Source organism: Prunus avium, chromosome 1 (assembly GCF_965620075.1).
Source record: "Prunus avium chromosome 1, drPruAviu1.hap1.1, whole genome shotgun sequence".
NCBI classification, from domain to species: domain Eukaryota; kingdom Viridiplantae; phylum Streptophyta; class Magnoliopsida; order Rosales; family Rosaceae; genus Prunus; species Prunus avium.
The window spans coordinates 16,395,189-16,462,359 of NC_142284.1; the positions used below are offsets into that span (position 1 = coordinate 16,395,189).

Below are 67,171 nucleotides of genomic sequence, written 5' to 3' on the forward strand. Positions count from 1 at the left end.
TTGGATTGAAGAGGTTCCCCTCTTGGAGCCAATTGTATAAGATGATACTATTGTATCCTCTTAATTGTTATCAATGAATTCCTCTTTTGCAAAAAAACAATACTACATTGTAATTACATTTCCATCCAAAACTTTCTATTACATGGTTGGGGGCATTGGATGAGGGAGTACGACCATATGATATAATTTGTACATGCATTATAATATAAGTGAATATTTATTTATATTATTTTAAAATGAGAAATATTAATCATGCTGTCCACCAATATTATAACATGTGCACAAATTATATCACGTGACCTACCTCAATACCATACTATAATTTCTCACGATTGAGAAAAGATATTAGGATATAATCTAAAATCTTCTTCTTCTTTTTTAATGCACAATTGTAAAAGCTAGTTGGTAAATCCCTTCTCATTAAAGTATTTACTTTTGAAACTCAAATGAGATTTACGAATTCACGAAATGACTTTGAAATGATTTTAAAAGAAATTAATCCTAGAACTCTAGCCGCGCTTTCCCCCCTGTAAGTCTCAAAGAAAAACTCTATAGAGGGGGAGGAGTAAGAAGCGCCACTGCCCCTCTTCCTCCTCCTCCTTTCTTGTCTTTTTCTTCTGACCCATGCTCAAATTGAAATTCCTCATCACCTCTTTTGGTCAAATCATTCTCCCAAAATCTGCTCTCTAACACTACTCATGTTCTGCAAATTTCGTTATACATCATTTTTTACGGAGTTTGCTGCAAATCACCCAATTGTTATTTGGCACAATTGTTGTTTTGGTTTATACATTCACACTTATGTGGAGGTAAATCATTGGAAACCATGTTTTCCCTAGATATGCTACGAATTTTGTTCTTGCTTCAAGACTTTTTGTGGTGGTAGGTTTGGTCGCGATGACACTTCTTCAGGTGGTGGTAGTGGTGGGGCTCATTTAGGCTCCAAAGTTGCTTTAGGGTTTCGACTATGTTGGGTTTGTGGGCTTTGTTTGAAATTATGCTTAATTGTAGTAATGTGAGCTAGTAGTTTTAGTACGGCTTTTGTCTACTTTAGTTTTGTTTTTAGCATGTTAGTTTGTTGCCCTCTTGGGATTGATGCTTTAGGGGGGTGTATTCAATTGGGATTTTAAAAGACTATTTTGGGATGAATAAGTCTTGTGGTATTCAATTAAGACTTTTAAATAATCTAAACAAGTCTTGTGGTATTCCATTAAGACTATTAGGATTTTTAAATGAGGGTGTCGAAATCTAGTGGTATTCAATCAAGACTTTAAACAAGTAACAAAAAGTTTTATGGTATTCAAAAACTTGCTAATTTCGACGGATTGTTTTAAATGTGAGATTGTGTGAGATTTTTTAATGGGAGGTATAAATACCAAGCCCTATCTCAAATCCCACCCTAACCCATCGGATTTTTCATGTGGGATTTTTTTTTTCTCTCTCTCTCTACCTGCTGAAGAAGATGAACAACAAAGCATGTAGTAAGCCCAAGCCGAGCTTTTCCTAGACACTCACCAACTTCAGATAAAACAACAACGGGGAATAGCTTTTCTCAGCCAATTTCTCAGCCTTTCTCAGTGGTTTTGAAATTGGTTTTCGTGCACTGAACGTCCCTGCCTTGTTCCCAGTAGGTCCAAGCACTGGCCTTGACTCTGAATCAGCCACATTGATAGACCTTACTCTTGGAGCTCCTGACATTAGTATCACTCCTTTGGCTGAACACCAAATTCTCCAAGGATCTCAGCCTTTTTCCCCACTCAGAATCAAAAGAAAAATAAAATACACACTTCGAATTCAACTAAAATACACATTAGTATCATCCCAGATTCTTCTTTTACTTTCAAAAGCTCAAACAACCAGAAAGACCCCCAGAGATGCAACAGCATATGGATTTGACACTTCCACTATGCACATTCATTGACCTTGCTCTTCAAGTTCCCAAAACAGATCTCAACTTTTCAACCACACGAGCCCCTCAAAGTTATACTCCTACCAACCATTGGGTTCATTCACATTCAAAATTCACCAAGCCAATACTCAACCCCTTCGAAACACCACCTTGCAGAAACCACTAAAACCCCCATTTTCCCAATGCCCAGACTCCAACTTGCCCAAAACCCCTAAGAAAGTCAAGACCCACCCAGAATTCCACAGAAAATAAGTGAAAGAAAAATAACAACGGGGAATTGTTAAACTCCTTGGCGCCAAGCCAAAGCACATGTTTCCCCGCCAAGAAACCCAAAAAACCCAATATTCAAACAAAAATCAGAAACAGAAAAGAGCAAGCAGACATTTGACCCAAAAATCTGGCATGGTAGGTGTTTGTGATTATGTCCCAATGACCCAGGGTCTATGTATTTTGAATAGTGCTTCCTTTTTGGTTGTGTTCGATCATGAATCATGAAAAGAGAGCAAATGTATTTTTGAAATGAAAAACAGAAAACACAATAACTAGGAAAAGGGTGATGATAAATTAAAAAAAATATGAATAACGAATGGTTTCTTGATATACAACTTGGCTAGATGGCTTGCAGTGGTTAGTAAGTCGTCCTATAAGTCAAATATGAACAGTGCTTCCTTTTTAGATGTCATGTTGATGTCTTTAAATATACTGTCGAAGTTTATCTAATAAAGTTTTTCTTTGATTAAAAAATCATTTTAAAAGAAATGAGATGACTTTAAAATGAAATTTTGGACCAAACTTTCTACATATATAATGAAATTTTAAGAAATAACGATACACCATCACCGCCACTGTTATTGTCATCATGTCATTGTTAGCACGATCATCATTGAGATTTTGATTAAACATGTTTATTCTTTGCACTCCATCATTATGGGAACATGGATTTTCAGAACCATTCAGAGATGCCATGTGGATATTGGAATATTCCTAAAGTCAAATAATTGTGTCAATTAAATTCCCATTTAATTGGCCAATTATCAAGATTCAATGTAGGGGTATCTCCATAAATCAAGGATTCGATTTCCATTAAATCTTCTTGATTTACCCAATCTCCTTATTTATGGAAAAGAATAATTCCCTGAAGAAAAAAAAAGAATTATTCTCCCATAAATCATACCAACGATGACACAAGATCAAAAGGCTATATAAAGATAACATCATATCACATGGAGCTAACTTCTTCTAAACCCCAAAAAAAAACCCTAGGCTACACGCCACTCTCTCTCTCACTTCGGTTTTCAAGCCGCCTACTCTCTTTTCAAAGAGAAAAACACTCATTTCCCTTCAAAAATATTTGTATCTCCTTTAGACCATATTCTGACTTAGGCATCGGAGGGCTCTTGACCAACACCACATCGGTTTTCTCCAATTGACCTTATTTGTTTTGCAGGATGCTTGGAGGAATTCATTCAAGAGACGTAAGGATCTTCTCTGAATATTCCTCCGGAGAACATTTGCACAAACAAAGTGGTGCTTTCATTGAGAGATTCGAGTTATACTCAAAGTGAGGCTCTCGAATCCAAATCAAGGGAAATCTGTTTCCTATCCATTAACCGGTTTCATCTGAAACCTTCAAATCTCCATGGTAGGAGGTGTTATCACGAGGAGCAAGGCTGCCACGACCAACAACTCCACTACGAGTTCGAGTCATCCACGTGGTGCGAAGCCGAGCCATCCGCATGGTACGGGTTTGAGCCACCATCTTCACGGCCTTACCGCCGAAACTGCCAATCCACATCGCTGCCCCACGACCAAAACTACTGGTCCACCTCATCGTCCCAAGACCGGCTCCGAGAATCCATCTCGTACGGCCAAGGCCACAATTCTTTCCCGCGCCAGTTCCGTCTTTCACGACGCCGTCACTTTCAGTGACTATACTATCTATAACGGTCTCGTGGCCCTTGGCGACGTTGTTGCCAACGACAGGACTACAACAACCCACGATGCATCCACTTTCCTCGGCTATCCCGGTGTTATCATCTTGGTCAAGCCGATCCTAAGGCAGGTGAGGCCACACCTTCCTATGCCTCCACGTACCACAACAATGGTACCCGTTCATGCTTCCATCGAGGCCCTAGCTCACAAGCATCTCGATGTTGCCCCAATCTCTCCCACTGATCCAAAGAATCACGTAGATCTCAATTACAAGTTGACGCGTTAACTAAAACATTTGAGGACCAAAACAAATTGGTTGGTCAGATCCTTGACCAGATTGACTTGATCTGAGACTTTGGATTTAGACCGATTAGTGAGGAAAGAGGGATGGATAAACGCATTAGTGAGTATTGTGCTGGAGGCAGCAAGTGAGGTGTAAGGCATGAACGGGTAGATCAGCATGCTGGCTAGTCACGAACATCCGTGGAGAAATTGATGCCTGAGTTGAAGCTACGTTATGGTCATAATCAGAAGTGTCTTATTGGTATCCATGTTAAAGTATTGGGTCCATATCTTAAGGAGTACACTTTACGCCTCAAAGAAATGGAGACAATATTGTGTACAATTTGGTTTCAGGTTAAAAGGAAATTGCCAGGACAAACAAAATGAAGATCGGCGACACAATGCAACTATAGTCATTCTAGGATGAGTCCAAGAAGCTTGCCTTTGCACTTGTTAAAGCTAGCACCACAAAAATGGAAGTTCAGCAAAGTGGACCTGGTGCAAGCATAGAAGTAGTAGCCAAAATGGGCAAACAAGCTCCCCAAAGTAGACAAACAGACACACTTTCTCAACTGCTAACGTAAATACACTACAGAAGTTCGATGACAGAGTGCAGTTCTGGTCAATCAGTCGTAAATCCCAACTTCGCTTTGCACTTGTTAAGGTTAGCACGACAAAACTAGAAGTCAACAATGTGGACATGGTGCAAGCACCTCTAGAAAGTGACAAACGGGCTCCTTCAATTCTTGTATTAGCCAAGATTCTTAGTGCATACATATGATGAGTAAGGTCTTTTATTTTCAAAATATTCTTTTGGTTTCTTGCCTGTGATGCCAATTTTTTAATTCGTTACACTGTAAATCCCTTTATATATATAGTTGATTCAATTGTCTTCTTCTTTATGCAAGATTGAGCTATACTGTTGTAATCCCTTCAATGAAATGAATTTGATCAGTTTCTTGAAATAATTTTAAATGTGGGAGTAACAACCATGACATTAATTTTTCCTAGAGATGGCAACTAGCCCTACAAGAGTCCACTCAAGGTTGGGCCCATGAGGAGATCAGCACCAAAGCCCTCGTCGTCGAGAACGTGAAGGAAAACACTCCTTGAATCGTACCAAAATGGCATATTCTAGTTCACGTGCCATGGGACTCCCTTCATAAGCTCATCCCACTAACATGCCATACTTGCAGGACAGCCGTCGAGAACACCTCATTCGGCATAAGTGGAGGTTAAGTAGCGATGCTGGTGTCGGGGACGTCCTCAACGCAAACCGCAAACTTTGCGAGCGGAGGATATCGAGAGGTTAGTGAACGAATGACTCTGAAACCTAAAGGTTGGAGGAGACCTAGAAGACACACTGTGTCGAGAAGTAGACTAGGTGAACATCTCATCGTTCACTAACGAGATTGAGCAAGCAGCTCTACCAAGGCGGTTTACAACACCTTCCCTCACACCATTCAAAGGGGATTATGATCTCGAAAGCCATCTAAAGCATTTTAGGAGTATCATGATACTCTACAAGGGCGATGATGCTTCGATGTGCAAGGTGTTTGCCATGACCCTGCAAGGAGCAACTTAGGATTTGCTTCTCATTCTAGCGCCGAAGTCGATTGACAACTTCGGGAGTTAGCTCCCATCTTTGCAAAGGAATACACTTAATACCAAGTGATCAAGAAGCAGTCTGATCACCTTTTCAACTTAAAAAAGGAACGTGATAAATCTCTCCTAGACTTCATCAAAAGATTCAAGGCAAAGAAATCCAACATAATGTGATGAGATGACCGAATCGCATCCTCCGCTTTTAAGAAGGGCTTACCTACCGAACACAAGTTGTATCGCGAATTGACCATAGCTCCAAGTCAGACTCTGACTGATGTTGTTACACCTCGATTTGAGAATAAGGAATATTCCCGAATCAGGGTGTGAGTCATACCATAGTCATAACAATAAAATCATACAACCATGATATGATGAGAAATATAGCCACAAATAATACAAATTTACTTAATACAAAATTAGAGTCACAATAACTCGTAGTTAACACACTAAGATCTTTATCAAATGGTTGACTACTTACAAACATTAATTACATAAATCAACAACAAAAGTCTAGCAACTTAATTGAAACCCGCTTCCTCAAACTTCGTCTTGAATCTTGCACAATCTATTAGGATATGAGCATTCTAATGCCCAATAGAGTACCGTCAAACCCCTCAAGGTTAGCTATCACAGTTAATCAAAGTGTTATGCATTAAACAACACAAGATATATAAATTATGCAATCAAACTAGATAAATAAATTTGCATATGCAGTGGTGCTATGAACTCACTCCCTTCTAATCCCACTAATTCATACCTTAGGGCAACAAGACTGCATGTCCCATACCATGCGTTTTACCACTGTGGCTCCAAATACCCTAAAATATGAACTAGTGCCCATCCGTCCCTTAAGCCATTTTTCTTTGTTTACGAATTTCTCAACTTTCACTTTTCAATAAAGGCCCTACTCCTATCACCTCAATATATTTAAGCTCTGCTCCTGTCACCTGAATATATTCCACATTTTTTTTACTCAGATATATATAAGGCCTTCTCCCACCCCTTAGATATACCTTAAACTACACACACACACACACACACACACACACACACACACACACACACACACACACACACACCGACCCAACACATGACCATAATTATTCAGCCCATTTCAGCAACCATTCATGGCCCTACAAAATCCAAGGCTAGGCCCAAATATATTCTCAACCCAATGCTATACCTTACTGAGAAGAAACCCGATTTGGGCATGTGAAAGTTCGTCATACACGCTCGCACGAGTCACGATCCACGTGTCACACCAAACAAATATGTAACCTGTCAAGTTAAGAGTTGTAGCGAGCCTATAAAATGCATCGGCTCTATGAGCCCATGCTAATTATCCCGTCAAGTGCCGTGTTGACTAGACCATAGCCCTTTACAATATAATGAAATTCGAGAACGAGCACGCCAATCGACATGTCATGCCAAGCAGAAAGCCCTTTATTTTACACCTAGCCATGCTACAAGCTTAAGTAGGCCCAAGCCATGCAAATGTTTAGGGCTTGCTGAGCGGGTTGTGGTATGGATGGTTACGATCATTCACGAGGCCAATTGATGAGCCAAGAAGTGGAAGTTTTGGGCTGCTTGGGAGCCCCAAAATTTGAGCCCATTTCTTGAGCCCAAATATGTGGGTAAGCATGAAGGAGAGAAAAAATGGCCTATCACCTTAATAACTGTTTGGGTATTTTTACGTCGGAAGTCTCATTCGGGCTTGTTGATTCTCAGACCACCATAGAGTGGTGGATCAAGCCTTCGTTGCCCCTTTTCCTGAGTTAGCGAGGACTAGGTCCAAAGCATCCCGAGAGAGAAGCAAGTCCTAGGGGAGTACTCTGTTCTTCTTCCAGCAACTGCGTGTTTTGTGCTAATGTTTCCGGTAGCTTGATGAAAAGTTGAAGATGACTGGTTGATGTTGATATGAGATTATATGAGCTTAGCATGAGAGCTTGGAGTGTGGGAGCTAAAGACCCACAAGTTTAGCAAATGAGAGTGCTTGTGCTTGGCTTGGTGTTTGATATGCTCGAGTTTGTGGGTTGAGAACTTATTGTTTGAAGCTAAGGCTATGGTGGTTTGATTGTTTGGCTATGATGGTTGTTGGGATGCTTGTAGCAGTCAAATAAATGGGGTTTTAAAGAGCATGGCTGAGGAAAGAAAAGCTTAAGACTTTGAAAGCTATGGTGTTTGTGACTGTGATTCTAGAGAGATTTATGAGTTTTAGAGGTGGGAGGATGGAAGGAAAAACTTGAGGCTTGAAGGCTTAGAAGGGTATGAGGAGGAAGGAAAAGCTTGGAGTTATGCTTTGTGAGGCTTTAGAGGAAAGATGGAGGATTTCAAGGGTGAGAAAGTAGGAAGGTTGTAATGGTTGATGAATGGCTGGGATGGCCGCTGGAATACTTACAACAGCTGAAAGGAGGAAGGAAAGTGGTTTGATGGTTGTTAGGGTGCTTGAGCAACCAAGAGATGTTGGTCGATGGCTGCTGGGATGCTTGCAGCAGCCAAAGGATGGAGGTTGATGGCTGGGATGGCAGCTGGAATGCTTGCAGCAGCCGAAGGGAGGAAGGAAAGTGGTTTGATGGTTGCTGGGTGTTGTGAATTTATTGCAAGCGCACAATTCGCACAAGTAATACAGTGATAAGTGAAGTGTCGTTCCCATGACGAGTGATTTAATTTACTAAGTACCGATTGTGATTAACCCAAGACTTTATTTAAACAATTGAATGATGAGATTTGATTGATTAATTAACTAAAACAATGAATAAAAGCAAGCTTAGAAAAATAAAGTAGTGAGATTCAAGTTATGAGAGCACTAGAGCTTCCGATTTCACCATAGCCAATTCTACCCAATTCTCTTAGCATGTTAATCCTAATTATTCTCCATGTTGACAATCGATTTTCCCTACTTTATTCGATACTCTATTCCTGGTTATACCAAAAGTATTCTTATTACCAACCCACTCTATCTCTAGTGATGAAATTAAGATAATAAGAACCCATTAAACTCCTTGGAAAACCTGCAAAACAACCACATAAGTCATGACAAACATCCATGTCTAATCATGTAACTCATGACATCTATTACAAGAAGCAACCCCAAATTCGATATCCCTATCGTCAATTTAGCATCAAAACAATTAAATGTTGGCCAAACATTCAAAGCATTAAGCATAGTAATAGATACTCAATATGGAAAAATTACTTTGAATTAACATGGATTAAAGTAATTGAGTATTCATGGCTAGGCTACATCGTAGCCCTAGCAAAAAGGAATTAGTTCATGACAACTTTAATAAAAACCATGATAAACAGTGTCATAGGAAAGAAAAAACCGATTGAAGATTTAATCTCTGCACAGTAGCAACTCTAGCTCCAGGTCTTTTTCTTTGTCTCTCTAAAACTCTCTCTCGTGCCTTTGTGGTCTATGGTCTCCCAATAATCATAAGAACCCCTAGCCTTAGGTTAAGGCTAAGTATTTATAGGTCAAAGGAATTCTCCAAAAAGAAAGAAAAATAATAATTAATTAGGAAGTAGTTGAATAATAAGAAAGCCCAAAAATAAAACCCAAACTGAGGAGGAAAAATAGAGATAGTTGGCGGTTGAGGAAGACTTAGGAATTGGCTTTTGGGTAAAGTGAATAGGAAATAATGGAAAACAAAACCCAATTTAAAACGGATAAAACAAAGTGTTGGTGCTGAAAGGAATTAACTTTCTCCAACTCAGAAGAGGCAAACATCACGCGGCTTCAGTAGAGAGGATTCTTGGCAAGAGTAATGCCTCAACACATGCAATCAAATTTGCACATATTTGCACTGAGTCTCCAACATCAGCCAATGTCTACAAGTCCACCTTGGTATGTTACTTTGGCAAGCTCGATCTTCAACATATTCAATCTGGATGCTTTCATTTTCATTTGCCTTGGTATTTATTTTCAGCAGATTCGCACCTACTCTACAACAACCATTTCTGCACGGCATGCCTTCTCTAACATCAGCAATTGACAACAAAGCCCACATAAACGCAGCCCATGCTAGCTTCGCACGATTTCAGCTCCGACATTGATGGTAAATTGCTATAACTCTATCTTTCTGGCACTGGTAACTTAGACCAGTTGTGGGTATAAATTGACACTTGCACAGATGCACTCCAGGTGTTTGATAAAATGACATAATGGGTTGTTGAGATTTTGTTGAGTTGATAATTCTATCCATTTTGGTCCCTTAAGCTTCTAAAATCATAGTTGTAGCTCCAGAGCCTTGCTAGGAATGAATGCCTACAAAATCTTCACTAAACACATTAAATTAACCAATTTCACATGAAAACAATGCAAAATAGAGATAGATTATATGTGCAAAATATTAATCTATCACTGGGGTGCTTGAGCAACCAAGATATGTTGGTCGATGGCTGCTAGGATGCTTGCAGCAGCCGAAGGGAGGAAGGAAGATGAGTTCTCATGGTTGCTGAGAAGCTTGCAACAACCAAGAGAGGTTTATTTTGCCTAGCAAATGCCTCCCAATTTATAGAGGGTGAGGGTTTTCCTTTATTTCCAATAGGTAAAGGGAGGTGCTGGAACCAGCCTATTTTCAATGGTTAAAAGGGAGCACTAGGGCATGCTATTTTCCAGCAGGTGAAGCTAGGTACCATAAATTGATTATTTCCTATGGGTAAAAGGAAGCGCTAGAAATGGCTTGTTTTCAGCGGGTAATAGAGAGTGCTGGAAAAGGCTTGTTTCCAACAAGTAAAGCTAGGCATTTGGAAAATGACTATTTCCTATGGGTAAAAAGGAAGTGTTTGAAAAATATCTCATTTACTCACCCACATTGGAGAACTCTTAAGTAATGGGCTTGGACTTTGGTGCTCCCAAGTAGCTAGCTCAAAGTCTCCATTATCCAAGAGCTTCCGTGGTCCTTGTGGACCTCCGTAACCTTCCACACCACAATCCCTCGTGCAAGCCTCGTAAACCACATGACTTGGGTTCATGTGAGCTTGATACGTGATTGACATATGAAAAATGTATTATTGGCTTCTCATGGCATGGACACTATTATTTATTTAATGAATTAATTCCCAAAATATAGCTTGGGTTAACGTATGAACAACATTATATGTTATATTGGGCTTTAAATGTCTTTGGACTTCTCGTGACTTTTTTTGGGCCTCAATAATAATAATAGTCCATCACTTTAGGAAGTTGGCCCATTCCCTTAGTAGACTAACCCATCACCTTAGGAAGGCCCAAATGACCAACAAAATATCTGAAAGTCTCCAGTACATGGCTGGAGACAAAACCACGACAAAAGCCAAGGGTTACTCATGTATGCAGGCTGCTGGGAGTCTCTAGCACATGGCCAATAAACAAACCTAAGGTAGACCACCCGAAAAACCAAAGGATATTAGCGTGTGCAGGTTGCTAGGAGAGAACCACCCTTCAAACCAACGCCATTACCCATTTCTTTCTCCTACCAGCTCTTGCCATGAATAAGGGAGGAAAAAAGGAGAGATGGTAACCAAAGATAGGAGATTGCCACTGGAACAGCTACGGAAAGGCTCTAGAGCCTCCAAAAATCTTGTCTTTGTGTGTTTGGACTAAGGAGGATTTCACAAAATGGGGATGAATCAAAGGAAGAGAAGAGAAAGAGAGGAGGAGACTTGGCAGATTGGGGAGGGACCATCTAGGGTTCCTTGGGAAGCAGGAGCTTCCAGTGCCTATAAAAAGAGGCATCTCCTACCCATCATCACACCCACATCCAGAGAGAGTAAGCATCACCGCTCATCCCTGGAACCCTTCAATTTCGAGCCCTATTCCTCCATATCTTCCCATTTTCTCTTCTGGCAAGCCATTCCAAAGCCTGACGAAGCTTTCGTCAAGCAGCTGTTGCGTAGATACAGCTGCACCAAAATGGATTCAGTTGCATCCTCAACTTGTGATACTCGCAAGTGCACGAGCCGTTTGGTAGTATAGCATATGTAAGTGCGAGGTCGATCCCACGAGGATTGGTGATTGAATGATCCAATTCATTTTTCCTACACAAAACAGAAATGAAAAAGAAAGGAAATAAATAAAACAAGGAAGAAAGAAATAACTAACTCAAGCAGATAAGTTCCCAAGTTCAATTAGATTAATGGATTGATTCTAGCTAAAGTATGATTAAGCCATGGTGTTTGGTCATAACCTTGTGTTCCTAATTCCCTAATTTGATCATTTGTTGTCTAACCTAAAATTAAGCATTAGGAACCCATTAAGCATAGAAGAACAATTTAAACAACCAAGCATGTATCTAATCCCTGTTGTCGAATGTCCATACATACTCTTCCTATTCATAGTTCAATTCGAATTAAAGCATGGTGTCTACTCTTAATTCAAACCAAGATAGCTAACATGCAAGCCTAAATGGTGATCAATCATTCAAACTAGCATATTAACTTATAAGCATAATGAATAAGAACAAAAACCATAATTGAAACTTGGAAACTAATCAAACTTGAAACTAAAGAAAAGAATTTACATAATGAAAAGTAAAGTGGAACTAAGAAAAACTTAAGGAGAATTTCAGCACAAATATTTCATTACTACAATTGAAAACTAGAAAATGAAACTAAGGGAATTTGAGGAAGAGAAGGGAAGGGAGCTCTAGAGAAGTGTTTGAGAGCTCCCCCCCTTGGGGTGTGTTTACAAGCTTAGAGAACTTCCCTATTTATAGGCCTAGGGGAAGTGAAAATCTGAATTCAATATGGCTAATGCATACAACACTTGTTTTATAAAATCTGAAATGGTTGATGCACTTGTATTAGAAAATCTAAATTGGGTGATGCACTTGTATTAGAAAATCTTGAATTGGTTGATGCACTTCACCAATAGATCCCACCAGCAGCCCTAGCTCATCTTCATGTCACCATGACCAAGCTTCCAACCAGAAATGATAGCTCATACCTAGCTCACCATGACCAAGCATCCAACCAGCACATGCTGAGGTCAGCATGACCAGCAACTTCAAGGGCTTACAACTTGGGCTTCTCTTAATCAAATTAGGACTTTAAGCACTCGAAATTGAAGTTCAGAATGTCTTCTTTCCAGCCATATATCATTTGGGCCAATCCAAGGTCGGAGGAGGAAGTTAAGGCCAAAACAAATTGCTAACTCATTTTGCGCGCTGATAAAATCCATCCTGAGCATGGCTCTGTGTTTGCTAGGTAACAGACTCCATATTTATCCAATGGGGCTGAATTTTGGATATGTTATATTACACACCCATTGGAACAACTTTCATGAAGAATGTGGCCTCATCCGAGCTATGTAGGTTGCTGAAATAAAGCTTGCAATATGACCTACGAAACTGGGCTGGCAGGGGACTGTAGCCAAAATTGAGTTTGTCTTTAAGCTCTTCATCCATTCATCCAAATTAGGCCCTAACATGCATGGATTGCATCATTTACTATCCAAAGCCCTCATTATTACCTAAAGCTCAATGAACTGAAAGATAAACACAAAAAGGATTAAAAGCACAAGTTTAACTCAAAAACATAACCAAATCATAAGCTAGAAGGGTACAAAATGATATGTAAATATGCACCGATCAGCTGCCGGAAAATTGCTCAAAGCACCCACTCTTCCACCCTAATCTCTGTCTCTCTCTCTCTCCTCAACAAATTCTCTCGAAATTCCTTCCTTTGAACCTCTATTTCTCATAGAAAATCTAGTCTCTCTCTCCCTCATGCTAAACTCATCAATGCTTAGATTTCATACCACAAGCTTCTCAAGCCAAGCCAAGAATTTATTTGTAAGCAACTGTTGGTTTCGTTGGTGAAGAAGACCAAGGTGTTTCCTAAGGCTCAACTACCCTTTCAAAGCACTCTTGGGGTTTGATTTTTGAACTCAAACCCAGGGGCAATTTCACACATTTGACTCTTTACAGCAGCTTAGGCCCATCAGTAGCTGCTGGAATGAGAAAGCCCCCACAACTATATATAAACACCAAGGTTAAAAGTGATATAGTCTAATCATTGGGGAATCAGGAAACCCTATCCTGTATCCTAAAAAGCTAAAATGATGAAATTATCCTTCGGAGGTTGCCCGGTTCACTCTTGTTCCTAGATTTGAAATATATAACATAACTGAGGTTAGAAATTCTATTTTTTTTTTATAAAAAAAAAACTTTTTCACTTACCATAGAGAGTGTGGTACCCTATCTAAGCTAGAACCCTTAAAACGACCCGAGAAATTGAGTCGGATGGACTAAAAATATGGTGTTAGAGGCTGCCGGAACAGCCGCCACGCGCTGCCACTCGCCGAAGCCGTGAGTGGGCTTGTGTTTCCTGTTACTGTTCATCATCTTCCCAAAAAGAATCTGCAAACTTCCCCTGTTTTTCAAGACTAAAACCCAGACTTTGTGAGACATTTTGACCAACCAAACATTAACAAAATTGGGCAAACTTGCAGTGCTTTTAAAGCTTATTCCCTCTAGTTTCTAACCCAACAAACCACACTCAAAACGGAGCTAAAACGAAGAAGAAAACTAGCTCCAAAGTTGGACTTGTGGCTGGTTTTCTGCAAAAAACAGATTATTTTTTTTCCAAACTTTGCACATGTGTTTGACGTATCAAAACTCAATCGAATTCAACGAAACCAATTTGTTTTTGTTCCTTGCCAAGTCTAGTTTAAAACCCAACAAATGGAGTCCTCGAACATTCAAAGTATAGGGAGGAAAGGAGAGCCGAAGTGAGGCTTGTGTACTGCAAATTCCAGAAAAATGAAATTTTCCATATTTGGTTCTAAGTCTTTTCAACCATTCTATCACCCTCAGGTTGTTCCTAAAGCTTCTAAAACTCTTCTAAACTTCATACCTGTCACTAGAACTCATCAAAAACTCAAAATGGAACAAAAATTGTAAACACCCACACTTAAAAAATTGCTCTATCCACCCAATCTAAAAATGAAAATTCAAACTCTTCCAATTCAATTTCTCTATCACTCAAGTGACTCAAAATACTCTTCAAGGGACTAGAATCACACAAACGCAAAGTTAAAATACCAGAAATCTGAAATTGACTCACCTTGGAGATTTTTTTTCTTCTCTTCCTCCTATTCTACATTCTCTTCCTCGACCAACTCCCATCTCCTTCATCCTGCAATCTTATCTTAGCTTAAGAAATCATTACACTTAGCGTAGCCTAGGTGATTCATCTCTAATAGGTAAACAACCCACCCCTAATTGAGATCAAGATGAGATTTTGAAGGGAATGTATAAGGGAAGGGGAGAAGAATGAAGGGAAAAGCATGGTTTTGCTTACACGTTGCAGATTCTTTTTTTTTTTCTTTTTTTTTTCCCTACGAGGTTATTTTGGTAATTTTCACACATAGGGGTATATTGGTCATTTTGACCCAAAATTCATAAACGATTTCTTACATGTTCGTTGAGTCGACTACTTTTGTACTACCTAAGAATCATAATGGTCTCACCTCAATTTCTTAAATGTCCTTTGAAAAATTCAAAAATGTTATATAAGGGCATTTTTATCCAACCTGAAATTACACACTTAATCCAATAGTCTCAATCCAAAATCACTTGATAAAATACCCATAATCATTCTTCACTATAATATTATTTTTCACTAAAATACAAAAGTCCACCTTTAATTTTTTTGGGGTATTACAGATGTCTTCGCAGTGGCAGAGCCCTATGCGCTTTGGGATGATGATTGGAGCACTGCGAAAGAACCAGGTGTTGGGGTTTTTTTTTCCATCGGAAGGCTCGTCCGGGCTTGTTGATTCTCAGACCGCCATAGAGTGGTGGATCAAGCCTTCGTTGCCCCTTTTTCTGAGTTAGCGAGGACTAGGCCCAAAGCATCCCGAGGGAGAAGTAAGTCCAAGGGGAGTACTCTGTTCTTCTTCCAGCGGCTGCATGTTTGGTGCTAATATTTCTGGCAGCTTGACGAAGAGTTGAAGATGACTTGTTGATGTTTCTAGAAGCTTGACGAAAATTTAAAGATGACTTGCTGATGTTGATATGAGATTATATGAACTTGGCATGAGAGCTTGGAGTGTGGGAGCTAAAGATCCACAAGTTTAGCAAATGAGAATGCATGTGCTTGGCTTGGTGTTGGATATGCTTGAGTTTGGGTGTTGATAATTTGTTGTTTGTGGCTATGACTATGAGAATTTAAGAGTTTCTAGAGGAAGATAGAAGGAAAAGCTTGAGATTTGATGGCTATGGTGTTATAGCTTGGAAGGAAGGAAAAGCTTGGAGTTATGCTTGGTGAAGCTTTATAGAAAAGATGATGGATTTCAATAGGAGGAGGTTATGGCTGGGATGCTTGCAACAAGTAGGAAGTAGGTGTAATGATTGAAGAATCGGTTGATGGTTGTTGGGATGCTTGCAGCAGCCAAAGCAAGAAGTTGTTGTGATGCTCCAGCAACTAAAGGAAGGGCCGATGGCTGAAGAAGGGGGTTGATGGCTGTTGGGATGCTTGCAGCAGCCAAAGCTAGAAGTTGTTGTGTTGCTCCAGCAGCTAAAGGAAGGGCCGATGGTTGAAGAAAGGGGTTAATGGTTACTGGAATGCTTGCAGCATCTGAAGAAAGGTGAGTTCTCATGGTTGCTGGGAGGCTTGCAGCAACCAAGAGATGTTGATTTTGCTTGGGCAATGCCTCCCAATTTATAGAAGGGGAAGGCTCTCTTTGGTTCCCAATAGGTAAAAGGAAGTGTTGGAGATGTTTGTGCCTGATAAATCACGGCCACGAGCTGGCCGAAGGAACCCTTTCTTTCGGCCCTGGCACTTGTTCGCAGAGGCTGAAACGCAGCGTTTCGCCAGGGCATATTCACCTTCCTTAAAGAATAAAAGAAGAAATGCTAAGACATGATTATCTCGGCCTCAAGCATAGGCCGAGGCCGAGGTAGAGCAAGGTCACGGCCAAAGGGATTAAAGTCAGATCATCACGTGACAACAGGGTCCCAGGCTTCATTTAATGAAGTAGTGCCTGTTTAAATGCAGCAAAACCCATTGGCCACAAAGTAGCATTTAATGCGTGAGGGAAGGTGGGAAGTGACTGAAGTCAGGATTTGGTGATGAAGATCAGAGTGATTAGACGTGGACATTCTCACAAGGATTCTGACAGCTTGAGATGTTGGTTCACCAGCTATCCAGGCAATAAATGCGTCTCCACGGCCAGAGGTTCAAAACCCACGATTGAGCGCGGCGTCCGAGATTCACCAGGATTTCTGGGGTCTCATCACCATACTTCACGATCCCAAATGTCGATTGGATTGCCCACTTGCGCTAATCAGACTCCACTATGCGCAAATTCAGCCTCGATTACTCATCCAGGGACTCTTCCTATAAATACAAGACTCGAGCTACATTCAAAGGGTTCAAACACCAAAACAAGCCTCCCACGGAACAACTTATTTTTTCTGTAATGCACTTTCAATATCTTTACTTGCTTTCCTAGGAGTAGTGTTAGATTGTAAGCAGAATCCATTCATCAATATATCATACGACCCTTGATTTTCAAGGCGCCGGAGCACCATCCTTGTTGTTCGTTCACTCACCCCATATATCACACGACCGTCGCTCCCTGAGCAGCGCGCCGGAGCACCGCCCAAAATCCACCACCAACACCATCACTCGACGGCCTTGTAGTTCAGGCCGTGAACCTAACAGCCGAGACCAGTTCCTCTCTCGGCTACAATCGTTTGACTAGGAAGACAGATCAAACAGGCGCACCATTCATCCATCCAAAACTCATCGAAACATCAACGCACGGTAAACCGTGCTGGCACGCCCGCGCACAACCGCACCGCACCCAAAAGCAGGAAACCCCGTGTTAACGCACATCCCCTCGGCCCGGAACTCCAGGCCTTGAGATTTGCGCGGCAGACACTTTTGGCACGCCCGGTGGGACTTCTGTCAAAAACTTATGGTGGAAACTAGGGCACAGGCAAAGCTCAAAAACAAAGCAGTCGAAATGACTTCTGAGACTCCTGAGTCCACCTCACCGATCACAAGTATCGAGGCCGAGCATACGGTCGGGATCTCGGCCGGCGCTCCAGTAACGACGGATCGCACGGCCGAATCCATGCAGGAACAGGCAGTGGTGGAGGAACTGATGTCCAAGCAGGCTTACAGGATAGAAACATCCTTCATGGCCGCAATGGACAGGTTCTCCTCAGAACTGCGAACGCTCTTTCAAGAGAGGATGCCGGTGGCCTCACCTGCCACACCGCCCAGAACAGGACCGAGGAGCCAAGAGCGCGATAGAATCGAGCCTTATGGCGAAAGCAGCAGCCTCGGCGTCTCGGCCCATACCCAAGCATCCGGCTACGGCCAGCATTCTCTGCCACCAACAAACAGCTGGGGGCAATCCCAGCCCGTTTGGACGAATTCCGGACCAACCTACTCGGCGGAGACAGCGCGCGAACCGCTCCATGCTTTGGCCGTATCACTAGGGCACGGCAGTTTCACACATCCTGCGGTTCACCCGCTCGGCTCGGTTCATACTGCCGCCGTCCATACCCATCCTGGCCCAAGCAACGCATCCGCAGTAACGACACAACAGTACGGTCAGGGGAGCCTGACCGTCTCACCACCTTTGCAGGCGTCATCGTGTCCGTTGGGCTCCCACCTTCACTATGGGTCGGCCGTCCCAGCAGCAACGCATATGCACGCTGGTCAAACCTACGGTGCTCATCTAGCATCGACCAGCTCGGTCATCCCGACCGAGCCTTTTGTTCAAATGGCCCAGCAGGCAAGGCCTCAGAACGAGGTGCCACAGGCCACGCGGCCGTTTGTAGCCCAACAGGAGGCACCACCTCAAGGGATCCGGCTCGAAGATGTCCGGCGGATGATCGAAGACGGCTTAGCTCAGAGGCGGCCGGACATGCCAAGATACACGAGGCCGTATCCGCTAGAAATTGACCGAACCCTCCTCCCCCGGAACTATCGATTGCCAGAGTTCATGCTTTTCTCCGGGGATGGGCAAACCTCGTCCATTGAACACATCGGCCGTTTCACGGCCCAGTGTGGAGAGGCCGATTCGGACGCTCAGAGACTCCGACTTTTTGTTCATTCGTTGACCGGCGCGGCATTTTTGTGGTTTATAAACCTTCCGCTGAACTCAATAAGGGATTGGTGTGATATGGAAAGGGTGTTCCACGAACATTTCTACCAGACCAACCGAGAAATTACGGTTGCCGAGTTGGCAAGAATGAGCCAAGCATCGGACGAATCACCTCGCGATTACCTACAGCGGTTCAAAACATGTAGGAATTGGTGCCGCACGAACCTACCAGAGAGGGAGTTCGTCAAGATGGCCGAGGAAGGATTGGAATTCGAATACCGGAAGAAATTCCAGGGGATCGAATTTCGGGACATGCATGACCTGACCAACAAGGTGGACAGATATGCGTCCTTGTTGAAAGAGGAGATGCAGAAGAAAACGGCCTCAAAGGGAACCTATTATAGGAATCCCATCGTCAGCTACGCCGAAGCAGACGGCTCCGCAGAGGCCGAGGGCGATGAAATCGAGATGAGCTCGGCCGAAGTCAGCATAGACAAACCCTTCGTTTTCAGAGGGCTCGTTAAAACTGACAACAGCCGCACAAAGATCCCCGACGCCAAGTTCGCGACCCGGGAAACGAAGGCGTACACTTTTGACTTAACAAGGGCCGAAGCTATCTTCGACCTGCTGGTGGCCGAGAAGAAGGTAAAATTGTCCTTCGGCCATAAGACTCCGAAGCCCGAAGAGCTCAAAGGAAAAACGTTTTGCAAGTACCACAGTTCTTGGTCTCATAACACCAACAACTGCGTTGTCTTGCGAGACGTTATCCAGAAATTGATAGACGAGAAGAAGCTCCAGTTTCCGGAGAAGGCGGCCATGCAGGTCGACTCCAAGCCATTCCCTCCACCTGTCGTGAACATGGTCGATGCTCAACTCCCGGCCGAGGATAGAGGAGTTCGCAGTTCGGCAAAAGGAAAGGAGTCTTTGGCCGAACTCGAGCCAGCCCTTTGCGAACGATGCAGGTGTAAGATCGGCCAGCCCGGGCTGTAGGAGAACAAGAGGAAGGCCGCCGAGCCATCTCAAACGGCCGCAAGAAGATTCGGTGGTTAGTATGGTCGACAGCCGACCAACAGAGCTGTTTTCAGTCGACTAGGGCCACAAAACCCCAGCGCCTCGGCCAGTCGCGAAGAAGAGGCTCCCCCAAGATCGGTAAAAATGTTCAAACCCCTAGTCATAAAGGATGACCGTTGGTACCATGCACGGCCTGGGGGCAGGACCGAACCACTGACGAAAACCCAGCTGAGGAGAATGCAGAGGCAGGTTCAGCAGGCCAGGATGCAGACAAACGAGGTCGAGGGCTTCAAACGCAAAAAGAAAGTGGCGACGGTTGACAGGTTGTCATCCGAGCCGGTTGTCTCCCCAGCCGTAAGAGCAGCCGGCACCAGGCCTTTGAGGGCGTGGCGCCCTAGGCACGACGAAAGTCCCCGTGGGTCGCCGGCCATTTCAACCCAGCCAAAAGCCGCGGTCGCGGAAGGAACGGACGAGGGTGTCGTCGACATCTACCACGGGAGGGATCCCCCTTTTTCGGCCAACGGTCTATCCTTCCTCAAAGAATTCCATAAAGACCATTCGGCCGTGGATCTATACGGTATGACCTCTGAGAACCGAGAAATCGTGGAGTTGGCCCTCAAGAACATAAAGGCAGAAGCACTCCTCATCACCAGCGGTTCTGACTCGGCCATTAAGGCCGTATACCAGGCAAACAGGGAGTCCAGGGCAAGAGGCCTGCCGAGTTACCAGCCCAACCTCGACGGATTAGAGGCCAAAGTTCCCTTCAGCAGGGACGATTTGGATTATCTCCGCCGGTACTTCACTGTGACGCCGACGGACACGTTCTTTGGTTTGACGACCGAGGAAAAGGGCCGAGTGAGCCGCCTAGACGATTACCTAGCCGCCAGGGACGTATTGGCAGAGGCCAGACGGACCCTCAAAATGGAGGTCGAAACCTTAGAACCCCCCGCGGTCAAAGCATCCATAACCGATAGTGCGGGGGCCGTAAAGCTGATGGACGTGGGTTTCGGAGATCCTCTCTTCGGACACGAGGCCGAGGACGACCCCACAATGGGAATCTCCGATGAAGAATATGAAGGAATCCTCGGGATGGTCGAGGAAACAGCTCTCACTAAAAATGGCTCTGAGACCGAAGAGAAAGCCGGTAGGGGAAACCCGCAGGAGCCGGAGGAAGTCGGCATCAACATGGTCCTGGTGCTGCCATTCGAGTTTTCAGCCCCGAGAGGGCAGACCAGCGGTTTAGAGGATGACGTGCCCGAGGAGCAATTTGATCATAGGCCAAAAACTAAGGAGGAATTGCTGGCCGTTGCGTTTAACGAGGTAATACCAAGAGACGAGCCGAACAAATACCGGCACTTGAAGCCGTTGTATATCTCGGCTCACATAGAGGGCGTGCCCATATCCAAGGTCTTCGTTGACTGTGGGGCGACGGTCAATATCCTTCCCTTTTCATTAATGAGAAAGCTGGACAAGTCGAAGGAGGACCTCATCCCCAGCGACGTGGTCATGAGTAGTTTTGTCGGCGATAAGTCAAAAACCATTGGCATATTGCCCCTGAAGATTACCGTGGTCGATCAGACGAGGGTCGCGGCCTTCTACGTGGTCGAATCAAGCGTCGACTACAACGTATTACTCGGCCGTGATTGGATCCATCAATCTGGGTGTATACCATCTTCCCTTTTCCAACTGTTATTTTTCTGGGACGGCCAAAAGGTGTCCATACACCCGGCCGACGAAAAACCATTCGAGGCCAACGCCGTCCAAGCTCGGATTTACGACGACGATGTTGGATGGGTTGTCCTCACCGGCCACGATGCAAACGGCCGACCAACCAGGACTACGGCCCAGAAAGTGCTGGAGTTAGGCGCCGAGAATATCCGACAGGATTCGGCGCGCGAAGTGTTGATCGACCTCACCAGTCTTTAAATGATAGATAAGGCCACTAAAGAAGAGGGGGCAACGGCCGTGATGGATTTGGTAGAGCGTCTGCTGGAACACTGGGCGGCGGAATCCTTACGACCAAATTCACCAATCAACCTGATCGAATTCCTCCATGAAGCGGACGAAACGGACGCATTGACGTTGGATGACCTAGAAATAGCGCCCGCCGAAATGGAGGACGACTACCCTGAAGTACAGGACCCTTTGTTAGAAATTAATGTAGGGACCGAGGCCGAGCCACGGCCTCTTTTTGTAAGCCATCTTTTGGATCCTGAGTTAGCGGCCGAGGTTATCGGCTTGCTCCATGAATATAATGACTGTTTTGCTTGGGATTATCATGAGATGCCTGGTTTGCCAAGAAGTTTGGTCGAGCATGAATTAAGAATCAAGGAGGGGTTCAAGCCTTTCCAACAGCCGGCAAGGCGTTTCTCGACCGAGGTACAGCTTAGGGTAAAGGAGGAGATTGAACGGCTCCTTAAAGCCGGCTTCATACGAACGGCCCGGTACGTTGAATGGATGGCCAACATTGTGCCAGTCTTGAAAAGGTCTGGGGCTTTGAGGGTTTGCACCGATTACCGAAATCTGAACCTCGCGACCCCCAAAGACGAATACCCCATGCCCATGTCGGATCTCCTGGTGGACGGAGCCGCAAAGCACGAACTCCTGTCTTTCATGGATGGCCATGCGGGTTACAACCAGATTTTTGTGGCCGAGGAAGATGTTCATAAAACGGCGTTCAGGTGTCCAGGAGCAATCGGAACCTACGAGTGGGTGGTCATGCCATTCAGCCTGAAAAATGCCGGCGCAACATATCAGAGAGCCATGAATCTTATTTTCCACGACCTTATAGGCCGAACCGTTGAAGTCTACATCGACGATGTGGTTGTAAAGTCCCCGTCCAGAGCTGACCACGTAGGACATCTTCGACAGGCTTTTGACCGGATGCGAGCCCACGGCCTAAAAATGAACCCGAAGAAATGTGCTTTTGGTGTCACCGCCGGGAATTTCCTCGGTTTCTTGGTTCACCAACGAGGAATCGAGGTCGATAAAAATAAGGCTACGGCCATTATGGCGGCCCCTCCGCCGAGGACTAAGAAGGAGCTGCAGTCTTTCCTCGGTAAGGTGAACTTCTTACGACGCTTCATATCTAATCTGGCGGGAAAAATTCGGCCGTTGTCTCCCTTGCTCAAACTCAAAGACACCGAGCGGTTCGTATGGGGAGCAGAGCATCAGGCGGCCCTCGATGACATCAAGAAATATTTGTCTCAACCGCCGGTCCTGATGCCGCCGAAAAGGGGGAAACCATTGAGGCTTTACATTTCGGCTTCAGAGGGTTTTATCGGCTGTCTGCTGGCTCAGAACAACGAGTCTGGGCGAGAACAAGCAGTGCACTATCTGAGCCGCACCCTCAACACGGCCGAATTGAACTATTCGCCGATCGAAAAACTATGCCTAGCCCTCTATTTCGCGGCCACCAAATTGCGGCATTATATGCTTCCTTCGGTTGTTCAGATCATTTCTAAAACCAATCTCATCAAATATATGCTTACCCGGCCGATCATCCGCGGCCGCATCGGGAAATGGACGATGGCATTGTCCGAATTCACCTTTCAATACGTGGCTCAGAAATCGGTCAAGGGTCAGGCTTTGGCTGATTTTCTGGCTCATCACTCGGCCCAGGGACAAGAAGAGGAGTTGGAAATTGAGATCGGTATGGCCCGCATGGAAAAGAATTTTTGGACCATGTTCTTTGACGGTTCCAGCACCGAGGCCAGGTCAGGAGCCGGAGTTGTGATTGAATCTCCTCAAGGGCAGAAGTGGCAGTTTGCTTTCCAACTCGATTTCAAATGCACTAATAATCAACCTGAGTACGAAGCGCTCATCATTGGTCTCGAGATTTTAAGAGAAATGAAGGCAACACGTGTTTTGGTCTACGGCGACTCTCAGCTGGTGATTAACCAGCTAACTGGGGAATACCAATGTACGAGTGAGAATTTGGCCGTATATTATGTGACGGCCCTCAACACGGCCGATGGATTTTCTAGAATTTCTTTTGTTCATATACTGCGCGCCGAAAACGGCGAGGCCAATGAGATGGCCCAGGTAGCGTCTGGCGTAAACATCCCAAGCACTGACCGTGATCGTGTGATAAGAATCGAGAGACGCACCTTGCCAGCCTTGACCGAGCGAGGAATGACAGCGCAAGTGTTTTCGGCCGACATCACCGACGAGATCGACACGGCCGAAGCCGATTGGCGCTACCCCATAGTGAAGTATCTACGTAACCCTTCTGGCAGCCATGAAAGGACTACGCGGTTCCAAGCTCGGTGTTATTTGATTTATCAGAATGAGCTGTACCGAAAGGGATCAGACGGTTTGTTGCTCCTATGTCCTAGCGCCGAGGACATCAAGGTCATCATGAGTGAGTCTCACGAGGGGATTTGTGGTGCTCATCAATCTAGGGTCAAGATGAGGTGGTTGGTCCGGAGGCACGGCTATTACTGGCCGACCATTTTGAAAGATTGCATAGAGTATGCAAGGGGATGTATCAAGTGTCAAATCTACGGCCCTATACAAAGGGTACCGGCCGAAGCCTTCCACCCGGTTACCAAACCATGGCCATTCAGAGGGTGGGCCGTGGATATCATCGGAAAAATCCATCCAGCCGTGTCCAACCAACACGCTTGGATTTTAGTGGCGACCGACTATTTCACCAAATGGGTCGAGGCCGAGTCCTATCGGTCAATATCCAGCGCACAGGTGGTCAAATTCTTTGACAATCACATCGTTCATCGGTTCGGTATTCCAGAGACTATCACGGCCGACAACGGCCCGGTATTCGCATTGGCCGAGACGCGGGAATACACTGAAAATATGGGGATCAAATTGATCCACTCAACACCTTACTACCCTCAATCCAACGGACAGGCCGAAGCAAGTAACAAAGTAATCAAGGGCATCCTAGAGAAGATGATCGAGGAAAAGCCTAGGGCGTGGCACGACTTACTCCCTGAAGCTCTTTGGGCTTATCGAACCTCAAAGCGATCGGCCACGGGTACATCTCCTTACGCCTTAACCTATGGTCACGACGCCATCGTCCCGATGGAGTTAAAGGTTCGGTCTCTCCGCGTGGCCGAGCAGCCTCGGCATGAGAAGGAGCGTTATGCGCAAGCCATGGCTCATGAGTTGGAAGATTTGGAGCAATCTAGACTCAATGCCTATAACTTGATGCAGGCGCAAAAGCAAATCGCAGCGAGAGCTTACAACAAAAGGGTTAAGCAAAAGGCCTTCGCCGAAGGCGACCTAGTTTGGCGAGCCGTACTTCCTATTGGGACAAAGGACCCTCGGTTCGGCAAATTCTCGCCCAACTGGGAAGGACCGTTCATCATCGAGCGAATTCTTGGCCGAGGTGCATTTCAGTTGAAAGATAGAGATGGGGAACGGCACAACTTGCCGATCAACGGCCAATATCTGAAGAGGTATATCCCGTCATTATGGGAGACGGCCGCGGAAGGGTTGTGAGATTTGCAAACGACGAAGTGGGGTATACAAAGTAACCAAGACAAATTAAAAGAAATCATACTTCATTTTATTCATTTAGGATGAAAAGGGGGTGCGTTTACAAAAAGACGGCCAGGTCCTGGCCGAGTACAAACACATAAGAAAAGTCACACCCTAAATCTACGCGCTTCGGCTCCTCGGTCCTTTCTGCGAGACGATCAGACGTTTCCCCCGAGGCAGGACCTTCGCTACCTATGTCATCATCATCCACGGCCAGCCTACGCCCAGGGCCTCACTTCAGGCCATGGGAGGCGCATGGGCCGTCACTCCGGACACGGATGGCCACTGCCATTCTAGCCGTGGTAAGCAGTCGCCATTCCTACGGTGGCAGCGGCCGTCGTTCAGACCGTGACTGCGGCCATCACTCTGGACATGGTAAGCGGTCGTCATTCCGGTTATAGTAGAAACCATCACTTCAGCCTTGATGAAGGCCGTCGCTCCGGCCATGGGTGCAATCCGAGTATTCGGCCGCACAGATTCGGCCACGTCGAGATCATCGTCCCAGATCTTCTCGCCCTCATCAAACTGCCAAGTCATCTGGACCAGGCCAAATTGCCCAGTCATGCGACTCAGCAGGTTTGGCTCCCTGGTTTGGAGGAAGCTGCAATAAGGATCATTAAGACAGTTGGTAATAAGGGAGGGCAAAGCCCAGGCCGAAACCCAGGAGTCAAAAAAGGGTTCCAGAGCGATTGAAGCAAGAAAAAGGCTCGCTGGATAATAGTGTTAAGTTTGGGGAACGAGGGTGAAGTAACTGGGGAAGGACAGTATGAACCTTCAAAGAAAAAAAAAATGAGTTCAGGAAGCCTGGGAGTGTGAAGGAAAATACGAAGGAGTTTGGGTTTTTATACTAGCACTGGAGCTCAAAACGGAGGTTTGATCTCGAAAGATGAAACGGCCTGACAGCGCACTCAGAGCACGCGAAGTTATGACAGTGACCGTTGTTTCATTTGACGAGGCGACGCGACGCCCTGGGCAATGATGGCCTGTGCGACGTGCTTGAGGCATTAAATGCGCGGAATGCGCCGTCTGGCCTGCGCATTTAATGCCCCAGTTGTCAGTCACTTCAGAAAGGAATGCAAAGGGTCCATCCCTTGGAATCCATTCGGCCCCTACCCATGCCGAGGCCGAAGAATCCAGGGATGTGGGGGCAATGTTTGTGCTTGATAAATCACGGCCACGAGCTGGCCGAAGGAACCCTTTCTTTCGGCCCTGGCACTTGTTCGCAGAGGCTGAAACGCAGCGTTTCGCCAGGGCATATTCACCTTCCTTAAAGAATAAAAGAAGAAATGCTAAGACATGATTATCTCGGCCTCAAGCATAGGCCGAGGCCGAGGTAGAGCAAGGTCACGGCCAAAGGGATTAAAGTCAGATCATCACGTGACAACAGGGTCCCAGGCTTCATTTAATGAAGTAGTGCCTGTTTAAATGCAGCAAAACCCATTGGCCACAAAGTAGCATTTAATGCGTGAGGGAAGGTGGGAAGTGACTGAAGTCAGGATTTGGTGATGAAGATCAGAGTGATTAGACGTGGACATTCTCACAAGGATTCTGACAGCTTGAGATGTTGGTTCACCAGCTATCCAGGCAATAAATGCGTCTCCACGGCCAGAGGTTCAAAACCCACGATTGAGCGCGGCGTCCGAGATTCACCAGGATTTCTGGGGTCTCATCACCATACTTCACGATCCCAAATGTCGATTGGATTGCCCACTTGCGCTAATCAGACTCCACTATGCGCAAATTCAGCCTCGATTACTCATCCAGGGACTCTTCCTATAAATACAAGACTCGAGCTACATTCAAAGGGTTCAAGCATGAGGAATTTAAATATGTTAATTTAGGATGGCCTCAAGAGTGTAATCAATGTAAGAAAATAGTAGTAGAAAAATATTACACTAAGACGGTAGTTTATTGTAAACCTTGTTTCAATAATAGACCAATAGAAATAAATACAGTTGAAATAATAGAAAACAATAATCAAAAGAATAATTGCCCTAGTATAGAGAAACAAAAGACTAGTTCATTAATAACAATTAATTGTGAGTTAGAATTGTTAAAAGAACATAAAATTCAAACAATAGCTATGATAGGTACAGGAAGCACAAAAAATGTAATAAAAGAAGAGTTAGTGCCAGAACAATTTAGGCAAAAACTAGCTAGATCAGTAAGAATTATACAGTTTGATACAAGACCAGTATACTTAACACATTGTATTAATAATATACCAATTAGGATAGAAAGACAACAGTTTAATTTACCCTTAACCTTTATATCCCTAGTAGGATCATATCCCTTTATCTTAGGATTAAATTTCTTAAAAAGTTTACAAGGAGGATTTTTATATACACCTCCAGACATCACCTTTTTTAAGAAAGGTATAACCACAACTGATCAAAGTAATATATTAGAGTCTTACAATAGTATTAACATAGAAGAACAAAATTTTAAATACTATAATATGGAAGACTTAGAAGAAATAAATGAAGAAAAGATAGATGAACAAAATAATCTAGAATATGATGATATAATATTTGATCATGAGTATCCAATTGTAGGAGAAATAAAGTCTTTAGAAATTAAGCAAATAGATAGACCAAAGAATTTAGAAGAATTGTTACAATTAGCTGAACAAACTAGAATCACCGGAGAAGATCCCCAATTTCATTGGAATAAGAATAAGATATTAGCAAAATTAGACATTATTAATCCAGACTTAACAATTAAAACAGCAGATATGCCTTGTAATTTGTTAGATAAGCAAGAATTTGAACAACAAATAAAAGAACTTTTAAACTTAAAAGTAATTAGACCCTCAAAATCTAGGCATAGATCAGCAACCTTTGTAGTTAGAAAACACTCAAAACTTAAGAGAGGTAAAGCTAGAATAGTGTATAATTATAGGATATTAAATGATAATACTTATGAGGATAGTTATAAATTACCTAATAAAGATGAACTTATGAATAAAATCCAAGAAAGTAAATACTTTAGTAAATTTGATTGTAAATCAGGATTTTGGCAAATTAGATTAGCAGAAGAGTCAATACAATGGGCAGCATTTACCTGTCCAGAAGGACATTTTGAATGGCTTGTAATGCCATTTGGATTAAAAAATGCATCATCGATCTTTCAACGAAAGATATATGGATCAAATCTTTAAGAAGTATGATAATTTTTGTAGTGTATATGTAGATGATATACTAGTTCATAGTAAAAACAAAAATGAACATAGAAAACATTTAGAAATTATTTTGAAAGAATTTATTTATTTATTTATTTTTTTGGGGAAAAGACTTTCATTAATCAAACAAATGTCAATACAAAGACTTCCGGCATGGATAGAAGTGGCCTCGTTAAAACCTCCCTAAAGAAAACCCAATGGGACAAATCTCTAGAGGAGGAAAAAGAGTGCCACACACGCCAACTTACAACTGAAAACTTAACCAGAAACACTGGTCTCAGACCTATCGTCATACACAGCATCCATGAGCCACAGAGGGCCCTCCTCCAACCAGCACGACAGACTTTGATCCCGGAGACTGAAGCGAGCAATGCGATGAGCAGTCATAAGTAGGAATAAAGTAGAACTTGAAAAACAAGATATAGAATTCTTAGGAATGTATATTAAGTCAGAAACTATACAATTACAAGAGCACATAACTAAAAAAGTATTAGAATTTCCAAATAAACTAGAGGATAAAAAGCAATTACAAGCGTTTTTAGGTTTATTAAATTATGCTAGAAGTTTTATCCCTGATTTAGGAAGAAAGATTGCAGCATTACATAGTAAAACTAGTAAAACAGGTCAAAAATATTTTAATAGTGAGGATATTAAATTAGTTCAAAGCATTAAATAAGATATAACTCAGCTTAAACCTTTAGCATTACCATTAGATAATAATTACAAAATAGTTGAAACAGACGCATCATCAATAGGATGGGCAGGAATACTATATCAAAAGAAACATAAGGAAGAACCAAAATTTGAAGAAAAAGTTTGTAGATATGCATCAGGAAAATTTAATGATATACAAGCTAGACTTCCAGCAACTGACTTAGAAATATTAGGAGTCATTAACTCCATTGAAGCATTTTCATTATTTTTACATAATGAGATATTTACTATTAGAACAGATTGTCAGAATATTGTTTCACATTATAATAAAATTACTACTAATAAACAAGTAGCCCGAAGATGGGTCAATTTTGTTGATTCTATTACAAGAAATGGATTTAGACCGATATTTGAGCATATTAAAAGTACGGATAATACTTTAGCAGATATCTTATCCCGTATTATTCATTAACAGGTATGCAATATTTTGGACCATCATCATCCGGCAGCAAAAATAGTGGTACACCATCACAAGGTGGTAATCCATTAAGCATGATTAGTCAAGCAAGATCAATAGTAAATACTTATTTTTATAATGGAATTTTAGTACAAGAAGTTAGAAATCCTGCTTTAAAATATCGTACTCAAGCATCATTAGTAGAAAAACAAAGAGTTCTTTTAGATAACTTTTGGAACATTAGAACAAATACTGAAAGCATGAGAAAAGGACATGAAAAACTTATTAGAGCCCTTGAGCAAGAGTTTTTAGCATATAATTATGACTATAAAAGAGCAAAACAACAACTTGCTTTTTTGCAGGAAAACCATAAGGAGCAAAAGAAGGAGTATGATACAATAGTAAAAAAATTTAGAATCATTAATTTAAGATGTCAAAATCTAAGTATGATTTTACAAGAAAAAGAGGCTAATGAGCCCAACTTACTTGAGCACAATAGTGAATTTTCTCTTGAGCAAAAATCTAAAAATCCATATTTTCTTCAAACTCTAGCTAGAGAGAGGTATAGATTTTTACCACAAGATGTTAAGGATCATATGATTAGATTAGAATATGAGCAAAATACATCTCTTCAATTGTACATTCAAGCTTTTCTTTTCAATTTAAAAAATAATCCACATCCTGGTATAAAAATTATTACCAAAAGTTGTTCTCATTATACTATCTACTTAGCCAATATTAACATGATAGAATATAGAGAACTGCATTTAGAACATAAGCAAAAAACTTTCATAGTCACTCCAGCATTTTTAGCAGAGCATGGTTATTTAGGTCAACTTTATATTGAAAATAGTGAACATTTAGATTCATTTTCTTCCAAATTTAAAGAAGTCATAAGTTTTTATCTTCCAATTTGGAAAAATGTAAAATTAGATTTCACTAGTATACCTCCAGAGTGGTTTAAAGATGACATTTACCCAGACAGAGCACAACATAGAATTGTTATTTCTTTTATGGAACTACTTAGTCCAACAGAATCAGCAAAAACAGGGATTCCTACCAAGCAGGACATCCAAAAATATAGAGGAGCAATTATAGCTGAGCAACAACTGTTCAATGATGATCGTCTGACTCTCCTCCATCAATCTAAGTTTATCAAGATTTATTCAGATTTTACATCAAGGAGACCAGATGACACATATGAATTTAGGATAAGCACAACGGGAGCAAAATTTTTTGATGAGATTTATAACCAGATAGCAACACAGATTGAAGCAGAAGATAATGATGACACATATTGGAATAGCTTAGGAGAAGAAGAACTCCATAACATAGACAACATGATGGAAGCATAATGGAGTCCTCATCCTTTCACGTGAAGGATCATCTCAGCAAAAGAAGAATATTTGGCTCCATACGACATTATTTGAAAAGAAGAAACATTTTGGTTCCATACGGCTAGCAAAAAGTAGAAGGATTCCTTAGGCAATATAAAAACGAGTAAGGGCATTATTGTCCAATCACTTTAATTTTGTCCTTCTTTATAAATAGTATACCTATTTTGGGTTTATTTATAAAGCCCCAAAAATAAATTGCTACAATGAAGATGCTCTTTTCGTCAAAATGTGAGCTTTTTAAAAATATATGAGAAAAGATGGATTCGAAGTTTAAGCTTCTTTCAACGTCTATGAAGAAAACAAATACTTTTTATTTATAAAAAAAATACCAGGAAGAAAAATACTATTAAATAAAGAGTTAGTTAATTTTTTGCCAAATTTACAGTAGCAATCAAAACACATTATTTTTTCATTGAATTTTTATTTTTTACCCAAAAAAGCAGCCACTAACGGCCCATTTGATTCCTTAACCCAAACAGCCACTTCTTCTCACTAGGGTTTTAGACTTTTCGGAACTTCGGAGGTTTTGCAATTTGATACTGTTCAGGCTCTTCTCTGTCTCTCTCTCTCTGTCTCTCTCTCTCTCTGATTTGATCTGAATCATCGAGAGCCATTGTTGTCCTTTTATTCTACAGAAATAGCTGTCGGAGTTTTTCTGTCAACAGAAGCTAACAGCATAAAGAACAATAACAATGGCGGCCCTTGTTCCTCCTCCTCCTCCAACCACTGCCGCTGATACTACCCAGAAGCCGAAAGAGGATGAGAAAGTTGATTACTTTAATCTTCCTTGTCCTATCCCCTACGAAGAGATCCATCGTGAAGCTCTCAGTCAGTCTCTCTCCTACCCTTTTGCCCCTCTTAAATAATTTGAAGCTCTCTTTGTAGTTACAGTGCTTTGTTCTTTAATGTGAAAATTATAGAGTTTTGTGTTTCTTCTTATTAAGATTTGCACATTTGCTCTTCTGGGATTTTTACATATAACTGGTGAAAACTTTTTATGTGATTTATCTTTTCTATTTCTGTTTCAATTTTACATATTTGAAGAATGAATTTACAGCGAAAGAGGAGTATATTTGGTCTTGTAACTATCGTTTTTGTGTCTGGTCTTGTACTGTCAATTGATTTTTTATTTTGGGGTTACTTGCAATGTGAAAGAAGTGCTCGAGTCTAAGAAGTAAGAAATTATTTGTATGTGGTGCAGTGTCTTTAAAGCCAGAACTTTTTGAGGGGATGCGCTTCGATTTTACCAAAGGACTCAACCAGAGATTCTCACTCAGTCACAGGTATGATCAGACTTCCTGTGCATGTCTCTCATCATTCTTTTTATTATTTAGATAATGATGTGAATCATAACTATGCTTTTTTGACCAAAAATCAGCGTGTTCATGGGACCTATGGAGGTTCCTTCACAGTCGCCGGAAACTATTAAAATTCCTACCGCTCACTATGAGTTTGGTGCCAATTTTATAGATCCAAAGGTAATAAGCGTCTTATTAAATTGGTCATTTGCATATTTTTCTATGACAGGCTCAATTTAAACTGCCATTTAAAAATTGGGTGTCATGCAGTTGATGCTTTTTGGGAGAATAATGACTGATGGGAGGCTTAATGCAAGAGTAAAGTGTGATTTATCTGAGAATCTTACTTTGAAGGCTAATTCTCAGGTGATTTCCAAGACTGTTGAAGAACTTTATCCCCTTTTGTTATTTGCATGGTTTGCAATGACAATATGCTCTGCAATGTCTAAGCTAGTTGGTTAACTTCTCTGTGTTTCTTTCCAGCTTACTAATGAGCCACACATGTCACATGGCATGGTCAATTTTGATTACAAGGTATGGTGTTCTGACTTTAGAATATCTTTTATTTTATGTTGTTGTGTCCTTGTATAATGGTGTTGCTACAATGAAGGCTGAACTTCTTTCTGAAACAAAATGTGTACCTGGCAGTTATCAAGAAAAAAAACTTGTATTGAGCTATGTTAACTTGTACCTGTTTGGCACAACTTAATGGCACTGAAAAAGTGTTTTTTCATGATAAAAAGCATTTTCTTTGTTTTCAAAGTCAGTTCACACAAAAGCTAAAAACAGGTTCCTTTTTTTAATGGGAAACCAGATATTGTATTAAATTAAAGCTAATAACTGCTTCTGGAGAACCTCTAAGTTGTAACCTCTCCAAAAAGCTGAAACACACCTTATGCTGGAAGCTGTTATTCTCTTTAATCAAATTCTTTTTGAGATTGACAAAGTTAACCTTGCCATTTTCAATTTAATTTCATAAATGTCTGTTTTACTATTGAACAATAACCAGGAATAAGGATGGCTAGTTGGTTGTTTTAGAAATTGTTGGATGATGGGTTAAATGGTTTGGATAAGTTTTTACTTTGTTGCTGTCTGGTACTGGTGGGTGAGATTTGGGAAATATTTGGTGGGGCGATGTTTCTTTTAGAAGCTTATCTGCATGGGTGTTAATGCTGCCCTGGTACCATAATGAAACAATTAACTTGCTTGCATTTTACACGTCTTTTCTGGTGAATTGCGATTTTTGTTTTTATGAGCTACTTAAATGAGGTGGAGGTTGGGGAATTATCTTCTTTGCTGGTTATTATGGAAAGGGTTAGATTGAATCATATGCTAGAGCAGATTCAAGAAGATCGGACCTGAAAATCTTCAGCATCCTTGCCTGGACTGTGTCTCAGGGTAAGGCTGATATGTGCAACTTGATTCAAGGAAGACAGCCGAAATAGTATAAGCAGGAGGAAGAGTGCTGATGATTTATCTGTGCGCTGTCCAGTATCTCTAAGATTATGGAAAGATTTATTCAAGGAGGTCTGGACTGTGTACCTTGCCTGGTTGATATGTGCAACTTGATTCAAAGAAGACAGCGTTTTGTATAAGCAGGAGGAAGAGTGCTGATGATTTATCTGTGCACTGTCCAGTATCTCTAAAATTTATGGAAAGATTTATTCGAGGAGGTTGGCAGAGCCGGGTTCTATCCGCTGTTAAGTGAAAAACATAAGGCTCTTGGTGGCATGAAAAAGGCTACAGCCCTTTGAGAATTCAATGTGCTGGTAGTGGTTGGGGTCATTTGGTTGATGAGGAATAGGAGTCTAGGAGTATAAAGGGGTTGGGGTGTAAGTACTAGAAGATAGAGTTAGGTTTTCAGATTTGCTTTGGTCATCTGTTTCAGTGGAATTTAGGGGGTGTCCTTTTTCTACTATTCTTCTATACGGAAGGAAGCTGTGTGTCAATTGCTTCTTAATCTAGTTTTGCTTAGAATATACAAGTTTCCGGTTGTAAAGTTGGTCTGTGGTGGTTTGATTTCAATGTGGACTCCTTGTCCACAGTATTATACTTTTCCGAGGTTTTAATAAAGTTTGTTTCTTTAAAAAAAAAAATTAGAATTTTAAGGATCTGCTTTGAAGAATAACTGCCAGAGATAAAGAAGAAAAGATTTAGACTTCCTTTCCTCATCCCATCTATACTTTTCCTCAGTTTTTCAACAGCCGAATCCCAAAAAGATAATGCACACGGGTTGCCACCCAGAAGTGGTCCTTTCTATTTAAAAACATTTTTTAAACACATTATTGAGTAAATGCTCTTCTTTATGTTTCTAAAATAACGTAGTTATTTATTTTTTTTGTTGTGTATTTTGATTTGGGATATTTTGAGCGGAGCACTTCTTTGTTATTAACTTTCTGATAATTTTCTGCTTTTTTCTCAACATTAAACGTCTTCTGTACAGGGCAAAGATTACAGGTCACAATTTCAGCTAGGGAATGGTGCATTATTTGGAGCAAACTACATTCAGGTAAAATATTAGATAATCTATTTTGTACTTAATCTTGTTGGTAATTTATGATAAAAGAAATGCTTCTTCTCATGGGAATACTGATTTTTTCTGGCTAATCTACAGAAATATATTAATTAGCACAAAATGAATTCTACAATGTTTCCTTTGTGTGAGAGGGTTCATTTCTTGGCCTCCTTCGGGGTGTCTGTCTCTTCGGAGTTGAGGTCTTTTTCTTTTTCTGTCATTTATTCGAGTTGGCTAGCTGCTGGAGGACCCTAGTTGGAAATATACACCACGATATACTAGGAGGGTTGTTCACCAACATTCATGAAACTCCTTTTTGACTATATAACGCCTTCAGGACCATAAGAAATAAGTCACTGGTATCACCTACTGAACACAAAAAAAAGTAAGGAATGAAGACCAAAACCTTAAAATAATCAAAATGAGGAAAGCCATCACATGTTAAACTTCCTAATCATGCATGTTTTTGAGGAAAGGGAAGCACAAGGTAGAGAATAAAATTTTCAATTCACATGGCCCTAAGCCTTCTCAGTGTCAAGTGCATATGAGGCTAGGGATGCCATTTCACCTACAAGGTTCTATGTACTCGTTTGTTACAAAATTTACATCTATCATTTGTTGATCCCACACAAATTTATTTTGGACTTAAAAATGATGCCAAATCTTTACTTCAGTGGCACAGTATCTCTATAATTAATTCTTCCAACGTAATATGTAATTTATTTATTTTCTTCATACCATTGGACATGAAGATAAGGCATTCATAACTTTTGCAAATTAATTCTTAGGGTTAAGCGTGTTTTGTTTACTGCCAGTGGCACCCATGCTTCTATCCCTGTGGAAGTTAGAGAGTAGAAGTTTTGATTTATTTACCTAAAGATTATTGTGTTTTACCAATCTTTGAAGTGCTTATTCATTTTCAGAGTGTGACTCCCCATCTGTCTTTGGGTGGTGAAGTGTTTTGGGCTGGTCAGCATCGGAAGTCTGGTATTGGCTATGCTGCTCGATACAACACTGACAAGATGGTATAATTCTTGAAGCCTTAAGTTATAACATCCTGAAGCTTTTCATTGTTTCCTACTTTTGTTGTACTATTAATTCTGCTATGCAAATAAGTTTATTAATTTGTTGCATTCTGGCATCAAAGATTTATATATCTAAAATGTCTATCAAGAATTAACTGTATGCTTGATCATTCTTGTTTCTGTTTCAAAATACCCCTGCTTTGGTTTAATTTTTTTTTTTTTTGTCTTTTAAATGAATGTCACAATTATAAGGAAAAATAAGCCTTGGTCCATGATGTAAGTATTAGTCATGAACACTTTTATATATGTATTTGATCTTCCTAAAAGGCATGGTGAATGATAACTCATACTGAAGTCAATAAGGAAACCAATAATAAAATCTGATTGCCTGCTAGGTTAACAACTGAGTGATAGCATGATACTGTTCAGCTCATTTGCACCTTACTACACTTGATAATTCAGTGGCTGAGTTGGATACTTCTTATTTCGATCGCTGAGTTAGGTTCCTACTGGACCATGACAATTTATTAATTGGAAAGGATCGGCAATATATTAGGAGCAGTGCGAAAGCTAATCATAAAATTATTCATTAATGAAAGCACTAGTTTACAACTTCAACAACTTACTTTTTTTTGTTATATATTTCTTGTTGTTTGATGGCTGATAGTTTTATTTAGCAATTTTTGACAGAAACAAATTAAAATTCATACGACAGTCAAGCCTGAGTTGGGCTGGGCATGCTTTATTAGTGTTTTCTTATTGTAGTCCAACTCTGCACATAAATTGATCAGGTTAAACTTTGCCAAAGACGCCCAATGACCTTAAAATATATGCCTAAGTTGGCCCAAATGCAAGCTAGGCCTGTGAAGCTGGGTGGCCTGGTAGATTCATGGGCAGCTCTAAAACATACTCCACTAATTTAATGATGCATGTTTCTACTTGATTTTGTTATATCTACCCTGAAGTTTCCTTGCTGATTGTATTGGCAAGAAATTTTGACTTGTAACTATCGTGTGATTCATACCCTAATCCAACTTGTTTTTGCACCCCAGGTTGCCACAGGGCAAGTTGCTAGCACTGGAATGGTTGCTCTGAGCTATGTACAAAAAGTTTCTGAGAAGGTGAGCAAAGTTCATCTGTGGTTGAATATTGATTCAGGGTTTAAATTTTATATTGTTGATGTATCTTGCAGCAGTTTGTCTTTTTCGTGGTTTCTTCGAATATTCTTTCTTACAGTGTTGCTTCCGTATAGGTTTCTCTAGCATCAGATTTCATGTACAACTACATGTCACGAGACGTCACAGCTAGTTTTGGTTATGATTACATTCTTCGACAGGTAGGTTTTGTATTGTGAATGTTCAAATATTCATGATATTGGTGTAATTATATCTTGCATGCTTAACCCTATCTTAGGAATATTTCATGTTGAGAAGATGATTGCGATAATGATGATAGTGAGAGATGTATAAATCAACAATTCTCACTTCATAGCAATACATAGATATTCTTTATGTTCTCCTTCATACATTGTTATCTTACCATAGGCCTAGGTCCATGGCAAGGTTGCACAATCAGTGGTATCTGATTGCTGTTGGAGGATGTTACCACCTAGTAGGTGAACACCCTCATGAAACATGATTTTTCAGTTTACTATAATCAGATGTGCCAGTAATACCACTGGACTTTGTGGCCTGTTAATGTTATGCTGACCTTTATATGATTCCACATGGAAATTTTTCTATCCAGATTCAGTCTGGCAACATAAGATGCTTACGTACATGTGCAGTGCATGCATGTATTTATACACACCTAAATATTAGTATCAGTGTCTTCCTGATGAGACTTAGTTTGTCTAATTGACATGGTCATTCTTGCATTCGTCATCTCCACAATTGCTGCTGCTGGCAAAACCATTTCTGCCATCATAATTGATATGGGATTCTTTCTTGGTTTTTTATTGTGGCGATATAAAAGCCGGTCATGAATTTTGTTTGTGCCCTTTGTTGTGGACAACTCTAAGCTGGATTGCGTGGTTACCTGTTATAAGTTGTTCAATAAGATATGAATTTTTTAAGTTGTGATCATTCTCCTTGACCAATATGATCTTTGTTGCAGTGCCGTCTTAGAGGAAAGATTGATTCCAATGGCACCGTGGCTGCATTTTTGGAAGAGCGACTAAATATGGGTCTTAATTTTGTCCTTTCTGCAGAGGTATCTATCAATGTTTTGTTTTCTATTCTTCCTCTTCTGAATTAAGGCAAACATGCTTTGTTTACTTTAGCTTGCTTAGGGGTGATTCTTAGGTGAGGCAGTCACATAGGGAAGCCTTCTCACAGTCGAGTGGGACCTACATGTGGGTCCAACCACACTCAGTAGAAAAATTGCATGAACCCTTGAAGGCAAGTTTTTCTCCACTGTGAGAGGGCTGCCCCATGCGGCTGCCCCTCATAAGAATTTCTCCTTGCCTAGATGCAATGCCATGATCCAATGGTTAAGTTGACAATTCCGAAAATACCAGCTGATTATTGATTATGCATTAGCCTCTTCATTGCTTGCTTTAGCTTGGTGGATATTTTGGTTTGTAGTTGATTTAGACAATTCACTTCTCGTTAAGCACCCTGCTTTGCCAATTCTTTCTTGACAAGTACTAAAATATATGCTTTGCAGATTGATCACAGAAAGAAAGACTACAAATTTGGGTTTGGATTGACTGTTGGGGAGTAAATTGCAGCACCGATGTTGTTTCATCATTCTTGCCGGCAAGATATATTATCTCTTTATTTTTCCATTTGAGTTGAACCGGAGATGATGTACTTGAGTAACATTATCGCAGGGTGGCATCAGTTGAGCCAGTTTTAGCCGCCGGTATTCAAGTTTGGAGTTCGCTTTTTTCCTATAAGAGTTGTAGAATTCTGTTTCAAAATAACTCAAATTGAATTCCTAGTCAGTGGTAGCCTTTGTCGGAATAAACCTGATTTCTTGTTTGATCAATTTGGTCTACTCACATGAGCAATGACGAATTGGATCAGCTTGGATTGCTTCCCAACATATTTTAATGTTAAAATGTTAGGGGCATTTTCCTATGCCCTGCTTGGTTGGCAGGAATTCCTTAGTAATTTTATTCCTATTTTGGTCATATTGGGATTTCCATACACAAGGCTCAAACTACCATTAGCATCCTGCCGTCTCATTGGCAAAATCTGGGGTTGTAAATTAGCTCGATACAACTTGAGCTCTAGCTTGGCCCGGATTTGGATCGTCTAAGCTTGGTGCATAATAGAAACAAGTCAAGCTGATGTTAGATATTTGTAAACCTTGTGAGTAGCTCGATTAGAAGAAGCTTGTTTGGAACGAACCAGCTTTTGAAATAAGGGAGATTCACTATTATACTCAATATAGGAGCTCAAATTATAAAAAAAAAAACCTTATATGAAATGGATTTTAGAAATACACTCAAAACTCATTTACAACATAACAAAAAGGCTTCTAACTTCTTTTAAATTACAAAACTGTCATTGATTTCTTAAAACAAACCTAACCCCCAAATCTTATAAAAAAGCCCAAAACACTCAATAGAGCATCAAAATTAAATTCAATATGACCAGCTATCATTTTTTGGGTTTGTTTATAGAAATTAAATGATGTAGGGTTTATTTATATTATTAGTGCTAAAAATGGGTATATGACTAAATATCTCTTGAAATATTTATTTATTTAATTATTAAATATTCATGTTTTGTTGCTAATTTTTTTTAGCACAAGTGGTGGGGGAGAAGAGTTTACATAAATATTCATTGGGTGCCTGGGGTTTCGAATCTCTCTATACCCAACTGACTGTTTTGGCTTGATGCAGCTCAAGTTTGTATCTTACTCAACTTCTATAAATAAAAAACAAGCCAAATCAAGCTTAAAGCTCAATAAATTTTAAACAAGACAAGCGTGAGCACAATGATATTCCCTTCTACATCCCTAACAAAATCATAACATGGAACTGAACTTGCAGATGGGACTTCATGGCCTCTCTAAAGTTTCTTGCTTTGCTTTTCCCTTTTTTTTCTCTTCCTCTTTTTGTGAGGTCTCTTTGGTATTTTCCAAGTGCTTGGAATCGCATAGAACTAGTAGTCTAACAGGAGAAAATCTTGGGTAAGGCTGCTTAAACATCCCTTATATAATTTGGTAGCTTTTACCAATTGGCACATGAGTGTTTGCCAAGGGTTAGTTTGTTTCTAAAATGAAATCAATATTTGCGTGAAAAAGAAAAAAGAAATCAATATTACGAATACAAAAGATAAGAGAATTTTTTTAACAAACCAATATTAAAAGAAAAAGAAATAAACTCGAGTGCAAGGAGGCGGACACACAACACAAACATATTCTTTTGGTTTCTGTTCAGTGCGCCTATTTCCATAATCCCCCACACAATGAGACATGCATTGAAACGCACCGTTTCACTAAATGTACAGTACACTCGTACAGGAAACGGTGACGTCTTGGACCAGGTTTTCAAAAGAAAAACAAACAGAAGGTTGCAGTGCAGAGGCCTTCTTTTTCCTCGCGAGGCAACCTATGAACAGGACCTCATCGCACCGCCGTCTGCAACGTCTTCAAGGCCAACATTTCAGTCTTTTCTCCTCTATTTCTTCAACACATCCAGCCGGTACGAAATTTCGGAGCTATTTCGCCGATATCTTGGAACATCGCCGATATTTTGTCAACGGAAGCTGCAGAGGCGGCGGGTTCGCGCATTTTGGCAATCAAATTAGCGAACCATGTAACTCTGCCCCGAACCAGGTAGCTCTGGTTCGTCCCCTTAAAATCCACAAAACAGTACAGCTCTTAGGCAAGTTCCCAATGTCCGCTGACCTGCGTCGCATGCACCCTTCTCTCAAGGTACACTATCATACTTTCAGCTCCACTCGAACCTTAATTACAAGCTCCCGAAGCTTTGATTATTTTGCTCAGTTTTTGCCATTTGCTAATGACCCAAGCTCCAAATCCTTGAGCTCTATAAACTCTAATGAACGACGTAAAGTCACTGTTGGGTTATCAAGACTAATAAAGAAGCAACAAGGCTATGCTTTGAAGGAGTTTTCTAGACGGTTTTGCCCATTATTGCTCGCACAGGTTATGAAACTATTAGGCTCTAGAGAAACTGCATTTGGGTTCTTTAAATTAGCCTTTAGGGATGATAGTGAACAAATTGTGAGGTCTTGTTGTATTGTTGCACATTTGTTGGCAAGGGAGAATCTACGTTTTCTAGCTCAAGATGTCGTTTCGTGTGTAATTGCGAAAATTGAGGCGAGTAGGAGTAGAGATTTGGTGGGGTTTATGTGGGCAGGTCATTGTGAATATGAGTCAGATTTCTCAGTTCTTGATACGCTTATGAGGGGTTTCTTGAATGTGGAAATGGGTTTGGAGGCGTTGGAGATTGTGAGTAGGATGAGGGAGGTGGGGTTGAGGCCGAGTTTTTCAGCAATTATGAATCTTTTCAGGCTTTTGATTAGGATTGGTGATTATGGTAGTGTCTGGAAGGTGTTAAGGGATATGATTCGGAAAGGGCCTCGCCCCAGTAATTATACTTTTACTGTAATGATTCTTGGGTTTTGTAGAAAAGGGTTGCTTAGAGTCGGAGAGAGTTTATTACATGTGATGTGGAAATTCCAGTGTGATCCGAATGTTATTACATATAACACTGTGATCAATGCAAATTGTGTGAGGGGACAGACACTAGAAGCACTTCACTGGGTGCATTTGATGACTTCAAGGGCCTGTAAACCAAGCATTGTTACATTTAGTATCATCTTAAATGCCTTATGTAAGGAAGGAAATCTGGTGGAAGCTAGGAAGTTTTTTGATGGGATCCCAGATATGGGTGATCCTCCTAGTACCAGAATATACAATACCATGATGGACGGGTATGTTAAGGCAAGGGACATGGGTCAAGCAAACATGATATATGAAGAAATGAGGAACAAGGGCATATCTCCTGATGGCATAACTTTTAATATCTTGATTGCTGGGTATTACAAGTACGGAAGGGAAGAGGATGCAGACAGGTTGTTAAAGGATTTATCTGTATCAGGGCTGATTCCAGATTCTTCATTGTATGATATCTTGGTTTGTGGGTTATGTTGGGCAGGTCGGTTGGACGATGCCATGGAATTTTTAGAGGATATGCTAGAAAAAGGTTTACCGCTAACTGCTGTTGCTTTCAACTCAGTTATTGCAACTTGCAGCAGAGTAGGGTTAGAACACAAGGCCTATAAAGCCTATAAGTTTATGATTGCATTTGGTATAACTCCTTCATCTTCTACATGTAGCTCTTTGCTTATGGGTTTATCCAAGAAGGGGAAACTGCAAGAAGCCAGAGAGCTTTTGTGCAAGATAATAGAGAAGGGGTTTCCGATAAAAAAAGCTTCTTTCACAGTGATTTTGGATGGGTACTTTAGAATTGGTGATTTAGATGGGGCTCAAAGTTTGTGGAATGAGATGAAAGGAAGAGGGATATGTCCTGATGTTGTTGCCTTTTCAGCATTTATCAATGGACTATCTAAAGCTGGTCTAGTGGAAGAAGCATATGACATATTTCTGGACATGTCAAGGAAAGGGTTCGTGCCTAACAATTTTGCCTATAATTCCTTGATTGGTGGGTTTTGCAACTGTGGGAAGTTGAGTGATGCATTGAAGTTGGAGAGTGAGATGAGGAAAAAGGGTCTTCTTCCAGATATCTATACAACCAATATGATCATTAATGGGTTCTGTAAACAGGGGAGAATGAAGTCAGCTGTTGATACATTTATGGACATGTACCGATCTGGGTTAACACCAGATATTGTCACGTACAATACCTTAATTGGCGGTTATTGTAAAGCATTTGACTTGGCTGGAGCAGATGAGTTTTTGTGTAAGATGCATGCCAGTGGGTGGAAACCAGATATCACAACCTATAATATACGTATGCAAGGTTTTTGTAGTGTCCGCAAAATAAATCGAGCTGTAATGATGCTGGATGAGCTTGTTTCAAGAGGTGTTGTTCCAGACACAGTTACATACAACACTTTGATGAATGGTGCTTGTGTTGACATACTGGATCGTGCTATGATTTTAATGGCTAAACTGCTTAAGTTGGCCTTTCTTCCAAATATTGTTACAACTAATGTATTGTTGTCTCAGTTCTGCAAACAGGGGATGCCTGAGAAGGCTCTAATGTGGGGTCGGAAGTTGAGTGATATTCCAATTTGGTTTGATGACATTACCTACAAACTATTGGAAAGAGCCTATCATAATATGCAAGAAGGTTCTAAAATTTCCAGTGGGACACCTGAAAAAGGCCTCTTCCTGGATTTCCTCATGTACATTACATATGATTACTTATGTAGAAATAAACCTCGCAGATAGACATCATAATTTTATCGGTCCTTAAATACACATATACGGACATCATATTTTCTGTCCCACCCTTTCCATTGTGATTTCCTGACTCTCTCCCACTCTGAGAAGTGAAAAACCCTTCCTTCTCTCTCTCGCTCGTCCTCTAAGCATCGGTAGATGAGAAGTAAAGACCTAGACAAAAAGAGTACGGTGGATAGGATGCTAATAAAGGGAATTTGGGGCTTCGTTCCGGAGACCAAGCACATCATCACCTTCTTCAATCCCTTAACCCCAATCGTCAGCCCCAACAGCACCGGAAAAACCACCATTCTCAAGTACTTGAAGCTCTCTTGCTCCAACAAGTTGCCTCCCAATGCTAGGTCTGGCCACAACTTCTTCCATGACCCAAAGGTTGTAGTTGAAACCAAGCCCAATGCCCAAATTAAGCTTCGATTCAGAACCTCAGCGGGTAAAGATGTGGTATGCATTAGGTCATTTCAGCTCATGCAGAAAGCCTTGAAAATGGAGATCAAAGCCTTCGACATCCTCCCTCAAACCATCATACCATTGAACCGGAGAGGTACAACTGCTTTTCTTGTTATGTTCAAATTTTATTTTTTGAAGCTCCTTCAAAATTGTTGATTCGTTGTTTCTGAGTTGCAGAAATATTTCTTTAGCTATAGATGTGCTGATAGGGATAAGGAAATCCCTGCATTACTGGGTGTGTCAAAGGCCATTTGGAGAATGTTATGTTTGCGCACCAAGATGAAGCCAATTGACCTTTGCAAGATCCATCCACATTGAAGGAAAAGGTTTGATGATTTCTTCTCTGCTGCCTGGTATTGTCTTTTGTTATCAACTTTTTTATTTTTCTTTTGTTTCCCTAGTTGAGGTAAATTTTTATACTAATATTTCATTCCATATGTACCCTTCAATTGTTGTGTCAGTAGGGCTTGTTCCCTGATTTTGAGTAATCATGAAAATGGTTACACGTAAAAGTGAACCTTGTGACTTATAGTGTTCACAACTGTCCATAATTTTTTCATTAATTTTTGCTAATGGTTGCTCATAGTTTGTTTCTAATTCGTTATATCAGATTATGTTCCTCCCTTGTGTGTGTATGTAGGTCATGGAAATATAGATGGAAGTATTTGACACAATGAATGTCCATTTCCTAAAAACATGTTTCTTGTTTATCTTTCCTAAACATGAATCTTACATGCTAAGCTCTCTGTGACCATCTTTCTGTATCTTATTTATGAGTTTGCATTCTGCAGTAGCTGTTTCTCCTGCCTTCTCCATTACTCTGTTTAAAACACTGGTATATGCAACACGAGTTCAGCATTGGGGCCACAGTTTCTTTCTTTGTTTTAGTTGTTAGAAATGATGGCTACTTTTTCAACTGGATTGGAAATAACAGTTTTATTTTCACTTAATATCTGAGATATGTAAACTTTTTGGGGATTAAGTTTGCTCATATGAGGTTTTGTGCTTCTAGGTTCGGGAGAGCATCTCTCAAGATCAAGAAAAAACATAATTGCTGGAGAAGTCAGATGCAGGAGTTGGACGGAAGCATGCAAGACGTGGATGCTAAAATGCATTATAGTGAAGTGAACCATCAACGAAAGATTTGTGGAAACCAGATATCGATGAAGACTGCTGTAAGAAGCACTTCCTTTAGGGCAGCAGCAGCAGCAAAAGTATGCAGCTAATGCAGAGGAGAATGAAGGTCAATTGCTGCTTAGCAGTAGTGGAATGCTTATGTTACACTGGTTGATTTACACTTGTGTTCGCTTTTACTGGTGCTCCAATTTAATAATTTATCAGTGTGGAGGACTTTGGTGATGCTGCCTTTAGGGGGTTTTGACCGCTTTCTTGTTTGCTCTTTTGGATTGGTTAGACACTAATGAAGAATTGAAGGAATGGAAAACCAAATTTGAAGAAAGGATCGCACTTTTGGAAACTAAAATTAGCAAGTTGGCGAGAGAAATGGACGACACAGAGACCAAAAGTAGATTAAGATCCTAGCTATGTGTTTGGACAAGGGAAATAGACTTGGAATTCGGGTAAAAGTTAACATTTTTAAATTGACGAACACCTATTATCTTGTTTGAATTCATAAAGAACAGAAAATTAGAAATTTTACTTGAAAATGAAGGCCAAAAATTCATTTTGGTCCCTATAGTTTGGCACTTAAACCAATTTTGTCCTTATAGTTTTAATTCCGTCAATTTTGCCATTGTAGTTTCGTATTTGTAGCAATTCAAAGACAAATTAGTATTCTTGTCAATTTCTTTGATAGTGCAAGGGACAACTTTGTCAACCCAAAACCCTTGAGCGTAAAAGCTTGTTAAAAACTCTCCTCATTTTATATTAGCGCTCGAAATTCAACCACTAATCCAAATTTTTGAAGAACCCTAAACCCAAATGGCCAATTTCAAGCCCTAATATGAAATGGGGAGAGTTTCATATAAAGCTTTAACGCTCAAGGATTTTGGATTAACGAAATTACCCCTTGCATCGTCAAAGAAATTGATGAGAATACTAACTTGTCCTTGAATTGCTACAAATATGAAACTACATGGTCAAAATTGATGGAATTGAAACTACAAAGTCAAAAGTGGTTGAAGTGCCGAACTAGGACAAAACTAAACTATGAAAGTTGGAGATCATAAATTCTAACATTAATTCAATTAAAATAGTTTTAATTTCTAAAGTAACAAGAAAATGAAAGTTTTAAGAAAATAAAACAATCATGTACGATGCTGCCACCACCTCTGCTACGATCACCATCTCTAGTACCACCACTACTACTTCCACCTCCATTTTTTCTTTCTGAAAATTGGTGTAAGAATAGGAAAAGGGTGGAAAAGACGACACTCAAACTAGAAAAACAAAACCAGCTTAACATTATTTTTACTTTTCATTAATCTTCTCCAATGTATTTTCTCTTCATTTCTAACAAAGAATCAACGGGAACTTAAATTTTCTCATGTTTGTTTAAATAGGCGTTTAGATTAAAGATAAAACTGAAAATCCGACCACGGTATTTTATTAGCCTCATCGTATGCTTTGCCCACCACTAAATACCAGGGTCCAAAACCTACTTCCAATTAATTGGGTAAAGGCAAGTTTTGGTTCCAGGGCTTTGGGTAAAACCCAAAACAATTAGTGGGAGACAGTGAAAAGTCTTTTAGGCACAGGGTACAAATAAAATGTATATATATTTTTTGTAAGCTATAAATATAAGGTTGTGAGATAGCAATAAAAGGAACTTCGGTGTTTTTATATAGCAAACATGAGACAAGTCCGGAAAAAAACCCACCGTTTCCAATTAACCAATCTGTAAAAATAAATATATTCATCACTGTATTACAATAAGCAGCAAGCAACCCTTAGAAGCTCTCTGCATTGATATCAAAACTCCCAACCCAATAAATCGATAGCACCGACATTTGTTGACTATTTACGAAAATAAGAAAAAGGAAAAGTGGGGGAAAATTTTGCAGGCGGCCTAAACCAAAAAATATCAATACAACCATCAAATCACCCCATATAATGGCCACATCAAATGGCAAGAAATATTACAGACTCGGTGTGCTCGGAACCCTCGCTTGTATGCACAATGAAAACGTAAGGGATCCAAATCAATAAAATATCCTGTAGAAGGGAATCTCAACCTGAACAAACGGTGCCTAAATCACAGGAGACTTGTGAAGGAAAACGAGAACAAAAAAGGAAAAACGACGACACAAACCGGTGGAGAGAGGCATATCCTGCCATAGAATGGCCCGACTCACCAGACAATGACTAAGCCAAAACCCAGAGTTGAAGTGCCAGCTCCAGAGTTCCCCAATCTCAAATTTAGCATATTGGTGGAACTCATCAGACATGCTCCAAGTATGTCAAAATGAAAACTCCTTGGGGCTCAACGACAAATGCGACCACCAGAGTAACCAAATGCTCTGAATGGACCACCAACAACTCTGTTTCTCTATATTCCCATTACTACATGAATGGAAAAAGCAAAGATGACCAAGGCAAAATTGAAGCCACACCATGAGATATAAAGCAGAATCATGAAGCCGTGGCAGCCGATGCCTTCTCCATCTTTTCTTTTTCAATCTCTGCTCTCCTCTGTTCTGCATGCTGTGCAACACCATTAGCAAGAGCCTGATAATGAAAGTCTAGAGTCTGCGTAAGACTCTGAAACCTCAACGGATCTGATGCTTGCATGCCTACACGAGCAAAGCATAGAAAATAGAGCACATGTCAGACACGCCAAAAATTCAAGATTTGAGTTTCAACATATCACACAGGAAACTCTCCACTTACCCTTTACTGCATCTACAAAGAGGATAAAGGGGTCCACCTCATCAATTGGTGACTGTAACTCCTCATCATCACTGAAATCATCATCTGAGTCTTCATCAAATTCATCACTAGGGCGGAAAGACTTTGCCTGTCGCACCACCAAGTGACAATTAGTCATTGGACAGAAGATACATAAAAAGAAAGACTAATTAAGAAAAGAAGCCCATGTAGTCAAAAGCAACAATTCCTTAAAGGAGGCAGGGTACTCAGACACATCACCAAGTTGCATTGCCTCAAGAAGGACTGTTAGGCATCTTGTATTTACTTAGTGCCTGGGATTGTTTAAAGAAATTGATCTTAAACAGAAGTCATGCATTGACAATTAACAGAAAGCTTGACCAATTTTGCACAATGAGAATTTGTCTCGTAAAGGGGAAAATGAGAATTAAATTGAATTTCTGGGACAGGTTAAAAAGAACGAATTGTTCGCCCAACAGTTGCATGACAAACCAGAATAATATAAAACACAAAAGAAAACCACCATAAAATATTAAGTTTTCCCTCCAAACAAAAATACCTAATTAGAATTAAGGGTCCATTTAGACGGAGGTATTTCAAATGAGGAATTTGAACCAAGTTTTTAGTGTAAATTAACTAACTGAACATTAGAAAATTTCTCATGTTGATAAAATCTACAAATAAAATTGACTAAATAAGAAAAGAAGGCACACCTGTGCAGCTAACTTTTGAAGCTTCATGCTATCAGCCTCGTCGCCATCCTCAGCATCAACTCCCATTTCCTTATCCGATCCATCACCAAAATCATCATCATCATCAGTTTGGAAACCATCCATATCATCATCATCTTCTGCATCTTCCTCCTTTGCAGCTTCTGCCATAACAACGTTCATAAGAATTTAAAACTTAGTAACATATAACTGAAATAAATAAGTGTGTGAGCCATGCAAACAAAAAGTTATTACTACCTACAGTGAAACTTATAAATATTCTGATTTATAAATCCAAAATAATTCACATTATGGTGCTTGAAGTTCCAAAGTTTATATTCCAAGTGGAAGAATAAGCAATATAGATTAAGAGGGAGAAAAAGACCTGCAACTTGTTCCTTGTATGCAACCAGGAGATCAAGGGTGGCCCTGAAAACACGGCCCAATGCTTCCCCAGGTAACTGTTCTGCTGTAAGTGTCAATAATGATGTCAAACCCAGGCAGCAAACTTTTTTATCATGCTCCCTGCAACGAAAAACTCAATTACATTCTACATCCAAAACTTCTTTAGGGAGGGGCAATACCAATGTGAAATAAAATTCAGTCGGGTGGGGCATTACCAATGTGAAACAAAACTGCAAATTACCTTTTAAAGTTGGCACGCACACCACTTTTCTTAACCTGTTGCAGCATTTGGAACCAAAGATTAAAGATCTCAGTTGCAACACCCAGCTTTTGCAGTATGCTGAGTGTAAAAGCTGCATTATAGTACAGAGCATCGGCAATCTGCAAACAGAAAATTTAATATATGCTTCAGTATGAAACAAGCAATCAGGAAAAGGGGTCCAGCTTCAGTAAGTAACACCCTGATCCAAGGCTTGGAAGAACTATGGACAAGTTATGGCTCAGAAGCACTACGCAGAACTTATCACATTTAAAGATGAAGCAAAGGTTTCTATATCAAGAAACATAAAAGTTAACAACTGGCTACTTACCACTTGAATGAGAAGACATTTCAAGTATGATTTCTCAGCTCGACGCAACCGCTCAACTGAAATTCTAAGATATGGCTCAACCCACTGATCAACCTGCCCTCTGCAGTTCTGAAAAACTACTTGAATGAGCTTCGGAGCAGGCTCAATATCACTGTCTTCCATATTTTTATCTGCCATTATCTGCACAGAACAAGAACACATAAATATCTATTAGATCAATTAAATTCACAAAAAACTTTTACTAAGTAGTCACCAACTTAATTCTCAAGCAATTCACTAAAGCAACGGGAGGGATCCTTGACCAATCATCTTCTTAAACTGAGTAAGTTCTACCATATAGTGTGTTAATAGCAGTCATTTCATGAATTGTCCCATTCAAGAAGACAGTTGCTAACACAATAGAGAAAACAAGGGTAGAAGACATTTCCTACATGTATTGTTCAGTCTAGCAAGAATAAATTGGTAACATAAAGGAACTTACAGCCGCAATCATATTCCAAAGGCTTTGCTGGTAGTCCGGTTCTTTACAAGTGAGAAAGTGTGCAGTCCCCCTGGAAATGTAGTTATCTAAAGGAACCAGAATATCTACAAGGAAACACACAATATGAGGATGGAAAGAAAAAAAGTACATGAATGCATAAATCTGATTGCATGGACCATCAAAAGTTTAAATCAGGCAGACATTTTGCTACTTCTTCCCCAACTCAACATTATACTATCATGTTTACCATTAGGTAAAGCTGTACCATTATACAAGTTCAAGTCTCCCATGGATTGATCACATATTCCAGCAGGTTTCTTTTTATCGCTTTTTCATTTTTTTTAATACTTTTTTGCCTCAATGGGGTCTGTGTAGAGTCATGGGTCATGGGTCTCATCTCTTCGATAAGTAATATCACAAGCAATGAATATCAGAGCTGGAAATGATAAGTCAGTAGTTATACACTTAATAGTACCATATAGCATGCTGTAACTGGAACTGCAAAACAAACAATATTTATATCCCCCCAAAAAAAAAACCACAAACACAAAATAATTATCACAAAAGTTAAGAAAACTATAAAGCATCATGAAGTTAACTAAACAGATTGGCAGATAATCAATAAATCCAGTCAAAGATGAACAGGACAAAACATAGAATAAATAATATTTAAAAAAGGATTGTGAATAAAATATGAGAATTAACTCACTTGAAAAGAAATCAATAGCCCATTCTGACAATGCTTCCATCATCAACGGCCAAAGACTCCACATATCCAAAGATATTGTTGGAGCGAAAAATGTCATATATGACACAATTTCCAAAACCTCTTCAAAAACCTCTGCATGAGAAACATCAAGAGGGGATGTAGAACTGTTGGTGTTGATCAACAATATGTATTATATGAATATAAGAAACACAATATTTTCCATCAATAAATAAGTGGAAGGATGCACTCAAACCCATGTTTAATGCTCACATAATTTATTTACTTTTCCTTTCCTTTCTCCCAACTTAGCTTTTTTTGTGTTGGCCAGACACTTAGAGATGAGATCAAAGGAACAGAAAATCCAAGAGCTTTTTTGTATTCTTATATTAAAAACAACTGCAATATGCAGAATTAATGAAATTGATGGCATGGAATTTAGACTCATCGACAGCAACTTGCTCCAATAAATAACAGTGACCCCAACACTTGGGAAGACAGGGCAACAAACCAACTTTTAAGCAGGACTTGACAGAAGTACTAGGCATACAAGACAAAGGAAAATAAGTATCATCCAAACCTTGGCCATCAGTTGTCAACATTCTGCGCATTATAGGAAGCAAAGTTGGTTCAACTTGGACAAAAAGGTGAGGAAGCCTGCTCACTGATTCAAGAATGGTGCTAATAGCACGCAAACAACCAACTGCTGCCAAAGCACCAGGATCATCAGCATCATCATCAGCTTCAGCTGTATTCATACACCTCCAAAATGCAGCAGCCTAAAGAGAACAAAACACAAGAATTAGGCCAGCACATTTCATGATGATGCAGAAGTACTCTCAAAACGCGGAAAGTAAGGGCCCATCTGGTAACGTTTTCAGAGATTATTTTCAGAGAATGAAAACGAGAAAACGAATTTGCATTTTCAGGATTCAAGAATGCGTATGGTAGATTAATTAGAAAACATATTCAGAAAATAGAAACAGTGAAAATGTGTCTGGTAGTACAATTTGAGAATAATAATATGAGCTATTTTTCAAGTGTATTTTTGCTAATGTATATTCTAAAAAAATAATTAAAAAATAATAAAATTCTAATGTTAGAAAAACCTAGAGTTATATTTAATAATAAGTGAAATTGATAAATAAAAAAGTTAAATTTTGATGGTTAATTGATAAACTGAACAAGTATGCATCTAAGAATAGTTTTTAATACTTGCAAATTTTTTTTTCCCAAAATAAATACAGATTATTGAGTAAAGAACTTCTTGTAGTAGGATATGAGAATAAAATAAACAATGAAGTGTCATTTCTTTTCAACTTTTATTATTTTTTTAATATTTTAATGTTTATTAATTAAAAAAACCTAAAATTATCTGAAACTAATGTTTAATTAAAACAAGATTATATAAAAATAAATAACAAATTAGCACACTTTTCCTTCCACCTTCTTCTCGACTTTTCTTCTCCCAACTCGCAGACTCCCCACCACCCACCTCCCCTCTTTTGTCACTCTCTCATCTCTCTTCATACATCCTCTCCTCCCATGAGTGCTGGTGTTGCTTGGGTTTATATAACCCATGTGAAAACAGCAACAAAAGCACACTGAAACACATAATTCAAACCACCACAATAACTATCACCCTCGATTTGTTCAATTGGGTCAGCAGTGGCTGTTATGGTTCGAGTGATTGGGTGGTGACGGTGGAGGGAGGCTGTGGTGAAGGCTATGGCGTTGAGGAGTTTGATTCAAGCCAAGGATCTGACTGTGGTGAAGGCTGTGGCATTGGAGTCGGAGTGGGTCTCAAAAAAGAAGGCAAAGAGAGAAAGAGACATTGGGGTGTTTGATTTTTGGTTCTGCGATTTGAGAAAGGTGAGAATGGAATAGAGCATGATGATGTCTTGTTCCAGCTGAAACTATTCCCCTGTTTTCACTTCCCTCTGAATACGATGAAAACACCTAAAAGCTGTTTTCTCGTTTTATGAAGAAAATTGAGATCGTTTTCATTTCTTCATTTTCCGTGTTTTCAAACTTCATAGCACCGAATGCATTTTTGGTTGTTTTCATTCTCAGAAAACAGAAAAGGGGGTTAGAAAATGATAACGAACAGGCCCTAAATATTACCAGATTTTGGCATAAACCAAGGGCATAAGGTGCCATTTCCTCCCCGAACTTGTCCACAATTGTTTCCAGAGTAAAGACGAGATCCTCATTCTCCACCTCATTCATGAGCTTGAAGAACTCTGAACAGAAAAATGTACAGATTGGTTAAGTGTCATGATTATTGCTAATTGATGCATAGCAAAGTTTTCCATGCCACATACCGTCAAGAAGCTGAGGAAGAATAGGTCGGATCTCATTCAAATCTGCATAGCATACGAAAAAGATTACGTACATCAAAAAAATTAAATAAAAAAATAAAAAACTACATAAATGCAAGATCCACAGTGGAGAGCTGTGTAAATACCTCTGCAAGCTTCAACAAAGGAGCGCAATGCAAAAACTGAGTCAACTCGAACAGGAAGTTCTGGATCCCGCATTCCCGCAACAACACTATGCAATGCTTTACGGAAATTGTTCGAGTCTGAGAAGTTAATATGGGCATACTGTCCAGCGACCCAGGCTGCCTAATATTCATGTCATAATTCAAGCTAAGAATAACTCATTGATAAAAACTAACAATAATAAACGAAATTCCAAGATAATTTTATAAAATAAACAGTACAATGAATTGAGCAAAAACTAAACAAAAGGGAAGAATCATGCACAAAGCACATATTAAATTCAAAATTGCTGGAAATGTAAGAATGAATAATACAGAAAGTCTACTCTCCTAAATTATACAAAGGGGAAGACAATATATTTAAAACATTGTGGAAATGAGGAAAAGAAAACCAAAGACTATTGCGCAACACATATAACAGCTGACCGGCTTCGTTATTAAGCAACAAACATGACTTTTTTGTTATTTGAAAAAAGAAATAATATTTTACTGCATATAACAATAAAATGCAGGGGTGGCCATGGCCACAAAAAGAAAACAAAACAGAGAAATAACAATTACACAAACAAACCCCTAAACTTCAAGAAAAAGAAAGCCATGAAAACTAGCAAATGGTGGCTTTCCATCTACTAGAAAATGAATCCAAAAAGCTAAGTCTCTAAAGTCTAGAAATTGATGCCATAGCGAAGACGATAATCTAACTTTCTCCCATAACGTTGTTAAACATTAGTGACATCATTTCCTGTGAATGCATCATGAATAGCTTGATCCATTTCATTTTAGAATCTAATGAGGTTCATTTAAACTATTAATAAAGGAACCCTCTTTGTTTATGGACAGCGATACTGTCCCCATTTCACCAGCAACTTTGATAACAGACTGAGGAACCAGTGATGTTCTATAGCTCAACTTACAATGGATTTCCTATATTCCCTTTGATATTTCCAACCCAGCTTCTTGTTTACGGGGCCCTCTCTCTTTCCACCAATAACTCCCGCTATGTTGCACATGCATCGAATGAGCACACCCCTTTCTATTATGCATGCATAAATAGTGTGTATTTCGAGTTGCCAGGTAACAGCTGGTTGCTGTGTAGCACTCTGGATTGTAAGCCAATTTTTTCCCTTTTTTATTCTGATTCTTAGACAACATGGGTTACTTTTTCTTGGAGTCTCAAGACCACTGGCTTGTCACGGTCCACCTCTTTTTTAATATGCAATACTTTCTTGCATGGGTGCAACAAGTAACCGAATAAATACAAGCACAATAATGCTAACATACAAAAGGAATTTTATGTAACAAACCTTAGCTCTAAGATGGCCAACAGGACTGCTAAACTCAGGGAATACATGTTGCACCAACATACGCTCAAGTTCAGACTTGTAGGGTTCAGTTTGTTTCAGTCTATCGCAAAGTGCTCCAATAGCAAGAAGAGCACCATCTTTTTGCCGATATGGCTTGTATTCCACTGGCGCTTCATCATACCTAGATCAGGAAACAAGAAACTTATGAAGAAAAAACCAATGTCAAAGCACCAAATGTATGTATCATTTTCAAAAGATTATGAAAAGCTACCTCTTAAAAATTTCGACAATGAACTGAATGAACTTATGAAGATTTTCCTTTCCACGTTTCCTCACCAACTCACTCACAAAATCCATGGAAGCTGTCCTGGGACTGTATAAGTCTTCAATGATATCTGCACCAGCAAGAAAACAGATAAATCACCAACAAAACAGAGATCATCAAGCAATAAAACGAGATAGTGAAGACTGACCATAACCCTTCCTGACATATTCATGTGGGTCTTCATCCCAAAGCTTTAGATCATTGTCATTGAAGCACATAAGGGGAAAAACAATCTCAAAAAGAAGAACATCAAGTCGAGGTTGCAGCAGATTATACATGCTATTCTTCGAGATACTGCATATACATATTTAACAAATGAGAGGTTAGGGAGACACCAAATTGTTCACACATATCTCACCACTAGAACAGTACAATAAGAAATTCACAAATATAACATAGCTGTAAACACAAATTTCCTATTGAAGGTTGACAGTACAAAATACACCACTCAACAACACAAGAAGACCCCCACACAGTTTAAGTGTGTGAGGAGTGTTGGGGTTGTGAGGAGTTAACATAGAGAGAGTAAGGTGGAAGCAGTTCTCTCTCTTTTCAAACATGGGGTATATTTGGGTTTTTTTTAAATGGGTTTAGGGTTCAGATGGGTTCTCTTAAATTCAGATATGTTCAACGAATTTCTCTTTGGGGCTATACATTAGTCACATGAAATAAGCTCACTTCCAAAACAGGGGTTTGTGTCTTCATGTAACTACAAGCAAAATTCAAGCACATGTATTATTCATAAGATCATAGTCATTTTAAAATTGACAGGATAATAAATAAAAATCCAAAATTGCCATTTTAAAGGATAATAAAATGGAAAAGTAAAATCAGCACCTAATAAGACAAAACAAAACGAAATAAAAGGACTTAACCTATGAGGAACAAAATTGCCCACCTATTGCTCAAATACTGAAGAACGAGATTGATAACTCTGTCAGGTAAGTAGCCACCAGTTCGGATCACATTCAACAAATTTAAGTGACACTCCAGAATCTTCCCAGCATAATTCTTCTGAAACATTTGAGCGAATGCTCTGTTTTCTGGGTTTTGAAGTTTTAAATCGCCAAACCTAGGGATCAACATGTAAAAAGAGATTACATGTCAGAAATATGCTTTAAAACGTAAGCCACAGTTCTTGTTCAGTTCTTATTTAATCTAAAAGTTTACCGAGTGTACAGCCGATTTAAAATGTGAACAGTCCATTTCTTCACCTTCCACCACCCCCATGCTTTTCTAAGCTCAGGATCAGAAGGTTGGCCTTCCAAGGGAACAGGTCTCTCCAATATGTTTAAGAAAAGCATCATCCAAGCATTGAACACATTTGCATCAAATAGTTGCTTTGGAATCTCCAGCTGAAAAGAGACGCCAAAAAATTATACGTAAATAATGCTAGTCTAGAATTTATCTATTAGATATAAATGATTCTTTTGACCTCTAATTTTTTCCTGAATCAATAGTAATAAAGGTTGAAAAGGTCTTCTTGAAAAATTTCAAATCCTATCAAGTACTCACTAACCAAAATGGACACATTCTGAATTTAAAATAAAATAAACATAAAACCTGATAACTAAAAAAGGAACAAAACTATAAATCCTTTGCATCTATGTTTTTATGCAAAGGACAAGCTATCAATATACCTAAATCAACACACATCTATATAACTAAAGAGCCTGTGTTTTGTTAGAGATACTAGTATAAGAATAGGCAGGATTATAAACGTAGTATAGAAATATCTGCACAATTAGACAGGAAATAAATGAAACTTTGAGTAAGGTATCCGCATGCCTCTTTCTTGCATAAGTAAGATAGAAAAGACAAAGGGGGGCATACTGAGAAATTAACAATATCCCTTCTTTAAAAAGTTGGGTTGCTAGCAATTCTATTAATAGAGTTTGCAGAATATCCACCAGCATGAGCTTTATTAAAAAAGGGATATGTATCACCCATTAATATCCATGTAACCAACACAAACTTGACACTTGAATCCACTACAAAAGCACAATGAAAAAATCTCTGTCCAGAACATACATATATGGATGACCAGAAAATTTTGCAGATAAGCTTGATCAAATCTGCCACTTCCAGTGTTGGGTTAGGAATTTGGACAAGCCTGCTGAATATATTGAGTAGAGGCGGGAATGTCTCCTCAACAATGCGATAAACTGGGGTCCTCTCCTCATCAGATTTGAACCTAATAATATAAATAACAAGAAAAATTTCATTACTAAATCTGAAGGTACACATCACGCCAATATTAAAATTGGAAGGCCTCTCCTTAGCTCTTAAGACTTAGAAATACTAGAATCATTACATATTAATAATTAATATAAAAAAAACAATTTTCCATAACATGGTTAACATAACAGCTTCTGAAAAACCCGGATACCATGTTATAGAGAACAAACAAAAACTGCAAATAATTTTTAATGTCTGTTCAGTAACATTTGGGTGCACAGTGGTTTCAACTACTTATAAATTATTAAAAAATATATATTATGAAAATAGCTGAAAAAGTGAGAACTTCTGTATCTGTCAGTAGTTCTGATCTGCAGCACAAGTACGATTTGGATATTTGCTTACTGAATAAATTGAAGATATGAGCAGATAGTTATTAAGATTTTGCATTGTACAAACCATAAGGAATATGCAACTTAGATACTCATTCTAATCACTGGAGCAGATGAAATTAGTAATATCATCCTTGTGTGCATTCTGTGATATGATAGAAAGAGAAATATAATAGATAAGTAATTCTCTTAAATAGTGATACTGTACTGTACTCCATGTAGGTGATGACATTGACCATACATATAGTCTTGAGGAAGTAACGGAATGTGAATTAGAGAATGACAAGCATTGCTCTGAATTTGGAATGGAACAATGGTGGTCTAGAAAAATACATAAAATCTAGCCATGATACTTCAACAATCCTATATTTCTAATGTTTGGGTGGACTGAATCCAATTCCACACTTCCACCACCATAGTGACAATTTCACACTTGTGTTAGTCTACATTACTGGATATATGCAAAATCCGACACACAAACATATATATATATACACACACAAAGATTGTTAGAACTACAACAGGAACCTTAGTTATCAAGTAACCAAATAAATTAAGGGAAAACTTGAAGCCTACATTACAACTATAATAGATATGAAGAACATCGTATATGAGCACAGTAGTCTTCATTATCTATGTTTCAAACTAACTTCAGGTTCAAATCAGTAACATGCATCAGATAGAAAAATAGCTAAAGTTTAAGCTTTAGCATAAGGCAGTGCAACTGCTGACAATAGCCATTCGAATTTATGGGAATTATTTTAAAAGAACAGCATAAAATAATGACTTACTCATATTTTCTAGAGAGAATCCGCAAAACAAACAATGCTCCATAGACTTGTTGATCTTGTAAGTTATGTTTCACCCAGTCTAAAAGGTGCGGCCACTGCTCAGGGTAATCAGCATGAATAATTGTCTTTAGGCACTCACCTAGCTGTACCCTGTACAACATGAAATTTGACATCGCCAGCACATAAGAAGATGAAAAAAAAAACCAGTTCCACAAGGCACCATATTATAAAGAACTAGAGAACTAAAACTACAGAGTATTTAATGTCCGTAAACTGACAGACATAGTAGTTACATCTACCTATAAATAACTGAAATAGTAAACAATCATAGCAATACTACAAAAAGTACCTTAACAATGGGGGAACCTGTGTAACAAAGACTAGAATGTGATCCCTCACCACGTCTTTATCACTCTGTGATATCTTCTGCTGCTCATCTACATCAACACGCAAAGAATAAGCAACTGGAATCACCAGCGTGGCTAGGATACTAGCTAAATAACACAATCATGACATACCGGGATCAAGCGGTGACCAATTCTTCGCAATGAAATTCTTGAAGTGGATACTGCCAACTTGCCGCACAGCCATGTCACAATTGCCATCGACTATAATTTGTAACAGTCTCACCAAATGCTGTGGTGTGTACTGAAACTGTAAAAGAAAATCCAACATCAAAGACGACATCAGAGAAGAAGGGGAAAAAAACACAATCGCACATACAGAAAAGAAAGTCATTTCTATGCATCTATTATCGACTCACTATAATTCATCACACAAAAAAGTCAACATAAAACTCGAAACTAAATATAAATCCTCATATCTCTAATAAGTTCTCAGAATCACTCCTCTTCTTTTCAAAAGCAACTAAACCTATTAAATTGCACAATCAAGGTCAATTCTGATCACTCACAATTATGCGTCAAAATTATATCCAATTAACCAAAAATTTGGCAAAATAGCTTCGACACAAAGCATTACATGAAAATTTAATTCAAACAATAACGAACCTGATTGAGGCTTTGCTCGGCGGCTTTACGTTCATCCGGATTGGGGCTGAGAGCAGCTTGCAGTATTACAGCGAGGCCCGGAAGATCCATATCCAGATAATTGACGATCGGAAGTCTAATTTGATCAAAAATTCGACGATCAGAATTGATCCGAATCTAAACCCTAGCAGGAAAATGTATATGCGAATGGTAGAGAGTAGTGACGACTTACTAGGGTTTAGACAACTTGCGGAGAGAGACAGCTAGAGGAGTGGGCTGCTATTTAAAGCACTAGGGTTTACGGTTAAACTAAAATCGTTTCATTCTGGAATTAAAAAACCTAAAAATCACACGTGCTTAGAAAGGAAAAAGAAAAAGCAATGTAGGTTATTTACTGTTGATAAGACAATAGTTTGGCAAGAGTTATTTACACAAACACCCTATATGATTTTTAGCAATTATATAAAACCCTCTAATGTTTTAAAAATCAAATGAACAAGGGTTTTTTTACTAAAAAAATAATCAACGAAAAAAGATTTTGTGAAAACAATTTAAAACCTTAAGGAGTGTTCGTATAATTTTTGAAATGTCATGAAGTTTTGTGAAAACACTGAAAATCTCAGGGGTGTTAGTATAAATAACTCGTTATTAAAAGGATTTTATGTCATTTTCTCCTTTACCATCACGCTAATCAAACTTTACAAGAGCCTAATAATGAAAGTCTAGAGTCTGCATAAGACTCTGAGGGCTTGTTTGTTACACAGTGCAGGCATGGACTGGCTTGGCTAAGATTTTATCTCATATTTGTTTCATCAAGTTCTAATTTTAAGTGGGATTAATTAATATGGGCCCCACCAAAAACACCTTATTAGGAGTTCTTAGTGAAACCCAACTGGAGAGGTAGGACTAACAGTCCCAACCCAAGTGACAAGCAACCAACCCCACCCAAGCTCCCCACAACCACCGACCCCCCAAGTGGCAGCCACAACCACAACCACCAGACACGACTACCAGCCATGACCACCAGCCACAACCACCCAAGAAGGAATAGACAAAATAGAAGAGGAAGAGGAGAGAAGAGAGAAGATAAAATTTTTGAAAAAATAGAGAAGGAGAAGGCAAAAAAGCAGAGGGAGAAGAGAAAATTTTCGAAAAAAAATAAAGAGAAAAAGTAGACAGAAGAAGAGGAGAGAGGATATAGAAGAAGAAGATGAAATAGATGTAAAGAAGAAGAAGATGAAATAGATGTAAAGAAGAAGAAGATGAAAGAGAATCAGAGAGAAAGACGAGGAAGAAGAGGAAGAAGGGAAAAGAGAGAGAAGAAAAGTCAAAAAAATATTTAAAAACTTACTTTTCAAAAAAAATATTTTAAAAAAAAAATTTAGTCCTAGTCCAATCAAACATACATCAAACGCAATACAAGTGTTATCTAACTTATAACAGGCCAAGCCAATCCAAGACAATCCCAATATTTAGTCCAGTCCATGAGAGTTCGCTGTACCAAATGACCCCTGGAACCCAAACGGATATGATGCTTGCATGCCCAGCCTACACAAGCATTGGTTTGCCGAATATTTTGGAAATGTGTGGCAATGTTAGGGCCTGGAAAAATCACGATGATGGGCCCAACAAAGATCATTGGACCTCTATTACGGGGTACGGATCCACTATCCCCAAATTGGGTGTCCCCCCAATAGTTTGTTGACACATGTTAACTAACTTAACAGAGAGTTAACTCCGTTAACTCTTTTATATGGCAATTTCAAAATTTAAAAAAAAAAAAAAAAACCAAAATACGACGGCTTATGCGAGAGAGGGGTACTTGCATCTTCTCCATTCTCCACCCTCCCTCAAACTCATGTTGTTCATTTGTTGCATCTCTAGTCCAATGCCCTTGTCGATGTTATACCACAATAGGTTGACTTCAATATTTACCTCCTTGTCAGCTATTCTGCAAGCTTCACTCAATTAATTTGATGTTAGGGCATGACTGAATTTTGGGGTTTTTCATGTGTTTGGTTATCTATGAAGAATTTGTGAATTAAATACTTAATTGGAGTTTAATCGAGTGCTGTTAGGATCTCAAGATATAGTTTTTTTCCCACATATGAGGTGATACAAATCCTTATCATTTCGACTAATTGAACCAGCATCTAGTGGGAGGATCTCTTTACTTTAACTAGGGCTCGTCAATGGGCTGGGCCGGGCTAGCTCGGCCCAAATTTAATGGGCTTGGGTCGGGCCGGGCCGGGCTTTAAAGAGGAGAGAGAAAATATTGGGCCGGGCCGGGGCGGGTTTTTTTAGAAAATTCAAAGCCCAAGCCCATCTCATGAGCCGGGCTTGAAAAAGCCCATCGGGCCGGGCCGGGCCGAAATGGGCCTAAAAAACAATAAGGGTAAAAAAAAATAAAAAATTATAATGATGGTATGAATAAATATGCAAATGTTTGGTGATGTGTTAAAGAAAAGTATGATTATATTTGGTGATATGATATGTTGTTTGCCTTATTATATATATATAATTGTTGTATTAATAAATGACACAAATTAATATGCTAATCATCCAATTATAAACTAGGAATGAGTAGAATTCAATGGAAACAAACACAATTTTTATAACAAGTAACATACACACAAAAGTTAAAGAGGGGGATTTGTCATTCAAGTGATGTAATCCTAATCCTAAACCATTATTTATACATAATTATATATGTATGCGGGCCTAACGGGCCGGGCTTTTGTGGGCGGGCCGGGCCGGGCTTTCATGAGCTTAATCGGGCCGGGCCGGGCTTCAAACACCCAAGCCCAAGCGGGCCGGGCCCTCTCAAAGCCCATAACGGGCCGGGCCGGGCTTTTTTTCAATGGGCCGGGCGGGCCCCCGTAGGCCCATGAGCCCGCGGGCCAAATGATGAGGCCTAACTTTAACATGTCGAGAGTAGCTTAGTACCTGCTTATTCTTTTATTGAACATCTAAACCTTACCAACATGAATTGAGAATTCCATTATGTGAACTTTGTTGAAACTCAAATTTTCTCTTTTACTTCGTGTTTTGTTTCACATGGTTCGTGCCTCCAATTCATTGGTATACTAATTAGTTTTTTTTTTTTTTTTTAAAGATTAGGAGGAAGAGAATAGGTGTGGTTGGGTTTTGCAAGGGTTTTTCCTTGAAAGAATGTGAGTTTGAGGGAGGGTGGAGAATTGGAGAAGACACACAATATTTTGTTCTTGTGTTTTTTAAAAGAAAATTCCAAATAAAAAAGTTAACAAAGTTAACCATCTGTTAAGTTAGTTGACATGTGGGGGGACATAGGGGGAAACCTAATTTTGGGATCCGAAAATTCGAAAATTCCAAATAACCAACTGACCTGACTCAATTTTTTGATTCGAAAATTCGTCTAACTCGATCTGGGTTGGTATTGGACCAGTTTTTAGGACCGACCCGACTACAACGGTTGTTGAGAACCAAACCGACATTAAAAACAACCTTAATATTTGAGATGTTGGAGCGAGCGGGTTTTGAACTCATGACCACCAACTACAAATATTACCTCTAAACCATTGTGTTGCTAAGCCTTCTTGTGAAAGATTTGCATAACCAATGTATTTAATCCTTCCCATTTACGAGAAATTAGAAAAATAAAAAATAAAAGAGTAGGTAGCCCTAACTCATTTAAACACAGCCGCCACTTTTCTCCTTTTTTTTTTCCTTTCTCTTGTCTTCTCCCTTTTCTTCTTTTGAAAACCCTAGCCCCCCACAACCATTTCATCTCCTATTCTTTTCCTCAACTAGATGATCGGCTTCCTTCGTTAGCCGACAGATGGCACAACAGCTACAAAATGGAAAAAGACGATTAGAATCACAAGTCAAAACCACAAGAGTGAACCACAAGAAGAAGAAACCCTAGCTTGCGACAAAACAAAAAATATATATATGAAGCCTACTCAGCCTAGGCCTAGCTGCAGCATAGCAACCAAGCCACAACGTCGACTCAGTACCAAAAAAAAAAAGAAAAAAAAAGAAAGAGGCAGTAGCAATCACCAACAGCTCTCTTCTTCATAATTTTTTTTTCCTTTTCTTAGAAAAGCTCTCTTTGTTTTACTCAAGGACCAAATGGATGACAAACAAGTTCATGTGTCTTTAAAAATGTTAAGGGGGTGTAATAAGGTGCATCAAGAGTTAGGAAAGTTATGCAATGTTAAGATCGCTGGATTTATGTCTGTTTAACAGGCAAAATAGGCAATTAATTTGAATGGCGAGGAAATTGAACCAGTGCCAGCTGCAAAGGAGTATAGAGATGCTGCAACATTTCTTGTTAATGCTGAACTTCATAAGGCCTTCTCCAATCCATTTGGGGCTAAATCCAAATTTTTCCCCACCAAAAAGCAACTATTTGGGTTTTGCCAGACTCAAACAGTTTTTTCTCCCAATCCTCGTGGGATCGACCTCGCACTTACATATGCTATATTACTTAATGGCTCGTGCTCTTGTGAGTATCACAAGTTAAGGATGCATGTGAATCAATTTTGGCGCAGTTGAATCCGACATCAACACCCCACATTAATCTCTTAGGAAAATGATAGAGTGAGCATCTAAGAGCAGTTCCACCATAGAAGCCTAGCACAAGCAAAAGGCCCACTAGGGCTCCAAAAGTGGTTCTAGCAAAGACATCCAGCCTGGGCAAGAGCTGGGGTCTACCAATCCCGGGCAAAGCCCAAGGCAAGATCAGCTCGAGCTGCTGCCTGAGGGCGCTGATGTCAGTGAATTAAAAAATTGAACAAAAATATGAAAAATTACCAAAAATTCAAACTTTTTTTTCTACATACCTAGCAAGTTTTTTTTTTTTAATTTAAATTTTTTATAATCATTAATCTCATACATATAAATGAAATTAATCCCATATGAATAGTAATTGTTCTTGGGTTGCCATGGCAATGGGTGGAAAAGAACCCAAAAAAAATTGCCAAGGCTGTTACTATTCATGTGAACAGTAATTGCCCTTACTTGTCCTTACCCTTTGACATGGCACCGTGGGTGGAAGTGCTCTAAAAAGGAAAAAAAAAAAAATATTCTTGATTAAGAAAATGTCTACATGTGTTGCATCCTTAACTAATTCAACCATATTAAAAGGAGAGATATCTTTGCCTTGATTGTCACTAGCTAAGGCCACAACATCAACCTCATTAACCTCGATCATGGCATTGTTATCGACCGGGGAATGAAATTGGACATCGATCACAAAGCCTATGAATTCTTGAGAATGGCTGGGTGAGGAAAGGTCGGGTAGATCTTATAAAAGTAGTGATTAGCCCATGCAAGAATACTAGAGAAAAAGGTAACATAAATTTTGTAGTTGAAAGTACCTCGATGACAAGATCTCTCTTAGGCTGTTTCTTTGAAGCTTTCTTGAGTCGTAAATTATGATAATTTTAAGGCGAGGTACAAATCAAGTGAAAGTTATGATGTCATTGCACGGCCAAAAGAAATTAAGAAAGAAGAGGCAAGAACATATGGTGAATGGCCTGAGATTTAGGCCTTGGGATAACTCTAAGCTTAGCTCAAGAAGTGGCATAACCATGACCAAATGAAACCCCTGATATAAAGCCAAGTGATAAAAATTTAATTTTGAAGCTTAAAAAGAAAATGCTCAAAGTGGGGACATTACTAGTTTTGGCCGAGTAATCTCTCTTGATGAGCAGTCCTTTCATTCCTTTGGTAATGTCGTAGAAGTGGAACTCATCTATTTGCCTAAGTTACTTATGATAAAAAATAGTTGAGAAATCACTAGAATTATATAAATAGTTAAAGATAAATCTTGCAGCCATGAATGAAGCATGTCTATTTCGTTGGCCAAATTGGAGGATGCGGCATCCTTAATGGTCAATGTGAACCAATCACGGGTGCAATGCTTCCACCAAGTGTCAAAGTAGGTTGTAGCATTAAAGTTGCCATCTCGAATATGCATGTTAAAGGTTTTTCGCACTTACTTGGTGGTTGAGGAGATTACATTACATTTGACCTTTGTTTTGAACCTAACATTGTGGGATGTTCTCATATTGCAAGATTTTGTGTTTTGAAGTGGGATAACTTGAGTAAAATCCAACTGGCTACCTGTCGCAGAAGAAAAATAAACTTCAACCCCACATGGGTAGTTACCATGTGTACCAACTGACAGGGCGAGGTGTAAGTCTCTACTCAATAGAATGCTAGCCCAAAGGATCCTACGTCATGCATCTCGATCGTTTTCTGTCAGGGAATAGGAACTTAGTTTAAGCCCAAAATAAGAAGGAAATTCTCGATCTAGGCAAATGGAGAATTTGTCTGGAGAACGGCCTTCATAGTTGTATAAGATTCTAAAGTAGTCCTCGACTTTGAGGCCGGAAAGGGGAAGAGACAAAAGACTTACTCCAAGAAGAGAGTTAGGAGTGAATAGATAATGAGCTGGCTGTATCTCTCTTGAAAGTATACTTGAAGCCACAGTTGAAACAACCAAATCCGCCTAGTGGTATTACAATTCATCGGATTGAGTGACAACATATTGTAGAGACCTCTATATGGATAGGCAACATTGGCCCAACGGCCAACTAACGACATTTTGCTAGTGCTTTGGCCAAAGGGTGAACCTCTAAGGTAACTTGCGCTGGCGCCATGCATAAAACATATTTGCGTAGCCAAATCATGAGAAAAGCCGAATGCTTTTTATGCGTGAGCGGCCTTGTTTCTTGAGAGCTTCCATAAAAGTCTTGTAGCTTTTTCTCTTTTTGGTAAAACTGAAAGCAATCTCACACTTTGATTGAGATAGGGCGCTTACTACACCACCACATGGCCGAAAACCCCCAATAGCAGTTAAGTCAAGAAGAGTTGGGGTCATCATCCCGAACCTTGACTTCATAGTATTGTTGGAAGGTGACCAAAAGCAGAGACTGATTGCTATAATATTACGGTCACATGTGAAGATAGACTTACAAAGCATCATTACTCTCTTTGTTGGATTTACCTTCCTAGTTTGTTTATGGGTAAGGGTCATTACTTTCTTAGTTTGAATTTGAGTGACGTAATAATTTTTTTTTTTTTAAAAGGGCCTACTAAAACAGCCATGATGTCTATCCATGTTGCAAGTCATCGGCCAATCAAGTCTTATGCAACTTGAGCTTAAGTTGTGTTTCTACATTTAAGCTTGTTCACAGGACATAGAGCCATTTTACTTGAATTTTCATCGCATGGCCTTTTCTGTTACGTGATATAACCATTATTTTGTACATTTTTATTATCTTTCTCTTAGATTCTTGCTATTTTCTTGAGTGAGTTTAGTCCATTTTTACTTAGTTTTGTGTTTTACTAGGTTTGAAGAGTAAAGATGGAAAAGCAAGCAAAAGGAGCAATTTTGGGATTGAAATATAATGTGAAATCCTAGGAGCAGAATTTCCTGTGCAGATCAGTCAACTTGACAGAATATACTTTACTTCCTCAGAGCAAAGCAGATGTTGAGCCTTATATCGTTGGAAAGATACGGATATTAGTTTTCTGTATAATTTTACAGTTCATGATTCGGACATGTGTGGAGAGAGTAGTGGCCGTTTTAGTGCAGACAGTTCGGGCAGAATGTGTTCAGCGGATTTTGCAAAATAATCCTTTTGAAGTTCAATCATTGGAGTTTAATTTGTGTCAATTGTTTTTGGGAAGTGTCTACAAGGATGTAAGGTTATTTTCTAAGGTCTGATCCTCTATTTAGTAGGATTTTGGATGCCAACTCATCAAAGACAATTGAAGCCAAATTAGGACAGCATAGTTACCAAGTCAAAAGAGGATTTGTTCCTTATTTAAAGAAGAGCAGTAGGGTTCTCTTATGGTGGAGTTGGAAGGAGAGCCAAAGAGTCGTTGCCATCGTCAAGTTCTCGAGCATCATCACAATCCATAAGTTTTATTTTATGTTTTCTAGTTTTTCAATTATGTTTTCTTTGAACATGAGTAACTAAAATATTCTATAGGGCTAGGATGACGCCCGAGCAGGGATAGTTATGATTTCTAATGTTATTTAATGGATTCTAAGTTTCTTTTAGATGAATTGTTAATCACTATTTTAATTGTTGTTATTTGTTTAAGTTCTTTGACTGATCACCTTAGGGCTTTACATCTAGTCAATTGGAAGATGAATTTGAGGCAGAACTCGCAATATAATTCAATTAGCTTCTTGTGATTAAGTGTGGCGAATTACATTATTGCTTGACGAAGAATAATGGTTTGCTTGGTTCCCTTGTTTTCTAGAACGTAATGAATCCAA

General features: G+C 39.8%; 3 protein-coding genes across 4 annotated transcripts; 2 read left to right on the forward strand and 1 right to left on the reverse strand.

The window, feature by feature from the left end:
• Positions 1–31,441: 31,441 nt before the first annotated feature.
• LOC110760488 (mitochondrial import receptor subunit TOM40-1) lies at positions 31,442–38,921 on the forward strand. Its single transcript, XM_021962750.2, has 11 exons — positions 31,442–31,806; positions 32,180–32,261; positions 32,357–32,456; positions 32,547–32,642; positions 32,760–32,810; positions 34,720–34,785; positions 35,715–35,816; positions 36,869–36,937; positions 37,069–37,152; positions 37,932–38,027; positions 38,484–38,921. Exons 1-11 carry the CDS (start codon positions 31,671–31,673, stop codon positions 38,538–38,540), a joined length of 939 nt encoding a protein of 312 aa, XP_021818442.1. The 5' UTR covers positions 31,442–31,670; the 3' UTR covers positions 38,541–38,921.
• Positions 38,922–40,337: 1,416 nt separating this feature from the next.
• LOC110760490 (uncharacterized) lies at positions 40,338–45,361 on the forward strand. 2 transcript variants are annotated; one of them, XM_088247432.1, is made up of 3 exons: positions 40,338–43,767; positions 43,851–44,026; positions 44,686–45,361. In XM_088247432.1, exon 1 carries the CDS (start codon positions 40,383–40,385, stop codon positions 43,212–43,214), a length of 2,832 nt encoding a protein of 943 aa, XP_088103558.1. In that variant the 5' UTR covers positions 40,338–40,382; the 3' UTR covers positions 43,215–43,767; positions 43,851–44,026; positions 44,686–45,361. The 2 variants fall into 2 exon arrangements, with proteins under 2 accessions (XP_088103558.1, XP_021818444.2); XM_021962752.2 differs by having other exon boundaries at positions 43,851–43,999.
• Positions 45,362–46,499: 1,138 nt separating this feature from the next.
• On the reverse strand, positions 46,500–59,169 carry LOC110760472 (importin beta-like SAD2). The gene is made up of 22 exons (XM_088245376.1): positions 58,915–59,169; positions 58,423–58,558; positions 58,254–58,341; positions 57,905–58,054; positions 56,575–56,737; positions 55,714–55,898; positions 55,442–55,615; positions 54,692–54,837; positions 54,490–54,613; positions 54,219–54,399; positions 52,879–53,038; positions 52,736–52,777; positions 52,536–52,654; positions 50,992–51,190; positions 50,415–50,546; positions 49,706–49,809; positions 49,225–49,404; positions 48,876–49,015; positions 48,615–48,754; positions 48,233–48,393; positions 47,523–47,649; positions 46,500–47,425 (listed from the first exon to the last, which is right to left on the reverse strand). The coding sequence occupies exons 1-22, from the start codon at positions 59,002–59,004 to the stop codon at positions 47,265–47,267; spliced, it is 3,102 nt and encodes a 1,033-aa protein (XP_088101502.1). The 5' UTR covers positions 59,005–59,169; the 3' UTR covers positions 46,500–47,264.
• Positions 59,170–67,171: the final 8,002 nt, after the last annotated feature.

Bases quoted from the DNA above. Each gene is read 5' to 3' on its own strand.
- LOC110760488 (XM_021962750.2), top strand. From the start codon at position 31,671: ATGGCGGCCCTTGTTCCTCCTCCTCCTCCAACCACTGCCGCTGATACT. The intron at 31,807-32,179 runs GTCAGTCTCTCT...TATGTGGTGCAG, and splicing joins GATCCATCGTGAAGCTCTCA to TGTCTTTAAAGCCAGAACTT. The intron at 32,811-34,719 runs GTATGGTGTTCT...TCTTCTGTACAG, and splicing joins TGGTCAATTTTGATTACAAG to GGCAAAGATTACAGGTCACA.
- LOC110760490 (XM_088247432.1), top strand. From the start codon at position 40,383: ATGAACAGGACCTCATCGCACCGCCGTCTGCAACGTCTTCAAGGCCAA.
- LOC110760472 (XM_088245376.1), bottom strand. From the start codon at position 59,004: ATGGATCTTCCGGGCCTCGCTGTAATACTGCAAGCTGCTCTCAGCCCC. The intron at 58,342-58,422 runs GTATGTCATGAT...GTGTTGATGTAG, and splicing joins TTGGTCACCGCTTGATCCCG to ATGAGCAGCAGAAGATATCA. The intron at 48,394-48,614 runs GTCTTTTTCTCC...TTGTTATGGCAG, and splicing joins ATACAAGGAACAAGTTGCAG to AAGCTGCAAAGGAGGAAGAT.